Source organism: Phyllostomus hastatus, unplaced genomic scaffold (genome assembly GCF_019186645.2).
Source record: "Phyllostomus hastatus isolate PE091 unplaced genomic scaffold, TTU_PhHast_1.1 phas_scaffold_55, whole genome shotgun sequence".
Taxonomy (NCBI): domain Eukaryota; kingdom Metazoa; phylum Chordata; class Mammalia; order Chiroptera; family Phyllostomidae; genus Phyllostomus; species Phyllostomus hastatus.
In genome coordinates, this window is record NW_025334035.1 from 12,568,012 (window position 1) to 12,640,100 (window position 72,089).

Here is a 72,089-nt window from a genome sequence, read left to right on the forward strand (position 1 = left end):
GTGCTGTTAATCTTTCTAAATGATTTTGAGAAATTTTAAACAAATTCTTGATATAAATTCTTGTACTTTTTTCAGTTAAATGTGAAAATATCTTCTCCCTTTTAAAAAAGTTTCTTTTTAATTGATTTTAGAGAGAGAAGAAGAAGAAAGGGAGGAGAGAAATTGAGTTTGATTTGTTGGTCCACTTATTTATGCATTCATTAGTCATTTCTTATATGTACCCTGACTAGAGATAAAACCTGCAACTTGGCATATTAGGATAATGCTCTGAGGCAAAAACATTTTTTTTCTTAATAGATAAGCTTTGGATACCTGGATGGGTTTTAAGTAAAATAGAAAAAAAAGAGTCACTTAACATATTTGTATTATGTACACCTTTGCCTCTCATTTTTACATGTTATATAGAATGGGTCTAACTTGTGATCATATTAATGTATCTGTTGCCTTAAAACTTTTATTTGAAAATAACCTGAAACTTACAGAATATGTGATTTGATAGCTATCCATGTTCCCATTAGATTCACTTGTTAGCATTTATTGTTTTACCATTTGTCCTCCCTCTATATACACATACATTTTCTCGATCTTTTGAGAAAAAATGCATATATTATACATTTATACCCCTAAATACTTCAATGTACATTTCTCAATAATAATATTTTACATAACCATGATAGTTATAAACTTCAGTAAATTTAACATTGATGCAATACTTTTATCCACTCTACTGCTTGCATTATAATTTTGAAAAACTAAACCAATAGTGACCTTTATAGTATTTTCCTTCTCATATAGAATTCAGTCAAGGGTCATATTTGTATTTAGTTCTCATCTCTTTATTCTCTTTTCATGTGGGACAGGTACTCAGTCTTTGTCTTTTAACACATTACTTTTTTTTTATTAAAAAAAGTCATGAATAGCATTTATTATATTGGCATATTACACTGGTCTTGTTGCTGTTCCTTCACATTTAACTGGTTTTCTGTCTTCCCTCCTTCTTCCTACAGTCTGGCTACACAGTGCATCCTTGAACCATTAGCTCACAGCAACAATATGCTTATTCCACATTTGTAACACCATTCATTCACACAGTTGAAGTTCTAGTCCACAAACCCTTCCCTGCAGGAAGTTCAATACTTGTAGAAGAATCTGTTATAAAGCAGGCCTGCCAGAACAGTTACCTCTAGTAAGATGACAATGGAAAGTAGCAGTTTTTGGCTGTCACTTTTATGGACATTGACTGAAGAACCTTCTGACTTTTGATCAAGTTTTCACATGTGTTTACTATTCTATTCTTGGTATGTTCCAACTGGCCACGTTGTTCCCCAACTCTTCCATGATTTCTGAGCCAATCTGGCCAGCCTCTGTGGCCATCCAATGGGAATGCTAAGTACTCTGGGTGGCCCGGCTCAGGCTGTCAGTGCCTTGTAAAAGCAACACCCTTTGAGACAGTAGCTGAGTTATATGCTCATTCCCTACAGTGTATGTGCCAGAGTTCTCCAGGTGTGGCTGTCAAAGATGTGCTTCTCACATTCCAGTGGTGTTTGGCAAGGTCCTTTTGGTACGTTTGAAGCTTAGACATTACAGGGCTACAGAAAGATAGAGGTGCATAAGTGGTTCCTCTTCCATCTCTGCCAGCATTTCATTTGCTTCCTGTTACTTTTCATAAAAAAAAAAAAAAAGATCAATTTCTTCTCTTTTGTCTCTCCAGTCCCCATGAGCTGCTCTGGCACTCCTCATAGGTCTACATGGAGGCGCAGAAAATTTCCTGCAGTTTCTCAAATTGCTCAGAGGAGGTGGCCACCATGCAGGCTGCGCTTAAGCAGCATTGGCTGAGATGCGAGTCCCTGGGCTCACAGCTACCTTGCTCGTCAGCCATTGCCACAGCCTCATATGACATTAACATTTTTGAAGAATGCAGTCCTTTCGTTTCTAATAGTCCTCATTTTGGGGTTTGTTGAATGTTTCCTAGTGACTGAATTCTAGTTATGCATTCCCTAACATCACATTACGTTGTGTCTTTCTCATGGGATCAAATCTGAGGCACACAATGGCCACCTGACCCTTGTTCATTATGTTAAGTTTGATCATGCAATCAAGGTTTTCCCTATGTATTATTATTATATAATTATTTAAAAATTATTACATAATTATTTTTTCTTGACGATTGACAATTGTAACAAGCAATCTATGAAGATACTTTAATAATATGCACACACCCTGTTTCTCATCAAAATTTCCCCTTAGGTTTATCATCCATGGATGATTCTTGCCAGGATCTTTACTGTGATGGCCAGAAAATGGTAATTTTCCAGCATCATTTTTCCCAGTTTGCATCCAGTACTCTGCTGCTCTAAGCAAGGGCCCTCTATTCTTCCTTATTTATTTTCTTCTAATTATCAGTGTGAACTCATGCACTCTTTTTTTCAATGTTTTAGTAATTCATTACTGCCTTAATTGTTTTGGTGCTCAAATTGTCCTAGCTTTGGCCAGTTAAGTCTACTTCAAGCTGGTTCCTTTGCCTTTGTGACCTACTCTAACCATTTTTTGAGTACTATCTGATTTTCTGGAATGAGATGTTTCAGGCTCTTACTGCAACTGCAATTACCTGGAATTAGTCATTTCTCTGAGGAACCGTGGCTCCTTTTAGTGGAGAATGGTATTGGAAATCAAGATCTCAGCTTATTGCAACTCAAGCATTTGATTCTAGCCCCTTTCTGTAGATAGAGCTAGGGAAAACAAGTATGCATATACATGTACACATACAAATATGTGTTCACCTTTGCCATGTCAAGTGTAAAAGGGATATCTGTGACTGATGTCATATTATGCATTTGTGATCTTTACTCATCTGCTAAATTGTTTGTGTATAAGAGTTCTCAATCACATATGTCCTAGTTAATTACTTTGGCTAGCAAAGTGTTGTGATTAATATGAGTGGTTGAGAGACTATTTTGTAACAGTAGTGGCAAAAAAAATTGTGCATAAAAGAATTAATATAGCAAGCCTACAATTGCTATTTAGAAAGGCTTGCTGAGGAGGTTGAACATGGCATCTAAGAGCTTTGACTTTGGATGTTTCCCATTCCCAGAACTGATAGAGAGTGGTCACTGTGCCTAAACTGTTTGTACAATGTGGTTTTTGCTAAACACCTGCTTTCCTTCTGGAATTCTGCAGTTTGGGTACATTTTAGAGAGAAGATGCCTATGTGACCAGCATTTAATAAAAAGATGGATGAGTGCCTGTGATTTGTTTTGGTGTATAAAATTGTGAAGTGAATTATGTAAGGCAAGACACTCTAGATCTTTCCTTTCCTTCTAGCACAGTGGGAGCAATATTTGAGATGATGCTGCTTCACCAGCTTGGGTCCCTGAGCAACTATGAGAACCTTTCTGCCAATCCACAATAAACAGGTCACACAAATGAGCATCAAGAATTGGAACCCAGTGAGAGGGCCAAGGTAGATGACATTGTAGTGGTTTGCTAACTTCATAATCTTTCTCTAATCTTACTGCAGGGGAAAAAATTCACATACCACCTTCTGTTTCTCACATTTTTATCTCCTCTTAGGACTCCTACTACTTCAGAATATCTGGGCACTGATGTGGCCAAACTCCCCCACCATCAGGTAGACTTTAGAGGATTTCCCTCTCCTACTTTCACTTATGTCGACTACAGATGACAGAATGGGAATGAAACTGAGTTGCTACATATACCTGGCCCTAAATGTAAAGGAGATGGAAATTAAGGACTTAGAAACTAAAGAGGGGCTAAAATCCTCTTTTCCAGAAGGCTTCACAGATCTTGTTTCAATGTTTATGTTCATGTGCACATGAAACTTTGAAATGAAATCCCTGGGAATAAAGGGCAAAGTTCTTATTACCCTTTTGGGTTGCTATAAATCTGTGAGAAACTACAACTCCTGAAGATGGATGAATAAGTAATTCATGTTCAAATTATTTGTTTTCTCACTCTACTGTTTTCCAGGTCTATAGAAGGCATGCCTTCATTCTGTAAGATCTTAGTAAGTACAGTCTCCATCCCTTGACTAGGTAGGCATAAATTCTCAGGGTTGTTTTTTTTTTTCCAGCTCAGCACGTTTTCTCTTCACCCCTTCTTTTCTACCCTTCTCAGAGTACCCAATTCCCTTGGCCATAGTATTGGTTTAAAGATGGGTATGGGGTGCAAGTCGTTTAATCAGAATCCATCCTGCAACTCTCAATAGCACTATGAACAATGAAATAGTCTTTACTTTGGAATCAACAGTTGTCAGCATAACTCAAGTCAAAGCTGCCAGTGACTATCTCTGCCATTATGCCTGCCTGAAAATAAAAACAATTTGGAGGAAGAGTCAAGCTAGCAAGAGAATGATCTTGCGACATCTTTTGAACACCTAAATGCAGTCATATCTGAAACTTACGCTCTTTAATCATGGTAACCTTTTTGTTTAAGCTTGCCTGAAATGGGTTTTCACAAACTAAGAGTACTGGATACAACAAGTTTAAGTCACTACAATATGAGATACATGGATCATAAGATTGGGAATTGAGTCAACTATACATAAAATAATCATGGCTTTGGTATGGCAAAAGTAATGTTTAAGACAGCGGCTGCTCTGTATCACATTCGGAATATAACTATTGAGCAAAGACTCCTTGCCAACCTACAATGGACAGATAGCATAAGTTAGTGTTAAGAATTGGCACTCTGGTGAGAGATATATACTTTTTGTACATATATTGTACAATACCAGACGCATGACACTGAAGAATAAATTCTAACTCTGCAACATGCTTTACAAAGCATTTTCATTATCTCTTGTAATCCCCACAGAGACCCTGTTGTGTCAATGTTGTGAATATTTTCTTAGATTTTGGCCTTCTATCAGTTTATCACTGATTTTTGGAAAAGTTTTTTCTTTTTTTTTGAGTAATATGGGGAGATTGGATATTTTTATTTATGCTGTTTTGCCATTCAATTACAGTTGACATGATTATTTTATTTGCCCAGCAACCCTGGATTTCTTTTAGGGGTGGACTTTACCCTCCCTGGGGTTTTAAATGGAGGCAGGCCTGGTCAATGAGGACCCCAATTCAAGGCAGTAAATGGTTCAATGATCAGCATTACTCAAGCAAAGTTGGGAAGTAGTCTTAAGAGATTTTGCTGGAACTATTTACAAAGAAGTATTCTTGAGATTGCAAATATTAAGAACCATACTAACCTGCAACTGCCAGTAGAGGGATTTAACATCACTGGAGGAGACTGATGAAAATATAGCTAATACAGAGGAAACCACAGCAGAGATGGAGGTAACCAGTCCTTGATCTAGCATTGTCTGAGTGTCAGGCTTCACCCTTTAGGTTTCTCAGATATGTGAACTTCCTGACATGATGACAATCTGTTTACAGGTGAATGGACTGTACATTTTATGTATAGTCAACTCAATGTAAGGACAAATTATCTGGTTTATGGATGAACAGAGGTTAAAAAACAACAGGTTATAGTGTGAAAAATGTAAACAACAATTCAGTGAAAATATGTGATTATCTGATGACATTAACTGGAAGAAAGTACAAGGTAATCCATGTGTCACATTATACATATTACCACAGGATAACACAACTTGTGCCTTGCCAACAATACCTATGGTAAGGACAGCTCATTTGGCTTTGTATTCCAAGACTGTCCCGTTGAGGCTTAGAAAAGAATTGGGTAAGGAAAGGGAGAAGGCAGGGACGAAGAGCTTCCAACCTGAGTCCTGTTGTAACATATTTTTTTAAAAAGTGAAAACTTACCTGAGAAAATAAAACAATTATGACACTTTTAATAGATAATTGAACTAGTTAATTGCCAAGAATCTGAATGTTTGGTATTCTTATGTTACCACTTTGTACTTTTCAGTGATATGATATTGTTCTCCTGAAAGCCAGATATAATTTAAAATTTACTAGATCACTTTTTTACCCTATCTTGCCTAGCTTTAACTGTATGTTTTACATGAAGTTCATTCTTCCCTCCTTTCCTCCCCCACTATTTCCCCTAAGTGAGGGGTGCTGTACTTGGCCCAAGGACTCTTTCATAGAAATATCCTTCCTCTACTCTAACCTTCTCACAGATACACGGGTTGTAGAGGGTATTCCCCAATCTATGTCTCAAGAAGTTGTGAAGTTCATATGAATAATTAGAAATGTGATTGGTTTCCTGAATGATATGAGAGTATTTTCATGGTTGGTCTTTTTTTACCTCTTAAAATATGCTTAAATTAGGAGAACTTAAGAGCAATTTACAAAAGTTTCTGACAATAAATATGTAAATATCTTTATTGACAGTGGGCTAATATGAACAGTCAAATTTGGGTTATAGGTAACCAAAAACATTTGAAAAGCAGACTGCTAAAACTTCCAGGATTCATGTCAATGTACAAACCCATAGATTTAACACCAGGTATAAAAAGAATACTGAAATGTAAAGGGCCAGAGTTCTCAGTAAAACTAACAGCAAATCCTTTACCACCACTTAAACTATAATTAAATTACAAGAATGTTTGTGTTCCCCCAAAATTCAGGTTGAAACCTGATCCCAATGTGATGGTATTAGGAGGTGGGGCCTTTAAAAGGTGATTAGGTCACGATGGCAGAACTCTCATGAACAGGGTCAGTAACCTCATCAAAGAGGACACAAAGCTCCCTTGCCCTTTCAGGATGTGAGTATACAGTGAAAAGATGGCCATCTTTGAGGGGAACCATGAATCCCCTCATCAGACAATGAATCTGCTGGGGCCTTGATCTTAGACTTCCTACTCTCCAGAACTGTGATAATGTTGAATAAGCCACTCAGTCTAAGATATTTTGTTATAGCAGCCCAAATGAACTAAGATAACACTTCATTAAAATACGTGTGTATACATACATTAAGAGAGAGAGGGAGAGAAAAGGAAGGGGAAGGGGAGGGGAAAAGACTCTATATAATTTATTGTGTACCAGGTACTTTACTTGCATTGTCATATTTAGTCCTCACAACCACCATATGAGGGATGATTTATTCTCATTTTGCAGGTAAAAAACTGAAGCTCAGAAAATAAGTAGCCTTCCAAGGTCACAGACTTGCTAAACAGAGGTGGCAGTATTAAAACCCAGCTTTGAAAAGTCCATGCTGATGTTATTTTATTAGTCAAATTTTGGCCCCCAAATGATGCATTTACTGTCATTCAAGCATTTGGCACATTAAGAAATAGCAAGTACCTTAGGCTTTTCAGGATATATATATACTCTCTGCTGCAACTACTCATCTCCGTCATTCTAGTATAAAACAGCCAAACAACATGTAAGTGAATGTGTGGTTGAACTCCAATTAATCATTACTTACAGAAATAGCAGTAGACATACTTGGTCTACAGGTCCAGCCCACAGTTTGTTAATTCCTGCTTTAGACCATTATTGGTTAAGGTGATGAAAAGAGTTGAGCTCCCTTTCCTTTATTTTGTTCATCAGCCATTCTCCTACCCTGACCTCTCAGACCTTGAGCCTTCCCAACCATCTCTACCCCTTTCAATTTGTTTTTAAAAATTCTTTACAAAACCTTTTCCAAGTCCTTTCAGCCCCATTTCTTTCATACTGTTGGATTTCAATCATTGCTGAATTTATACTTGATCCATCCTTAATGATCTTGCTCTCCACTACCACCACTTTAAAACTTTATTCTACTTTTCTTCAATAATAGAACTAAAGTCTACAGAGAAGGAATTATAAGTCACAGGCATATCAAGAAAGGAGCAAAACATGGACTGGTGCTGAATGTTCATAAAAGGTAGAATTAGAAGAAGAAATCTATAACTACTGTTTCTCTCTACTTTTTCTATAATCTTTTCACATAATATGTATTAATAGAATAACAACAACAAAAAATCTTAACTTTTATATAATGTTTTGCTAAATATTTATCTGAACCTTTGCTTTTGTGTTCCCAATCACATTACTGGTCTTTGGTCACCCATTTAAGTATATCAATATATCATGTGGTTTCATGCCTTTTCAATCTTCTTTATGGCTCTGGGATATAGCAAAGACTAACTAACATACAGAGAGAACAAGAACAAAAAATGTGGGCATACATGAAGGTCAAAAATGGCAACTTCTTCACAGAGAGAAGCTGCTTATTGTCAAGTGAGTCACTATTTAACCTATCTGACAGGAAGATATTTCTCTCATTCCTTCAGTTCCTTTTCTATCTTATAGTTGCTTCAGTTATTTTTCTGGACTAGGATCCTAAATATGGTAACACATTAAACCCATCAACTTTCAGATCCTCAACATCCCAGTGACTTTTTCTCAAAGTGACAAATCATCGATTACAGAAAGCAGAATAATGTAAAGAAATGAAATCTCACTAATACTGTCATTATAGAAAACCAATGATTTATTCAATGAATGCCATGGATAAGAAAAGAGGGACTTGATCAAAACTATATTTAAGATTCTGACCCATACTACTTCAGGGTAACTTCCAAGCAAGTAGAAAATGAAGTTATACCCAGCAATTATCTAAATCTATGACCAGCATAACCCATGTAAATGTAATGTACAGCCAGCTATAAATACATTCTATTTCTGTTAATCAAATTAGAGAACAGCCTTTGTGGAGAGAGAGGAAATTCAAAGCATATTTCAACTTTTAACCTTTAACTTTCTATAGCTAATATTAAAGAAATGACACTGGAGAAATGAAAGTATCTGTAAATGTAGATTTCTACTTTGGATTCAAAGAGGAGCAACTCTGTATTTCTGATGATAAGGATATGAACCCTCTGCCTAACATACCCAATAAGAATTTCCTTGCAAAGTGAAAAGCTTTAACAGGGCTATAATGTGAAAAAGAGAGAAAGAAACTGGATTCCAGATTTATTATATTGCTACTCACTACTAAGGATTTCTTGAATTTCACAAAAGGGTATTGGGGAAGGGTTAGGGATCAAAACCTGAAATATCTGGAAAGTATCTTTCATAATTATCAAATCAATGGATATAAGGAACATTTTGTTTATGGCTCAAAAATACATACTATGCAAGTAAAACTAGATGCATACAAAATTGGTCCATAAGCAGCATTTTAAGGGTCACTTATAACTCCTATATTTAACACAGTGATAAAACCAACTTACATTTCTTCACATTTAGTAATTTTCAGGGTTGCTCTTCTGTATGAATTCTTTGATGTCTAATGAGGGATGAGCTACACTTAAAGCTTTTCCCACATTCATTACATCTATAGGGTTTCTCTCCAGTATGAGTTCTCTGATGTTGAATAAGAGCTGATGAATGAATAAAGGCTTTTCCACATTCATTACACTTGTATGGTTTCTTTCCAATATGAATTCTTTGATGCTTAGCAAAGTTTGAACTCCGGCTGAAGGTTTTCCCGCATTCATTACACTCATAAGGTTTCTCTCCAGTATGAATTCTTTGATGCTGAACAAGATGTGTGCTCTGACTAAAGGTTTTTCCACATTCACTACATTCATATGGCTTTTCTCCAGTATGAACTCTCTGATGTTTAGTAAGGGATGAGCAATGGCTAAAAGCTTTCCCACATTCCTGACATTTATAGGGTTTCTCCCCAGTATGAGTTCTTTGATGTTTGATGAGTGCTGATGAATGAATGAAAGCTTTGTCACATTCATTACATTCATAAGGCTTCACTCCAGTATGAATCAACTGATGCTGCACAAGATGGGTACTTCGATTAAATCCTTTCCCACATTCACTGCATTCATAAGGTCTCTCTCCAATGTGAATTCTCTGATGTATTGCAAGGGAGGAACTTTCTGTGAAGGCTTTCTTGCATTCACTGCATTCAAAGAGAATTCTAGTATGAGTTCTCTGATGTTTAGTTAAATTAGCTCTGTGGCTAAAAGATTTCCCACATTCACTGCAGCTATAGGGTTTCTCTCCAGTATGAACTCTCTGGTGTCGAATAAGCACTGAATGGTAAGTGAAGAGTTCACCACAGTCATTACATTTATGAGGTTTTTTCTCTTTATAGATTCTCTGCTTCTTCCTTAAGTTTGGTTTCTGCTTCAGTCTTTTTTCGAGCGTATGAAAGGCATAGGTTCCTTTTGGAACTCTGTCCTGATGGAGAAGGACAGATTTCTGACTAAAGTTTTTCCAATATATATGATGCTCATGAGCTCTTTCTTCAGGGAGTGAATTCATGTTAGTGAACATTTCTCTCAAGTGTCTCCCCTGATTTCCTTGCTGATTCTCTAACAAATTTTCACATTCAAGAGTTGTTTCCAAGTTGGTGTCATAGACACTATTCCCTGTCAGTCTGTCTATTATTGCAATTTGGCACGATTCTTCTTTGGAAAAATCTTGCTCTGAAGTTGAATCTTTGCTCTCAGGTCTACTTTCCAACTCTGAAAAAAACAGGAAATACATATTTCCTTCATTTCTGTGCTCAACAAAAAGGTGGTTGTGTAATAGGTAAGAGCTAATGAAGGTGAAAAGCATGCCTTCAATGAATAATTGGATTTGACTCATGAAATGATTCACAAAGAGGGATAAATGGAGGGAAATTAAGAGAAAATAAACAGACCATATCTAGGAAAGTGAATAGGGGGAGAAAAAAACAGAAATAAAGGAAGGATGCAGATAAAAAAATCTATCACTGGGTGAGCAGGAAATGAGCATACTAAAATACCACTGTAGTAATAAATATCCAGCCAGTTACCACCTTAGTATTGAAGACAACTATAAATTATAAACTTTCAGTCATCCAATCCTATTTATATCCAACTCTGCATTCCATTTCCAGTTTCATTTTCCCTAACAATGTTTTAATAATATGCCCCTGGTCAAAATCTCCTATGAGCTCCCAAAGACACAATGGTAAATATATGAGATTATATATGCACAAGATTATCTATTACTACACTAACTAGGGAAGCAAAAACTGGTAACATTATCAAATATCCTACTCTAGAGTGCTGATTAAATAAACAACGGTATATACATACAATGGAGTACCTTGTAACTTTTAAAAAATAAGAAAGATGTCTAACTGCTATAATCTTCAGGATACATTAAATTAAAAAACCCAGCAAACTTCAAATTAATGTGTATTGACTGCTACTTTTTGTGTGGAGAAAAAAGGGGAAATAGAAATATATAGACATATTTGGTTATATTTACCAAAACCAACACCACAAATAAAATATTAATAAAAATGGTTACCTATGTAGAAAGTAACAGAACAGAGGAGGGCAGGGATGGAGCTAGACTTCTTTAAATATATCCAATATAAATAAATTAGAATTTTTATATCCAATATAAAACTGTAAAGCTAAAACAATTTAACAAGTGTGGTTTAAAGGAATAAAGAGATCAATAAAACAGAACAGTGAATCTTTAGGTCAAGATGGCAGCGTAAGCTGACATGGCTAGCCTCTTCACACAACCACATCAAAATCAGAAGTAAAATATAGAACAACCATCACTCAGGAATGTCAGAAATCGAGCTGAATGGAAGTCTAACAACTATGGAGTTAAAGAAACCACATCCATCCAGACTGCCAGGAGGGGTGCATACATGGAACAGGCTGTTTACACATCCACATGTGGTAGATGAAAATTCAGGAGAGGTATCTCGGGAGTGAGGAATCCCAGCTCCACACCAGGCCCTTCAGCCCAGGGTTCCAGTGCCAGGAAGATAAGGGTCCACAATGTTTGGCTGCAAAAATCAATGGAGATTGAGTCGGTGAAAGAAACTGCTGGAGCCCTAAGCAGTTTCTCGTAAAGAACCGAGACACGGACTCACCTACTCAGATTCCCTCTGGGCTCTGGCAATGGAGTGGTGGGTTGAGTGCACCAGTGGTCTGCAGGGGGAGGCTGAGGTGTCTGGCATAAAGTCGACCAGAGGCCATTATCCCTTTTCTAGGCCCCACCCCCACCGGCAGACTGGTGCCACATCTAAGATTCCAACAACCTAGCTAACACTGATCCACCTCAGAGATCACCAGAGAATCCACCCCACCCAACTAATGGGTCCACCCAAGCTACTTTTCCATATGAATGGTCTTAGCTCCTAAATCCTACCAAATAAGCAATACCTGGCTTCAGTGAGCCCTAGCAGTAGCCAGATTAGAGTCACAGCCTGGTTTCACCTGGGCATCTCCAAGCCCAGCACAAGTAGCAGCCACCTCAGATTGCTTTACAGCTCTGGCAGGGTGCCCTGGACAAAACACAGGTGGGGGCTGACCTTGGCCTGTACCAGCTGGGAAACCCAAGGGCCAGTGTACCCAGTGGACAGCTACAGACTACATCAGAGCACCACCACTCTGACCCTACACAGCTGACGCCCCATGGAGGGTGGAGGTTGGTGGTTAGTGGTCACTGCCAGTTCTTGCAGCTCACTGGCTTGGGTAAATCCCTCCCACTGATCTGCCAACAGCAACCAAGGCTTAACTACAAGAGGGTGTACTCTTGTAAAGGGTGCACCCTGAGTACTCAGCTTGGACGATAGGGGAAGCTGTACCATGGGACCCTACAGGACATGTACTACTTTAGGCCACACTACCAAGACACAGGGTCAAAGCAGCTCTACCTATTACATAGAAACAAACACAAGGAGGCTACCAAAATGAGGAGACAAAGAAACATGGCCCAAATGAAAGAACAGAACAAAACTCTAGAAAAAGAGCTAAATGAAATGGAAATAAGCACTCTATCAGATGCAGAGTTCCAAATGCTGTTTATAAGGATGCTCAAGGAACTTAGTGAGGACCTTAGCAACATAAAAAAGATCCCAGTCAGAAGCAAAGGATATAAATTCAGAAATAAAGTCAAGTATACATAGGAATTAAGGACAATATAACGATGGTATTTTAGTCAGTGAACTAAAGATAATTTGTTTTTCCAATAAATGGAGCTATGACTGATTACACATTTAGGAAAAATTAAGTTAGATCTGTCCCTCATTCCATATAGCAAAATGATTCTATTCACTCATCTCTATACTATTCTATCCATTTATTCAGCAATTATCTATTGAATACCTACCATCTACTAGGCTCTATTCCGGGTACTGGGGAAAACACACACAGTCCCTATGCACATGAGAGAATTTAATCTAACATTCACAAATACATATAAAATTGTACCTGTAGTAAGTAGTAAGAAATAAACAAGTGATGCTATGAAAGAATGTAAGAATGGGAATCTAGAGGGATGAGGGAAGGCTTCCCTGAGGAAGTAAAAGTTTCACTTCAGCTGTGGTTCAAGGGAGTATTCTAGGTAATAGGTTTAAAAGCACTGACTTGAGTGCTTCTGGTAGAGGGAACAATATGTACAGAAGCCCTGAAGCGAGAGGAACATTCAAGAAAAGCACAGTTGTTGAGAGCATGGATTCTGGAATCAGAAGGCACAGATTTAATCTCAGCTCTGCCCCTTATTAGTTGTATATTTGGGACAAGTTATTTAACCTCTCTACTTCAGTTATCTGTAAGATGAGCAATAACACCAACCTAAATAAGCCATAAATGAGAATATTTATAAAGCATTTAAAACTGACACAGCGTAAGTGCTACACATAAAATATTCACATGAGGTTTGTATAAGTAGATAGAGAACTCAAAGTGTGGTCCATGGACCTCTAGGACTGTAAGTTAAACACTATTTTCTTTTTTTATTATTATTATTTTTACCAGAGGACATGATTATTGATTTCAGAGAGAGGAAAAGGGAGGGAGAAAGAGAGGAAAGGAACATAGGTGTGAGAGAGAAACATCAACTGGTTGCCCTGTTTGTACCCCCCAACCAGGGATACCAGCAACATAAGCATGTGCCCTGACCGGGAATCAAAAACCATGACCCTTTGGTTTGCAGGATGATGCCCAATCAACTAAGCCACACTGGCCAGGGTCAAAACTATTTTCAAAATAATATTTAAATGTTACCTTTTTCATTGTCATTACATTTGCACTGATGTTACAAAAGTAATCGTAGTAAAATTGCTCATGACTTAGCATGATTCAGGACAATGCCACCAAACTTATTAGCAGTTATTGTATTCTTCCCACTACGTACTCTTAGTTTAAAAAGAAAAGCCAGTTTCACTTAAAAATGTCTGAGTAAACATTATTAATTTTATTAAACTTCAAACCTTGAGTATATTCCTTTTTAATGTTCTGGACATTCATAAAACAATTCTACCCATATCACAGTATGATGGTGGTTTTGAAGATAACCACTCATGAGATAGTCTGAGTTGTAAGCTGAATTAACCACTTTCTTCATGCATTGCAATTTTTCTTGAAAGAATGACTAATGGACAAATTATGTTATTCACGTTGGACATTTGCCATATATTTTCTTGAAAATGAAAAGTGAGCCTGTCACTTCAAGAAAAACGACTGACAGTATTTCATAAAAGTTGAGCTTTTGGGAAAAAATTAGAATTTTGCAAAACCTAACTACCATCAATAGTATGATAGCTATTCCAGGGCCCAATTGCTGGTCTTCCTAATACTTAATGACTTTTCTGACAAAGTCAGTGGTGATATTAAAAATTGTTATTTTTAATGTTGTGTAATATAATGTATCCATTTTGGAAGATCTGCATAACTCAGTGAACTACTATTTTCCAAACTACTTAATAGATTTTAATTTAAGGCTATGAAAAACTCATGGATTTGCTTTTGGCTACCACAGTTATTTAATCTTTAAGAAACTACCACTTGCCCAGTTTTGCCCAGAACACCTACAAGTGCAGGAAGAGTCTACAAAATACTCCCCCTTTTCCAACTATTTTTTGGTGTGAGGCTGGATTTATTTCATACACATCAACCAGAACAATATATCATAACAAACTGCATTCAGAAACAAATGTGACAATACACTTGTCTTCTATTAAGCCATAAAGAGACTTGTAATAATGTAAAACAATGCAGTTCTCTTCAATAGCATCTTTTTATTATAGAAGATGCTGTTTTATAACAACTGTTGTCAGTATTAACATGTAATGGATTTATAACGAGTATTTAAAAATGAATTATCTAATGGCTTAAAATAATTCTCAGTTTTAATTTCTAAGACAGTTAAGTATTGTTAGATCTAACTCCCATGAACAAAAGCCCATTAGGGTCCTCAATAATTTTTGGAGTTAAATTAGGTCCTATGATGTCAAAACTTTGAAGAACCACTAAGACAGAGTACAAAAACAGGGGGAGGATAGGTATAAGATAAGGTTGGAATAATTAAGTAAAAGATTTTTCAAGATATTGAACATATCAGAGATGTTGGCTGTTATCTTAAGAGCAATGGGAAGCCATTGAAATGGCTTTTAAGAAATGGTGTTTAAGAAAAAAGGTACTATCATTAGGTCTGTATTTTGAAAACATCACTGTAATGATATAAAGAATAAAGTACATGGAGGCAAAGGTGGAATCAGGGAGATTATCACTGTCGTCCAGGTAAACAAAAGGGAGATGGAGGCATGTTAACAACAAAGAAATAGAATTAGACAAATACAATGAAGAACTGGGTAAAGGAGAGGGAAGTGTAAAGACTGTTCATACATTTATGGCTTGTAAAATTTGATAAGACAGTGAATGTCATTAAGACAATTATCGGCAAAAAGATCCTACTGGGCAAGGAAAATGTGGGTATATATCAGGCATTCAGTTTTAAATATGCTTCAGTTTTAAAGTGTCTTTGGTATAAGCAAATGGAGCCATCAAATAGTTGCATAAATGTTCAGAATAGGAGCCCCAAGAGAAGTCTAGGATAGAAATACAAATTTGGGATTCATCTCGATAAGAGATAATAATTTGGCTATGGAAGTAGATGAGACTGCTGAAAAAGAAAGCCAAGGCTGCAAAAGGTGACTAGCTGGATAAATCTGGCCCTCAGACATGTTTAGCCCACATTGTTATACAAATTTTTGAGATTAGTTGCCAACAGTTAAAAATAGAAAGATTTCATATAAACATTCAAATTTTGGGTTTCTCTTGGAAAAGACCTAAAAAACTAGATGCATACTGAATGAGAACCAATTAGAGCACAGACTGGAAACTACAGCCCACTGCCTATTTTTCTAAATAAAGTTTTATTGGAACAAACCCATACCCATTCATTTACAAACTGTCTATGATTGTTTTCATCCTACCATGGCATATTGAATGGTTGCAGCAGATAACATATGTCCCACAAAGCCTAAATTATTTACCATATAGCTGTTTACATAAAAAGTTAGCCAGCTCTTGAGGTAAAGCTAATGGAGTGATGGCTACCCCTTTCAGTTGAGCCATATGCTCCTCCAGTTTGCTTGCTTCACTCAATTATATTACCTTGGCCCATGCAGGCACTCAGGTTTACAATCCTAGGTTATAGAGGGAAGGGAGATTCAAACCAAACATTGAGCAACCCAAACTTAATTGTTCAGAATAGAAAAGCTAAGAAGATACAGTCAGAAAAGTAAGAGGCAATTCCAAATGGATTAAAGATTTAAAGAAAAAATTAAAAGACAAATATACTAGAAGAGAAGAAAAGCGAGTATTTCTATAATCTTGGAGTGTTTCTAAAAACGAATCAAGACAGAAAATAAAAGATTGTACAACACAAAACTAAAAGGCAAAAACTAGAAAAATATCTGTAACATAACAAAGAATAAATACCTCATAATATGGAGAGTTCTTATATATTACTAAGACAATGGCAATACCTTCCACAAAAAAAAAAGGATAATGGAGGTTAGTAGGCAAATAACAAAAATGAACAGGCCTACAGGGCAAACAGACATACCCACCTCACAGGGAAGATTTTAAAACTCTCTCTATATTCAATAAAAGAAAATTAAGGTAAGATTTTCTTTGATATACATACTATAAAGTATAATAATTAAAACAGTACATTTTTGGAACAGACAGACAAGTATACCAGACAGCCTAGAAACAGACACAAGTTTATATGGGACCTAAATTTAGCACAGAATTAGCATTACAAATCAGTGATAAGAGATAAAATTTTAAAATAAATAATGCTGGACTATTGGCTGTAAGCATGAAAAAAAGATAAAATTTGTTCCCTATGACACTACATATAGAAAAAAAATTACCTGTTAAACAAAACTTGAACATTTTAGAATAAAGTACAGATTACCTTCAACACTGGAATAAGGAAGATAATTCACAAAGAGCACAAAGTATTAAAAATTGATAAATTTGCTAACATTAAAAAATTTAAATTCTGTATGCATAAGATACAATAAAATAAAAAACCCACGGAATAAAGAACCATTTTTTTCTCACTGATTTATAGTGGTACTTCTGTCATTTATCAGCACCTAAAATATAAAGAACCCAACAAATCAAAAAAATATAAATGGCCCAATTTAAGAAAACAGGCAAAGGATATCAAAAGATAACTTACAAAGAAACCAAAATAGTTAATACCCATATGAAATACTCAAATTCCCTCATAACCAGAGACACATAATTAAAAAGTATGAAATATATAACATCCATTGGACTGGTAGGTGGGGTGGAGATGTGGACAGAGATGTGGATACGTGGGATGGGCTGGTCCCACACCCATGTGTAGCAAATAAAAATCGGGAGGGATATCTTGGGAGCAAGGGGTTCCAGCTCCACACAAGGACCCCAGCACAGGGTTCCAGTTCTTGGAAGATAAATCAGTGGCTTCTGGCTATAAAAACCAATGGAGATAGAGTCAGTGGAAGAAACTTTTGGATTCCAGGGCAATTTCTATTAAAAGGACCACAAAGAGACTTACTTAGACTCACTCCCGCTCAGCTCCATCATTAGGACAGCAGCTTGAAAGGCAGCACTGGACCTGGCTCGCATAGCTCAGTGGATTGAGCGTGGGCTGCGAACCAAAGTGTCGCAGGTTCGATTCCCAGTCAGGGTACATGCCTGGGTTGCAGGCCATGACCCCCAGCAACCGCACATTGATGTTTCTCTCTCTCTTTCTCCCTCCCTTCCCTCTCTAAAAATAAGTAAATAAAATCTTAAAAAAAAAAAAAAAGAAAGAAAGGCAGCAGTGGAATGCAGGAAGGAACTGGCATCAAGGTGAGAGCTGGGGAACAGCTTTCTCCAAGACAGAATTGCTGGCAGAGGCCATTGCTCCTCTTCTGATCCCTCCTCCCACAGAGCCACAGAGCACATATCTGAGACTCCATCAACCTGGCTCACACTGCTTGCCTCACCTTGGTTATTCCCTAAGACTCCATCCCACCCAACTTATAGGCCTACCGAAGTGGTTAACAGTGGCTTTTCCTTATGAATGACTTGCCTTGATTCATGCTTCTGATCTTCCCAAATCCTCTCAAACAAGCAGCAGCTGGCCTCAGCAAGCACCCACACCTTGCTAAGAAGCCCCAGGTCCCGCACTAGCAGCAGCTGGCCTCGGTTGGTATTTGTCCTCGCTAGGACACCTTCAAGCACAGCATAAGAAGCACCAGTTGCAGACTGCTTTATAGCTTGTGTCAAGTAGCCCCAGATGGAATACAAGCGGCCACCAGAGCCCCACTGAAGTAGGTCTGGCTCTGTGGAGTGGGTGCCTGCATAGTTGATCCTCCATGGTGGTTGGAGGTTGGTGGTCAGTGGTCACGGCCAGTCCTTGCAGCTGACTGGCCTGGCTAAATCCCTCCCATTGACCTGCCAACAGCAATCAAAGCTCAACTACAAGCTGAGCCCACACAGAGGGCACAGCTTGAGTACCCAGCTTGGATGATAGGGGAGGCTGTGCCACTGGACACCATAGGACACCTATTACATTAGGCCACAGTACCAAGACAAGGAGTCACCACAGCTCTACCTAATACTAGAAACAAACACAGGACAGGCTGCCAAAATGAGGAGGCAAAGAAACATGGCCAAAATACAAGAATGGAACAAAACTGCAGAATAAGAACTAAACATAATGAAGATAAGCAATCCATCAGATGCAGAGTTCAAAACACTAGTTACAAGGATGCACTTACAACTTAGTGAGGACCTCAACAGCATAAAAAAGATCCAGTCAGAAACAAAGGCTACACTAATTGAAATAAAGAACAATTTATAGGAAATCAACAGTACAGTGGATGAAGCCAAGGATCAAATCAATGATTTGGAACACAAGGAAGCAAAAAACAACCGACCAGGAATGGCAAGAAGAAAAAAAGAATAAAAAAAAAATGAGTATAGTATAAGGAGCCGCTGGGATAACCTGAAGCACACCAACATTCACCTCATAGGGGTGCCATAAGTAGAAGAGAGACAATAAGAAATTGGAAACCTATTTGAAAAAATAAGGAAAAACTTCCTTAACTTGGTGAAGGATATAGACATACAAGTCCAGGAGGTACGCAGAGTCCCAAACAAGATGGATGCAAAGAGGATCACACCAAGACACATAATCAAAATGCCAAAGGTTAAAGAGAAAATCTTAAAAGCAGCAAGAGAAAAGCAGGGAGTTTCCATAAGACTATCAGCTGATTTCTCAAAAGAAACTTTGCAGGCTAACAGGAATTGGCAAGAAATGTTCAAAGTGATGAAAACCAAGATCTTACAACCTAGAATACTCTATCCAGCAAAGCTATCATTTAGAAAAGAGCTTCCCAGACAAAAAAAAAAAAGCTGAAGGAGTTCATCATCACCAAACCATCATTACCTAAAATGATAAAGGGACTTATTTAAGAACAAGAAGATAAACTTAGAAAAATAAAATGGCAATAAATACATCTCTATCAACAATGGGACCTAAAAAACAAACTAAGCAAGCAGAACAGAAACAGAATCACAGATTCAGAGAATGATTTGTTGGCTGCACATAGGAGGGGGTATTGGAAGAAGTGAAAAGGTGAAGGGATTAAGAGGCACAATTTAGGATTTCTGGCCAAGGTGGAGGCGTAGGTAGACACATTGTGCCTCCTTGCACAACCAAAATAAGGACAACAAAAATTTAGAAACAAAAATAAATAAATAAACAAACAACAACAACAAAAACAACCAGTACTGACAGAAAATTGAACTGTATGGAATCTGACAACCAAGGAGTTAAAGTAGACACATTCATCCAGACCTGTAGGAGGGGCAGAGTCAGGTAGCTGGGTGGGGAGGGGTCGAGGCAAAAAAAAAAGCGGTGGCTGGTGGACCCAGGCACACAAGGTGGCAGCCGGTGGACCCAGCAAGGCAGCGGATTGTGGAGGGCGGATTGTGGCGGATTGTGCAGTACGCAAGGTGGCTAGAAAATTGGGTGGTCCCACATTTGTGCACAGATAAACCAGGTAAAACTGGGGAGTGAGACAGGCCCCACAACTCAGGGTTCGAGCATGGGGAAATATAGTCTCAAAACACCAGTTGAAAACACCTGTGGGGGTTGAGGCGCAGGGATAGACTCCCAGACTCACAGGATAGCTCGTTGGAGAGACCCATGGAGTCCTAGAATGTACACAAACCCACCCAACAGGGAATCAGCACTAGAAGGGCCAGTTTGCTTGGGAGAAGCGGCAGAAGTGACTGAAATCTGGCAGAGAGCTGAGCAAGCACCATTGTTCCCTCTCGGACCCCTCCCCCACATACAGCATCACAGCACAGTGACTGGGTTGACCCACCAGGGTGAACACCTAAGGCTCTGCCCCTCACTACATAAAAGGCATATCGATACAAAAAAAAATGGCCCAAATGAAAGAACAGATCAAAGCTCCAGAAAAAAATACAACTAAGCAACGAAGAGATAGCCAACCTATCAGATGTACAGTTCAAAGCACTGGTGATTAGGATGCTCACAGAACTGGTTAAATTTGGTTGCAAATTAGACTAAAAAATGAAGGCCACACTAAGTGAAATGAAGGAAAACATACAGGGAACCAACAGTGATGGGATGGAAACTGAGATTCAAATCAATGGAGTGGACCAGAAGGAAGAAACAACCAACCAACCAACCAGAAAAGAATGAAGAAACAAGAATTCAAAAAAATGAGGAGAGGCTTAGGAACCTCCAGGACAACTTTAAATGTTCCAACATCCGAATTATAGGGGTGCCAGAAGAAGAAGAGGAAGAGCAACAAGTGGAAAAGTTATTTGAACAAATAATAAAGGAGAACTTCCCCAATCTGGCAAAGGAAATAGACTTTCAGGAAGTCCAGGAAGCTAAGAGTCCCAAAGAAGTTGGACCCAAGGAGGAACACACCAAGGTACATCATAATTATGTTAGCCAAGATAAAAACGAAGGAGAGAATCCTAGAAGCAGCAAGAGAAAAGGAGACAGTTGCCTACAAAGGAGTTCCCATCAGACTGTCAGCTGTTTTCTCAAAAGAGACCTTGCAGGCAAGAAGGGGCTGGAAAGAAGTATTCCAAGTCATGAAAGGCAAGTACCTACATCCAAGATTGCTCTATCCAGCAAAACTTCCATTTAGAATGGAAGGGCAGATAAAGTGCTTCTCAGAGAAGGTCACGTTAAAGGAGTTTATCATTACCGAGCTCTTATTATATGAAATGTTAAAGTGATTTATTAAGAAAAAGAAGATAAAAAAATATGAACAATAAAATGACAACTCACAATTGTTAACAACCACACCTAAAACAAAAACAAAAATAAACTAAGCAAACTACTAGAACAGGAACAGAACCACAGAAATGGAGATTCCATGGAGGGTTAGCAACAGGGAAGTGGGAGGAGAGAGGGGAAAAAAATACAGAGAATAAGTAGCATAGATGATAGGTAGAAAATAGAAAGGGGGAGGGTAAGAATAGTATGAGAAATGTAGAAGCTAAAGAACTTATGACACATGGACATTAACTAAACTGGGGGGAATGTGGGTGGGAAAGGGTGTGCAGGGTGGAGGGGAGTGAAGGGGGAAAATGGGACAACTGTAATAGCATAACCAATAAAATATATTTTAAAAAGAAGCACAATTTAGTTACAGAACAGTCATAGGGTTGTAAAGTACAGTATAGAAAACAGAAAAGCTGAAGAACTTATATGCATAACCCACGGACATGAACAAAGGTGTGGGGATTGCCTGAGGGACTGGGGGTGCTGGGTGGAGGGGGGCAAAGGGGGAAAATCTGGGACAACTGTAATGGCATAATCAATAAAATATAATTAAAAATATGATATATCATTTCATATCTATGAGACTGACAAAAATTACTAAATCTAATAGTGCCAACTATTGGCCAGAATGGTGGTGGAACACTGGCAGTTTCTAATAAAGCTAAACGCATGATACATTAAGACCTAGCTATTCTTATTCTGTTATCCATCTTAAACCAACTCTTAAGATGAACATAAGGAGTCAATAGAAGGACAATCACTGCAATTCTCTTATTGATGGCAAAAAACTAAAATTAAACTGTTCAGTTTATTCACACAATGGACTTGTTCCATAGTAGTTAAAATGAATAAACACAATTCATATGTATTAACACAGATTAATATCAAATACAATGTGAAATTTAAAAACTGAATTATTAAAGTATAATGTACTATATATACATTTTCGTACATATGTATATGTGTATATATACATACATACACACACACAAACATTAGGATGTTTTATACCAACTGTACAAATTGACTATGTCTAGGAGAAAAATAATAAAAGAAGTTCAACTAAACCTGTAATGTTTCTTATTTCATAAAGAGTAAAAGATACCACACACCTATAAGAATGGCTAAAATTAAGAAGGCAGACAATATTAAGTGCAGATAAGGATGCAGAGCAGCTAGAACTCACATAATCTGCTAGTGGAAATGTAATTGGTATAATTATTTTGGAAACCTTATGACAGTATGTACCAAAAGTGAACAAGGACCTACCCTCTGACCCAACAATTCTACCTAATGTATATATCCAACAGAAATGCATATATGTGTTTTTTAAAAGACAGAACAAACATAGCAGCACTACTCATATAAGTAAAAACTGGAACTACCCAAATAACCATCTTAGGGGAACAGGTAAACTAGTATAATGACATAATGAAAGACTGTAAAACAATGAGAATGAATGAGCTGCAACTAAATGTAACAACATGAATGTATCTCATAGTAATCTTCAGTGAAGGAAGCCAGGCACAAGAATACATACAATATGATTCTGTTTACATAAAGTTCAAGAACAGTTAAAACTAATCTGAGGTATTAGAAATTAGGATAAGGTTACTCTAAGAAAAAAGGTGACTTAAAGAGGGCATAAGGGTGCTTCTAGGGGTGCTGGTAAGGTTGTTTCTTGATTTGGGTGCTAGTTACACAAATGTATTCAATTTGTGAAAATTCATAGACCTCTACAGTTATAACTTTATTTATTTTATATTGAAAAAAAGAAGAAAAAGAGGCAAATGAAGCAAAATATTAGCATGTATTTAATGTAAAACATATGTATATATTTTTTCTTGACTTTTGTATATATTTAAATTGCTATGAAATTTAAAATATTTTAAAAGTAAAAGCATGTAGGCACTTCTAATAGTCTTACTTAAGCACTGAAAAGTGACAGTTTTTCACTGTCCTGAGGGGCTTTTATTTCTAAAGATTCCCATATACCTAACTCACCTGAATAGCTGCTTTTGGGTACTTTTTTCTCAAGCATCAATGGGTCCTTTCCACTCTCCAAATTGTAGTTCTCAGGCTTGGAAACTGGAAGCCCTGCTCATCAAAAGTTAAAAGAAAGAGAGAAAGAAGTGGGACTTAGTTTTTGTGGTGGGCACAATCATCTATCCTAGAGCATAAAACCCCTGATATGCAAAGAGGACAGAGGATTACAGGAAGACATGCAGTGAAAGAAGATGGACCTCTCCACGAAGCTTAAAATATCTGCAGCAGAAGTCTGTTTTTGCCTGTCAAAAAGAAGAGAATTTATCTTTCTTTACTGAGGAAGTTCCAGGGAGACACTGCAGATCAATCCCTAGCTTAGGGAAGAAGCTGGAGAAAACAGGACCTCAGTGGCAGCACCACAAAGTTGTGACTGTGGTGACTAGAACTGTCTTCTGCTTTTTCCTCCTTCCTTCTTTAGTTACTAGAACTTCCCATGCCCATACAAACACACCCATACACATCTGCACATGTGTGCACACACATGCAGGTGGTCACAGGGTCCAAACTGGCCAGAGTACCCTATTTCCCTGGCTCTAGTGGTTGTGTTTCACTGATCAACATGTGACCCTATCTGCAGAAACTCCCAGGACAGAAACACTACCTTTTTTTCCTTAGTTTTCTAACTGGAAGGAGAATGTAAGCATAGAGCTGCCAGTGGCCATCTCTGCCACATGGGGCGGTCCTAGGAATAAAACCAATTCAGGGCAAAGTCAAACCATGTGATTAAAATAAATAAATTCCTGATAATATATATGATTCCCTGAATGAAGATTTTGTTCCCCCTGAGAAACAGAATCTAGCATCTACCTAGACCCATCTCTCTTAATTAGCAGAAGCCTTCACTGCCAGGGGCTGGACTGCCAAACTGCTACCTGGGCACAGTGGCAGAAACCCAGGGCAGCTGGGAGAAGGGAATGGAAAAATAAAAGAAGTATTTACCCCTGTGGGAAGGGTAGGAATACACACTAAGCCCAGCATTATGACTGAAGGAAGAAAGAAATATTTATAAAGTCCACACCTTCTAATCTAGATTCACAATGCTCAGCTAAGAGAGAGCTTAATCAGATAAAAAAACACTCCATTTTTTCCCACCTCCCATCAACATACTAACAGATTAACTCTTTTGTGGAAAGATAAGTAAATAACCAAATTAACTTCATAAAACCACATTTTGAAGGCATAAATGGGCAGTAACTGTTGGGCTACAGTGCTTGACAGAAGCAAACATATATAGTATTCACATTCACCTTGATATTTCCAAATCATGGTGTAGACAGTACAGTTCAAGTAAAAAGCAACAGTCTTACTGCTGCAGGGAGAGACTGCAATGTAGTTCTATCAAATGACTGTGATTTAAGAAACACAGCCAACACAGGAAGTACCTACAGAGAAAGACCACTAAAATCTATATGCAAATACCATTTAATTTTTTTGAGTCCTGAGCTGTACATACAAAAATCACAACTTTACGTTAGCCAGTAGAACACAACAGTTAGGGGGATAAAATGCTAAAGAGAGAATTTAGAAACTAGATTTCTAGAAACCGAGGTTGTACTTTATTCCATATCAATATAAACTGCTAATGTGGGCTTTTAGTTGAAAACCCGTAAAGTTGAACAAAATTTCTAAGAAGAGAAATACCTTAAAAGTAATTTCCCCTCCCTAGGGCTAAGCACTGTACCTTAGAAATAAGGGGAACGCTGAAACAGAACCATCTCAACAACAATCAGGTAGGATCAAGGCCAGCAACTGTTACTCAATTCCAGAAGCTAGTCGGGAAAAAGCTTATCTTTCTTTAAAAATAGATAAATTTATTTAACTTACAATAAAGAGTTTTTTTTAAAAATCAGTGAAAAGAAAGATTTTTCCCTCCTTGAGCTAATGTGAATTAGGTTTCTGTCACTTGAATCCAAAGAATCCTAATACAAAACAAGCATAGTCAGTTCACCAAGAACCTAGTACAGCAATAGATTTTCTCTGGGGCCAAGGGATGAACATTTATGACTCCTGAACAGAAAAGTAAAGACTCTGTTATTTTACTTCCAATAAAGTAGTATGTCCCCATTAGCAGACTGCAGAGTCACAGAAAAAAACCCATCCTTACACAGTGAGACCAGGTTCCTATAGTTCTCCAGCATGACATTCCTTTGTGCAGGATCCAGCTTCCCCCACTCCTCTGGGGTAAAGTCCATGGCCACATCCTTGAATGTCATGGATGCCTACAACACAAAACATACTTTCATTCACCATCTTTCACTCAGCATCCCTTTCACGCCCCCTTCCTTCCCCGTTGCTGGTGGCCCTGGAGCAGAGGGATTGAATACATTCAAAAGTAAAACAACAAGTTTTCTAACAGTATTCAGATTCTAAATATTCTCTATAAAGTCACTGGCTATCAGTTATGTGCCAGGCATGCTGTGGTTCTCAATATGAGAACCAAAAGAAATACAACTATAGTTTTTCCACTAGACACTATAATATTTCTGGGGAATAAAGAGTTAAAACATGAACCAATGACTCAACAATATAGTTTGGTAAAGTAAACAAAATACAGAGAGGAGGAAAAAAGACATGTCTGTATACCTTTCCTTGTGAATCCTCACTAAAAACTTGTAGAATCAATGTAACTAATCAGAAGATGAATTGCAGTACAAGTGCTGTCAATGGAGAAGTCATGGAATGAAAAGACTGACACTGAGCACCACATCCAATTATGCATGGAATGAATTCAAGGCCAAAAACATTAACTGAAAAATGATGACAACAAATTGATTAAGGGGACAGGTAACACTCACACATGTTTATGTGTAAATATCATAGAATTAAGTTTACATAAGACAGAAAAAATACAAAACTGTAAGGAGGCAGATACATATAAATATTACATGCCTTTTAAAATAAAACCACAGAGAATGGGAATAATATTCTAAGGTTGTTGAAATGAATATATATGAAATGTTATAACTGGATAGAAAACACCTATTTAAAAATTCATGAAGCATTTGCAAAAGTAACAAAGTAAATTTAAACTGATAAGAACAGATACTACACTTGATCTTAGCCAAAAGGCCGAGAAGCGATACAAAGTAAATTTAAATAAATCCCAAAATATAATCAGAACAAAGCAATAACTGATTATTTAAAACACATCAGAATATCAAAATAATAAAATAAAATGCAAAACCAATGACAAACTGCTAAAACCGTACTCATAGGTAGTATTACAGCTTTAAACACTTCCATTTCATTAAAAAATAATGTAAATAAATGAACAAAGCATACAAGTCAAGTTAGAAAAAAACAAACAACTAAGGAAAAAAGAAAGAATTACAGGATAAAATCAGAAATTGAAGGAGGGACAAGAAAAATAGCACTATATCAATGCTAATTTCCTAATTTTGGAAAATAAGAATAAAGCAAGGTAAAATGTTAACTTTTAGAGAATATGAATGGAGAGTATATAAGAAATCTTTTTAAGATTTATAACATCCTTTAAGCCTTAAATTATTTCAAAAACAGTTTCCAAAAAAGGAAATAATCTGAAACTTAAAAAACATACAATAATCATCCATGGAAAATAAAATGTAAATTACTAAGTAGCCACTAAGTGGGCAAGAAATTTTGAGGAAAAATGACTGTGATCTTACAATCTGCACATCTACAACTAAACTGACACTCAACAGAAATTTGACCACTAGAAGAAAAAAATCAGAAAAATGCAAACGATTGCACAAAAGGCAGAGAAAATACAAAGAAAGAAAGCATAGTAAACAGAATTATAAAAATCACATGACAAGAAAAATTTGAAACATACAAGGAATCATATTAATGTGAATGAGTTAGTTTCCCTTTAAAAACTGGAAAAAAAGCCAAATTCTGTTTACACAAAGACACTCTTAAAAATACCCCAAAATTGGTGACAGGGTGTGGGAGAAATTAAAGGAAATATCACATGTCTGAATACAGTAGTGCAAGTTCAACAAAAGCATATGGAACAATATGCATCAAACTGTTATCCTCAGGGAAAGGCAGGGGAGTAATATTACTTTCATACTTATCTATGTCTATGCTGTTCACTTGGTTATAATAACCAAAAATTAAAACTTTAATATTTTAAGAAGTCAACAAAAATAGTCCAGGAAAATCTAATAAGGTAGTTGTAATATTAGCATAACACCAAATCTAATGCAATGCAAAAAAGACAAAGAAAATTTTTAAAAATTTCCATAAAAGGTTTTAACCTACCCTGAGGTTCTAACGGTGTTGAATCCAGTATCAAAGTGTCCTCTGGTACTTGTATTCTGCTGCCATGCCTGGCCAGTGTAGTTCAGATAATATTAATTCCATCTCTGACTCATGGGTGGTGTGTGTGTTTCTATCTGTGTGTGCAGGTATATTCCATAGGTCTGCCCAGTTAGAGAAATACACTTAGATCTGGACAATAACCAGCCCAAGAATGGCCTAATACCCATTAAAGAGTTAATCCCTGGACTTTTGCTGGAATGATTAGGAGGGAAGCTGGCTTTTGTCTCTGATCTTCAATGTGGGAAGGTGGAAGCCTAGATTTGGTAAGGGCCAGTGCTAGGAGAAAAACCTACTTAAGAGGAAAACCCATAGAGAGAAAAGAAAAGGTCAGTGAAATCGGGAAAATAGGTTCTGTTACTACTGAGAACTACTTCCAGTGAGACCTGGATTTTTCAGTCATGTTAGTCAATAAACACCTTTCTTTGCTTACATCAGTTTAAACTGAGCTTTTATCAGCTGCAACTTAAGCTTCTTGACTAATACAGTCTTCAATACTAATGTAAAGCAGCTAAGAAACATGAAGACAAGCAAGTATATAAGGATCCTGAGAAGTCAATTTTACAAATGGTACCAATGTTCAATGTGTATTTTTTACACTTGGGATCACAGTAGCAAAGAAAAAGGCTAATTCAGGAATCTTTGGGTTGTAGCATGCCATACACATCATGAAGAATCCTTTCCTCTTACCCAACTTCTTTTAATAAAAATTTCAAACGTATAAATAGTTAAATGAAATGAATAATATATTAATCACCCATATAGTACAACCAGAACTTAAATTAAAAATTCTTAATATTTGTTCTTGTAGGACAGATTGGAAAGTAAGTTGCTTCAATTCTAAACTTCAGCATTCATCATCTTGAAGAGCTGGATTTTAACTATTTAAATTAAGCCTTCCATAGGCTTTCCTTTTTAAGCACTCCTTTGAACTTTTGAGTATTTATTATTTTCATAATTCACTTCAGCACAAAAGGTGCTTTCTCAAATTCTTACTTAACAGTCGTGTGTATGTTGTTTCCCCTAGAGAAAAATAAGTTTTAAGATGTCCATTTTCTTTTAAAATAGTTTCCTAAGTCACCAAGCTCAGAAATCAGCGTAATAGTCTAAAGAAGGCTAATGGCTCCTTACATGCCTGTTATACTAGATGAAGAAGACACCATAAGTCAGTAGAAAACATTTTCTAGTGAGTCCATTAGCCGCCTGATGGGCTCTGGTGGGCACAGAAACTCCACATCAGAGAGAAAGGAGTGTGTTTGTGCTCTAAGAAATAGGGTGGAATTTCAACAATCAGTAGCCTCCCACTCACCTGGGATCTGGCTGTGAGGCGCAGAGCTGCCACTTCTCCTTTCTCTGCGCTCTTCTCTTGTGAAAAAGAATCCTGGGAAGACAGAGCTAAGGGCAAGAAAGCAGTCCTTGTGAGATCCAAATGTACCTTGTGATTCAGATTTACAAGGTAAAAATCACTCCACCATACTGATGATGCTCCCTACAAACACTGCAACTTGGAGGGAGCCCAAATGCATCCTTGAGAATGTCCAGAAATGTTGTTACTCAGGGGCTTAAATTCACTGTTGCTATAATCGTAACACCCACTTGTAGGCAGTACTCTAATCTACAAATTAGAATAAGTCAATTTATTTCCAAACTTAATCTACATTAAATTAAGAAAATAGGCTCACTTCTCAAAAAACACCCAGCAAGCTTATTTAAACATGGATTACTGGATCCCACTTCTAAATATTATTAAGTCTGAGGTGCAATCCATACATCTAATAAGCACCCAGGGGTAATTCTGACATGAGGTCACAGACCAAACCTCAAGAAAGACTGGGCTAGTCAGTTACTGACTTTTATGCCTGTTTTCTACTACACAAAACAAAAATACTTGCACTTCTGAAATTATAAGATTATTGTGCCAAATGAAATAACAGTTGAGGGAATTTTTTTTTTTTTTTGGCCAACCAAGAAGCTAAATGCTCAGACTCACTGATAGTTTGACAAAAAGAACGTGTGAGGAACAGTAATTGAGGCTTTGCTCATGCCTTAGAAGCTAACATTTCGCTCACATTTGGGGGTGGTTTTGAAGGATCACTGTGCACTCAGCTGCAGTGGAAAGGGGGATGCTCCCATACCAAGCCCTCCCTTCTCACTCAAGGAGCCCATCCACGTCCCAGACAAAGGAGACTGGCAGGGCCGTCTGCCAAGAGCCACCTCCCTGAGGCAACAATTTCTCTTCAGGAAGAATTTCACCCTGCCACAACACGAGTCAACACTCCAGCAACTCTCACCTCTCTTCTCCGGAATTTCGGCCAAATCTCTCTCCATGATCACCAATCCGCCTGGTTCTGAAGATTCTGATCTCCTCAGAATCCCCTCAGTTCAGACCTGCCTGGACAGGGGCCTCCCAGTCCTCTTTCCCGCCTTCCCTCTGGGGGCTCTGCGGAGAGGCTTGGATCAAGTCGGATCCGGTTTCTCCTCGGTACTACGAGGGTGGCACCTGGAAGCCCGGGGACAGCATCCCTGAGACTGGATCCTCAGATGGCTGTTTCTGCCGCTTGGAGCTGCACCTGAGGGAACCGAGCTGCTGGGAGAGATGGTGCTGGGGCTGCCGCGGAGGTGCAAGGCGCGTAGAAAAATCCCGCCGTGTTCGGGGCTCTTTGCAAGGCCCGCGACAGCCCCGCGCCCCGCCCATCGTGCTCAGCCGGCACCGCGCTCGCACCCGAGTCCCCAGGAGGCGGCACCCGCAGGAGGGATTCCGGCCGGAGCGTAAGGGGGGAGGGGCTCATGATCCGCCCTCGAGGCCCCTTTTACCATTGTGCACTCCAGCCCCGACTCTGCACGGATCGATGCCCAGGGGCCACTACCGAAGCCAATCGGAGAAAAGCCACCTCAGAACCACCAACTCACCTCCCATCCACGCTCAACAAAGACTACGAACTTCTCCGGCCAGCTTGTTGTCGCGCCTGCGTAAGGAGGGAGCAACTCTGGAGAGCCTCCCGAAGCCCCAGAACTACGATTCCCAGAAGTCTCTGGGAATTGCCACACTCCGTTTCGCGGCAGGTGGGAGTACACTTGGCGCTATGGGGGGGGTGGGGGGGTGCGAACGAGCAGCTGTCTCTTTCCTTCTCGCGAGAGTATGTGCCTCATCCCCTGTGAGAGATCCAAGAAACCCGAGAGCGCGCTAAGATCGGAGAAGGATCGGAGTGTAAGTGCGAGTAGCCGCGCTTCTCTGCACGTGGAGACTACAGCCCAGTGCTCAGGGCTGCTGAAGAGTTCAACCTAAATTAATGTAAATGTGAGATATATTAGAGGAGCTTTGGCTTTTCCATATTTTTTACCTCCCCAAATTCCTTTGCCTTCAAGTGAAGTGGAAGGTGTGTTTTTAGGAACATCGGGGTTGTATACGCAAATCGATGTAAATGCATCCATCCATGGACTACTGTAATACTGAAAATTCACTTATGAAATAGGTAAGTTGAAAAGATTCAACCAGTTTCAATAAATTTGAGCAAGAGATTCTTTTTAAGCAGGCATAACCATTAATTTAAATGAAAGAAAAGAGGTGGTTTTCTCAAAGGAGCATAGTCAGTCTCATCCTGTTAGTGGACAAATGTACCCCCCTCAAACTCATAGTGTTTCAACTGCCCCTCTTCACAAACCCATTTTAAAAGCAAGAATGAGAATACCCTTAACTCTTCTCTGTCTCAATGTCTATTTATCACTAAGTCCTATTTATTATTTCTTAAATAACTCCAATTTGTCCATCTTCCTCTGTTCCCATATTAGCATTATCTTAGTTCTGGCCACCATCATTTCACTAACTGATTTCTTTAACTCAAGTTTTCTTTCCCACCAATCTATTCTCCACACTTTCTGACCAGTGGTCATTATGCAACAAGAATATAATGTTACTTTACTGCCTAAAACCCTCTAATGGCTTTCAAAAAATTTAGGTAAAGATGATTTTTAGTTCTCATGAGATGCCACCCCTTATCTAGTGCCCATTATGTGAGCCTCCTGGTATTCACACCCTTGTTTAATTTCACCCTGCGCCCCCATCCCCTTGAGTGTGGGTAGGATCTTTGACTCATTATTTTAAGAAAAAAAAATTAAATTGATTTTGGAGGCGGGGGGAGAGTGCTGGAGAGAAACAGACAGACATGCATTTTTTTTCTACCCAGCGTGATGCTCTGAGCTACTCAGCCAATGTGCATCTGGCACTCACTTTTGACAATAGGACACAGCAAAGGTGGCATATTCTAATGCTTGTTTTGCTAGGAGACTTCTTGCTGGTTTTGATGAAGGAAGTGGTGAGGTTTGGGAGGCCCACATGGCAAGGAGCTATGGGTGGCCTTCAGCAAACAGCCAGCAAAAGCCTAAACCCTGTCAACAACCCACAGGGGCTTGGAAGTGGATCATTCCTACTAGAGCCTTTGTATGAGAACCCAATCCTGGCTGACATCTTGATAGCCAGCTTCAGTGGACCCAGTTAAGCTGTGCTCAGACCTTTGCTCAGATACTGTGAGATAATAAATGTGTGCTTTTTTGAGCCACTAAGTGTATAGTAATAGTTATGTAGAAAAAGATAACTAATGCAGTATCCTAACTTAAGTTGCCACCTCCCTTCTCCAAACCCAACCCAGAGATCTTCTAGAAGGGAGAGGTTGTTGGATTGCAAAACTGTTGAAAAATTCATTGGAAACTCTGGGACACATGGCTACAGTTGGTCCTAGGGTGTATGTGTGTGTGTGGGTGTGGGTGTGTGTGTGTATAGATTATAAGAGAATGACAACCACAGTGGAAGACTCCTAGATGCCACAAAGGGACTGTGGGGAAGTGCTATAGGGAGTGCGGGTTTTTAGCATTTTATTGTGCTACTTTCTGTTCATTCCTGCATTGCCTTAGGTACATCTTTCCCACTCTAGCACCATCCCAGCGTAGCCTTAGAGCTGGGCTGGGAGAGGAATAGATACTAATAGATAAAAGTGGACCCTTTTCAAAGGGTTTTATTCACCTTTTTCACACTCTGATACACACATATTCACACATACTTGCAGTGAGTCAAATGGTCAATGCAAAAAGGAGATAGTGATGGAGAGTTCCCTGAGGGATAAAATCACCTGGTAGAAAGAGGATGGTAAACGGGGTGGCATGCCAAATTCTAACACCACAGATTCTCTGCTTTGAAAACAACTAAAATCTCCCTAAGTTTCTCCTCCTCTCCCCACATACATACATATATTTCACCTACAGTTGGTGCCCTTCCTGGTAAGTCAAAGGAAGTACAGGAAACACCTTGAGGTTTTTGGTTCCCTTACCTCCACACATTACCAGCTTATAACCTGGGCATAGGGAATATGGACTCACAAGGAAAAAATATCAGAAGAATTCTATTATATTAAATAAAAATAAACTGAACAATTTACAACAGGTGAATAAAATGTATTCTTTTTTCATTTCAGATTTTTTATTTGAATTCTATTACAGTCATCCCAAATTTTCCCCCTTTGCTTTTCTCTGCCCATCCCACCCCCTACTCCCACAGTCAGTTCACACACTGTTAAGCTATCTTAAAAGAGACAAAGGAGGACATAAGAGACATTAAGGAAGAACTTATAAAAACGCTATGAAAAATATAATGGTTGAATAAGTCATTTAATACTTCATTGAGTAGCAGAATGGGTAAAACTGAATAGTGAATTTGAAAGCCAGACTATCAGTCAAAAAACACTGTTTAATCAGATATCAGGAGGGAATTTCAAAAAGGTGAAAAGTGTAAAAGGAATGTTAAGCAATATGGAAACATACTAGGTATTGAGAGTCCTAAAATGAAATAAAGAATAAAAAGAGGAGAAAATATTTTAAGAAATAATAACCAAGAATTATGGAGAAATAAAAAAAGTTAAAAAACTTAGATTGAAAGTGCTCCTAGAAAGTCAAACAGAAACAATATGAAAAGACACCACAAATGATAAAATCCAACAATGTAAATATTGGTTCAGAGTCTTGAGAGTTCCCTGGGTGAATTTGGAACCTGGCTCCCACCTATGGGTGGCAGTGAGAGACTGCAGAAAGAGGCAGAACAATCCAGATCGGTAGGTGACAACTTTAATAAGCAAGGGAACTTACACACATGGCTTGTCTTGGTAAATCTGCACATGTCCACCAGAATCTTAAAAGTTAGTTGTCTTTATTAGAAAGGATGTACATAATCACAAGTTTAACAGATGGATGAGGGAGGGCAGGGAGAAAATATAGGTGTGTCTTTTAATAAGTTAGGTACAAGTATCATGAGAATAAACATAGGGTGTATAACATTCAAACCAGAAGAAAAGGACTAATTATTCAGTGGAAACCCAGACAACAGGAAAACAAGAAACAACAAGAAATAATGGTAAAGAAAAAACAGGCTAAGACCTGTTATATCATTTATCACAATAAATGTCAAACCCACACATCAAAGTCAAACAATCTCTAAATGAATTACAAACAAGCAAACCAAACCAATCCAAGCAAAATCACCAGATGCAGCACTATGTTCTTGACAAAGATATATTGTTAACCAAACAACACAGAAAGGTTAAAAACAAAGTGACACTAAAAGACATACCAGATAAATATGCACTAAAAGAATGACCAGATAACAATGTTTTATTAATAAAATTAGATTTAGGATAAAAACAATGGACTAAAGAGGTATGTTATGTACTTGTCAAACTCATGAGAAGTATAGTCTCTTTCATTTGGCCATATTTCTGCTTTTTTATTGTTCTGCCTTCCTGATGCTTCATGATTGCATCCTTCATCATTTCTTTTTTGTTCAAAGAACATCTCTTAGCCATTCTTTATGGGCAGGTCTGCTAAGCGACAAATTCTTCTAGTTTCCATTCGTCTGAAAACGTCTGTGTTTCCTTTTCATACACAAAGGATAGTTTCACTGGTTATTAAATTCATGGTTGATAGATTCTTTCCTTCAAGTTGAAATCACTTGAAAACAGGCTATTTCCTTCTGGGCTTGAAATGCCACTCACAGTTTTTACAATGCTACTGGCTCCATTTCTTAGGCTACACTTTACATCTCCTTGACTAATCTTATAATGGGCACTTTCTTTGTTACTGCTCAAGTCCTTCACCTTTTTCATCCATTTGCCCACCCCCAACCCAAATCTGGTAACCATGAATTAGTTCTCTGTATCAATGAATTTGTTTCTGTTTTCCTTGTGCATTTATTTTCCATTTTACTTTCTACATGTAAGTGACCCATATGGTACTTGCTTTTCTCTGTCTGACTTATGTCACTTAGCATAATACTCTTTATGTCCATCTGTCCATGTGTCACAAATAGCAAGATTTCATTTGTTTTTCTGGTGGAATAATATTCCATTGCAAATATGGACCATGTTTTCTTTATTTATTTGTGCATTAATGGAAGTTCATGTTTTGAATGGAGCATTTCACCCATTTACATGGGAAGGAATTATTGACAGGTAACAAGCTGGGTGGGGGAGGGTCAAGAAGAAAACAGGGGCTCTGCCCGCACTTCTCTCTGGGAGAAAGCTGCTCCTCCTGCCTGTGCTCTGAAGCCCAACAATGCAGGTCCTCCCTGTAAATTGCTGGCATTCAAGCTCTTGCCCCAGCGCTGGAGCTCAGAGCAAGTAAGTGTCAGTTGAGTAATCTGTGCATCAGCCCCTTAAGGGGAGCACCTGGGACTCCAGCAAACAGCCCTCCCTTTCACTCAGCCGCAGTCCCTGCCTGTTTTCACAGCCAGAAAGCATAGGGAGTGCTCTCCCTGGCACTGGGATCCTGGGCTGAGGGTGTCCAGAGGGGCTGGGGCCTTTCTCTTCTTGCTCTTCCATTGGAAACCTCTGCAGCCCGGATACTAACCTTTCCCACCATTTCTTAACTGCCACACTGAGTGTGGGGCCTGCCCGTTCCCCCTTCTCCAAACATCCTACCAGGATCAATGCAGCTTCTTTTGAATATCCTTATAGGACTTCTGTTGAGCCAGTCTTCAGGCTGTCCTCCAGGGGCATTGTTCTGCAGTTTAGCTGTGATTTTGGTGCATTGCTGGGGGTGGTGAGCATAGCATTGACCTACTCTGCCATCTTGAGGAGAATTTGTTCCTTGCAATGTTTTTGTGAAAACATTACAGCATTTGTCCTGTAGCTTTGTTTTGGAATTTGCTGGCTGCATCCCATGGTGTTATTTTGTAACAGGGGGGAACTTCTTCCCAGAAATGGCAAAGGGTGAAGATGCATGGAAGATGGGACATGTGTGTTGCTCTGGGCACCAGGATGCCACTCGCATAACACTAAAAAGGGGCACACTACTCTGGTGACAAAAGCCAGGCAGGTGATTAAATGGGAGGAACATACCCTCCCACCCACTTCTGTTATGGTGGAGATTCTGGGGAGATCCTTTAAAAGCAGAGTGTGCAGAAATGCCCGTCTCTCCCTCTCCCCTCCCCCCCCTTCCCCTCCCCTCCCCTCTACCCTCTGGACCGGCACAGACTGGAGTTCCTGGGCCCAGAGATTGTGTCCTGGATACCTGGGGACATTACTGCAGCACCTCCCTGATTGCCCAGGGCAGGCCTGGAGCACAGAGAGCTAGGGATAGGAGGGTGGGGTTGGCTGCAAAGGCTCTGGCTGATAAGTCTTAAGACCCTCCCCGAGGTGGGAAATCACTTGGCTACAGCCCTCCTACAACCCAGATGTGTGAGCCAGCGAGTCTGTGCCCCTTCCCAGCTGGGAAGCTGTGGTTGCTGCTGTCTGTATGGGTCAGGCCCCACGCCCCTCCCTGAGCTCTTCAGGCCTGACTAGGAACACTGCCAGTGCTTGGAGCAAGGCCAGTAAGAAGGGGATCTCGGGGTGGGGTGAGGAGATTCTCATGGATAGGTCTGGGGAAGTGGTTGACGACAAGCCCTGCACCCATTCCCCTGTAGGCAAAGCTGTGGGTGAAGCTGGGGTGGCCACCAGCCAGCAGCCTGCTCACTCCTCCAGTCTCTTTGGGGATGGGGTAAGCATCAAGTAACCTATTGTGTATATATAAACAAAAATTACATTTTCCTTTTCACCAGAATCTGTCTGTAGAGTTATTGCCTATGGATGGCAGGCAATGGGACCCCACTGGTTGTTTGGTTACAGCAGTGGTGCCCAATGTGGGTCCCTAACTCCTTGTGGCAGGTCAACCCCCACCATGAGGGAGTGGGATGGTGGGGCTTCACAGTTGCTGAGAGTTCCTCTACACACCCACTGGGGCGTCTGTGGCTTAAACACACCTGGTGGTGAAAATGAAACTAGTCTGGGAAGGGAATGGGCTCTGGAAAGGAGGAAGGATCAGCTGAGTTTTATGACTGAGAACTGGGGTCTGAGTGAGGATCGGCCAAATTTGGGAGAAGCACTGAAGGTAGTGGCGGGGGTTAGAGCCTCAGCAGCTCCCAGACCTGCTGAAAATGTCAGAATATAAACTTGTGGTAGTTGGAGCTGGTGGCCTAGGCAAGAGTGCCTTGATGATACAGCTGATTCAGAATTGCTTTGTGGATGAATATGATCCTACAATGAGGATTCCTAAAGGAAACAAGTAATAAGTGAGGGAGTAACCTGTTCCTTGGATATTCTCTACATAGCAAGTCGAGAGGAGTACAGTGCAATGAGGGACGAGTACACAAGGACTGGAGAGCACTTTCTTTGTGTGTTTACCTTAAATAATGCTAAATCATTTGAAGATATTCACTGTTATAGAGAAGTGAAAAGAGTAAAGACTCTGAAGATGTCCTCATGGCCCTGGTAGGAAATAAATGTGATCTGCCTCCTACAACAGTAGACACAAAACAGGCTCAGGACTTAGGAAGAAGTTATAGGATTCCTTTTATTGAAACATCTGCAAAGACAAGACAGGGTATTGACAATGCCTTCTATACAGTAGGAAATTCAGAAACATGAAAAGGAAATGAGCAAAGACAGTAAAAAGAAAAAGAAATCAAAGACATAGTATATGATTATGTAAATACAATTTGTACTTTTTTAAAAAAAGTATAGTTAAGTAAAAGTGGCAATTTTTGTATATTACACTAAATTATTAGTATTTGTTTTAGCATTACCTAATTTTCCTTCTCCAACACCCAACCTGTTAGCTTTTATTTTGAATGTTTATTTTTAAATGGCAATGGAAGATTTGTTTTCCTTTAAGTGCCAGTATTCTCTGAATTTTGGTTTTTGAGCTAACAATACCTGTGGGGTGGGGGGAGAAAAGAACTGAATACCTGAGATTTCTTTCTTGGGGTTTTTAGTGCATGCATTTGATTACTTCCTTACTTGAATATGAGAAACAGAAACATAATGTCTCATGTTTATTGGTTGTTCCTATACTATTTTAAAATAGTAAACAAATTTAAATGTTTTGCAGCAAAAAAAAAGTAAGTTTATGTAAGGGAGTGTTATTATTTCCAGTTGGTGTTCTGTGTTGGTCCCTGAACCATTCATAACTTTGCATTTAGACATATGTTTGTTATAAGCATCCACTTCTGAATCATTTTAAATAGGCCATAAACTGGCAACACCAGTGATCATGCTCTTTGGTCATCCTCTTTTCTGGGGGAAACTTCAAAATATGTGTTATAACTTGGCTGTAAATACCCTTCTGGCTATATTTGCTATTGAGATCAAATGCTGTTTTGTAAATATATTCCTCTATGGGAATGGTGTTCCAGTGGACTGTCTAGTTTACTTACAAACTTTGAAAGTGAGCCACTTGAGTTGAGGTTTTTCTACCTTTGGAAGTGCTGAAGAATATAGATACAGGTCAGGTCAGAGTCACTCTCCATGGTAAATCGAGTGAAGGAGGAGCCCAAACTTGAAAGAAAGAGACTTCTTTTCTGTGACTTGGACTGAACACAAGGAGAAATCATACAGGATTTTTTAAAACTGTGATTTGTGATTACTATGAGAATAAGTTACTACAATGATACTGATTTTCTTATTTTTGTAGGATGGCAGAAAATATGTGTCATATTTTTCTAATAACCTTTTGCACCATGTGTAACTCTCCAGTGAGCTTGACTGGATGCCATGGCTTTGTGTTTTCTCTACTGAGTGGATTACGGTTCTAAGTGATGTCAGAGTAATAATAGAACTATCCCATCCCTCAAATTACTAAAGTCACAGTGAAGTAACATTCATAAAAACCTTGAGTTACTGAATAATACTTTTCTTTGTCTAATATTGGAAAAGTGGTTACACAAAGGAATAGACTGAATTTTCTGATAATCTTTTATAGGAAAAAGAAACATTAATGATTCATCATTGGCCTTGATGTCATTATTACTGTTCTTGCAAGCCTACTATAATAGTTGGCATCTAGTATGGATTTGATGCATAATGAATAATTTTGCTGTATTGGTATATTGTTACCGGTTATTGGTAGAATCCATTTATGAATGATTCACACAACAAAGAAAACCCTGGCAAAAATGTGCCAGGAAATGCATTTGAAATGGGACCAGGCACTTCCCATTGCTTTGCTCCAGATTAGGATAACACCCAGAAGTAGGCTTAAGTTAAGTCCTTTCAAAATACTTTATGAGACCCTTCCAAATCTCGGTTCTGGGAATGCCCCCCCCCTCCGCCCAGATTTGGAGCATGAGTGGAAAATTAAGCAATATGCACAACATTTACGGCAAACACTAGCCATTTTGCACAGTTTGCTCATTGCAGGTCCACCTACCATCTGATGAGCCCTTACACCCAGTCCAACTGGGGGACCAAGTCTTACTAAAGAGTTGGAAGACTCAAGGACCTGAATGGCAGTTAGACAAGCAATGGACTGGCCCCTATGATGTCCTACTGACAACACTTTTTTCCCTGAAGCTCATGGGAATTAAGCCTCGGATCCAACACACACGAATGAAATGGGCACCTCCTGAGGAGAATTTGAACCCTGCTGCTGTGGTCGATGCTGAAAAGGAAAGCTGGCCCTGTACTAGAAGGAGATACAAAATTTCTATTTTGGAAGAAGAGAGCAGGCCCAAATGCAGAGTGAAAAATGTTCCTTTCCTTTCTTAATGTGTTTGTAGATTTAGGGACTTATAGCTGCCAAATCCTGAGTTTGAATGTGGTTTGTTCCATCATTAAAAAGCACAAGGATTGAAAGTGAGTTTTGAAAAATTGTTGTGGCTTCCAGTCAAGATGGCAACATGGGCAGACATGGCTCACCTCTTCACACAACATCAAAATTACATCTAAAATATAGAACAACCATCACTCAGGAATGTCAGAAATCAAGTTAATGGAAGTCTGACAACTACAGAATTGAAGAAACCAAATCCATCCAGACTGGTAGGAGGGGAATGGACATGGAATGGGTTGGCCCCACACCCACATGGACAAAAATTCAGGAGGGATATCTAGGGAGTGAAGAGCCTGAGAACCACACCAGGACCCCCAGCCCAGGATTCCAGAGCCAGGAAGATAAGTCACCACAAGCTGTGAAAATCCGTGTGGATTGACTTGGTGGGAAAAGCTGCTGAAGCCCTAAGCAGTTCTTAGAGAACCCACACAGACTCACCTACTTAGGCCTGCTCCATCTGAACCCCAGCACCAGGGAAGAGACTGAAGTGTCTGGCATTGGGGCCAGCAGGGGTCATTGTCCCTTTGCTGAGCCCTCTCCTTCCCCATAGAGCCGGTAGGCTGGTGCCGTATCTGAGACTCCATCAACCTGGCTAACACTATGTGACCTACACTGTTGGAGATCCACAGAAGCTCTGCCTCACCCAATTTACCGGCCCACCCAAGCTGTTTTTCCAAAAGAATGGCTGATCTTAGCTCCTAAATCTTACCAAACAGGCCACAGATGGCTTCAGTGAGCCCTAGCAGCAGCCAGATTAGTGTCACAGCTTGGCTTCATCTGGGCATCTCCAAGCCCAGCACAAGTAGCAGCCATCTCAGATTGCTTTACAGCTCTGGCAGGGGTGCCCTGGGCAAAACACAGGTGGGGGCTGACCATGGCCTGCACCACCTGGGAAACCCAAGGGCCAGTGTACACAGTGGACAGCTACAGACCACATCAGAGCACCACCACCCTGCCCCTACACAGCTGATCCTCCACAGAGGATGGAGGTTGGTGGTCAGTGGTCACAGCCAGTCCTTGCAGCTCACTGGCCTGAGTAAATCCCTCTTGTTGATCTACCAACAGCAACCAAAGCTCAGATACAATAGGAGAGTGTACTCAGCCAACACAAAGGGTGCACCTCGAGTACCCAGCTTGGGTGATAGGGGAAGCTGTGCTATGGGACCCTACAGGACATGTACTATATTAAACCACACTACCAAGACAGGGAGTCAAAGCAGCTCTACCCAATACATAGAAACAAACACAGACAGGCTGACAAAATGAGGAGACAAAGAAACATGCCCCAAATGAAAGAACAGACAAAACTCCAGAAAAAGGGCCAAATGAAATGGAGATAAGCAATCTATCAGATGCGCAGTCCAAAACAGTGGTTATAAGAATGCTTAAGGAACTTAATGAGGACCTCAGCAGCATAAAAAAGACTGTGTCAGAAACAAAGGATACACTAACTGAAATAAAGAACAAATTTGCGTTCTGGCCAAGATGGAGGCATAGGTAGGAACCCTTCACTTCCTCATACAACCAAAAGGAGGATAACAACCAATCTAAAATCAATAAACAACCGAAATCGCCAGAAAATCAAACTGCATGGAACTCTGACAACCAAGAAATTAAGCAAAAAATCAATCAGAACAACCAGACCAGTAAGGTGGACCACATGGGCCGACTCAGAAAAACTGGCAAGGCAGCTGGGGGGCAGGGCTGATCTTGAAGCTTGGAAGAGCTGTGTGGGAGGGACTGACTTAAGGGGAAAACTGAGACTCGGAGCTGACTGTGGGCTAGGGCTGGGGTTGCTGCGGTGAGAGATACTTCCAGTCTGACATGAGAGTCTGTTGGAAAGGGCACTGGAGACGTACAGGCAAGCTGCATTGTTCCCTCTCTGGTCCTCCCACACAGGCAGTGCAGCAAAGAGGGTTCCCCTGCCTGGGTGGACACCTAAGGCCCTGCCCCCTTACAACCTATCAGCTGCGCCAGATAAAGAAATATGACCCAAATGAAAGAACACAGCAAAACCTCAGAAAGAGAAGTAAACAGTAAGGAGATTGCCAACCTATCTGATGGAGAATTTAAAGCCCTGGTAATCAAAATGCTCACAGAACTGATTGAGCTTGGTCAAAAAGTGAAAGAACAAATGAAAGATACCCAGGATGAAATAAAGCAAAATATTCAGGGAACCAGCAGTGACAAGAAGGAAACCAGGATTTCAAAGCAACAATTTGGAACAAAAGGAAGAAATAAACATTCAACTGGATATTTCCGGCCAAGATGGAGGTGTAGGTAGACACACTGTGTCTCCTCGCACAACCAAGATAGGGACAACAATAATTTAGAAACCGAATAACAACCAGACTGACAGAAAATTGAACTGTATGGAAGTCGGACAACCAAGGAGTTAAAATAGACATGTTCATCCAGACCCATAGGAGGGGCAGAGTCAGGCAGCTGGGTGGAGAGAGGTCAAGAAACAAAGAATGCTGGGATCCCAGGCACACAAGATCGCAGCGGGCAGACCCTGGCTGAGGGCTAGCAACCGGCAGACCCAGCGAGGTGGCGATTGTGAACCAAGGCACTGTGGGCAAGGCGGCTGGCTGACCAGGCAGTCCCAGGGTCCCAGCACTGGGAAATAGAGCCTTGGGGCACTGATTGTAAACACCCATGGGGGTTGAGGTGCAGGGAGAGACTCCCAGCCTCACAGGAGAGGTCATTGGAAAGACCCACAGGGTGCACAAGCCCACCCAATGGGAATTGGCACCAGAAAAGCCCAGTTTGCTTGGGGGAAGCGGCGGAAGGGACTGAAGAGCAGAGCAAGTGCCATTGTTCCCTCTCGGACCCTGCCGCCACATATAGCGTCACAGCCCAGCCACTCGGTTGCCCTGCCTTGGTGAACACCTAAGGCTGTGCCCCTCATATGAAACAGACATGACAAGACCAAAAAAAAAAAAATGGCTCAAACAGGAGAACAAATGAAAGCCCAGGAACCAATACTTTTAAGCAACCGAGAGATGGCCAACCTATCAGATGCACAGTTCAAAGCACTGGTGATCAGGATGCTCACAGAATTGGTTAAATTTGGTTGCAAATTAGATGAAAAAAATGAAGGCTACAATAAGAAATGAAGAAAAATGCACAGGGAACCAATAGTGATGGAAAGAAAGCTGGGTCTCACATCAATGGAGTGGACCAGAAGGAAGAAAGAAATAATCAAACAGAAAAGAATGAAGAAATAAGAATTAAAAAAAGTGAGTAGAGGCTTAGGAACCTCAGGACATCTTTAAATGTCCCAACATCCAAATTATAGGGGCACCAGAAGAAGAGGAAGAGGAACAAGTGAAAAACTTATTTGAACAAATAATAAAGGAGAACTTCCCCAATTTGGCAAAGGAAATAGATTTCCAGGAAGTCCAGGAAGCTCAGAAAGTCCCAAAGAAGTGGGACCCAAGGAGGAACACATCAAGGCACATCATAATTACATTACCCAAGATTAAAAATAAGGAGAGAATCCTAGAAGCAACGAGAGAAAAGGAGACAGTCACCTACAAAGGAGTTTCCATCAGACTGTTAGCTGACTTCTCAAAAGAGATCTTGCAGGCAAGAAGGGGCTGGAAAGAAGTATTCCAAGTCATGAAAGGCAAAGACCTACATCCAAGATTGCTCTATCCAGCAAAGCTTTCATCTCAGAGAAGGTCAAGTTAAAAGAGTTCAACATCATCAAGCCCCTATCATATGAAATGTTAAAGGGACTTATCTAAGAAAAAGAATATAAAAAACATGTACAGTAAAATGACAGAAAACTCACAATTATTAACAACCATACCTAAAACAAAAACAAAAATAAACTAAGCAAACAAGTAGAACAGGAACAGAAACACAGAAATGGAGATCCCATGGAGGGTTAGCAACAAGGGAGTGGGAGGAGGAGGAGAAGGGGAAAAGGTACAGAGAATTAGCATAGATGGTAGGTAGAAAATAGACAGGGGGAGGGCAAGAATAGTATGAGAAATGTAGAAGCTAAAGAACTTATAAGTATGACACATGGACAGGAACTAAAGGGGGGGAATATGGGTGGGAGAGGGTGTGCAGGGTGGAGGGGAATGAAGGGGGTAATGGGACAACTGTAATAGCATAATCAATACAATATATTGGAAAAAATCACATATAGAATAAAGACCATGTATATGTGGCAGCTATTTGCTCCCCCCCCCCCCAAAAAAAAACTCCATGAACATCCAACTGGATCATATCAAAGAAACAAGAATAAAAAAATGAAGAGAGGCTGAGGATTCTCTGGGACAACCTGAAATGTACCAATAGCTGAATTATAGGGGTGCCAGAAGGAGAACAGCAGCAAGAAATTGAAAACTTATTTGAACAAATAATGAAGGAAAAATTCCCCAATCTGGTGAAGGAAATAGACTTCCAAGAAGTCCAGGAAGCCCAGAGAGCCCCAAAGAAGTTGGACCCAAAGAGGAACACACCAAGGCACATCATAATTATGTTAGCCAAGATTAAAGTCAAAGAGAAAATCCTAAAAGCAGCAAGACATAAGGAGACAGTTACTTACAAAGTAGTTCCCATAAGTCTATCAACTGATTCCTCAAAAGAGACCTTACAGGCAAGAGGGACTGGAAAGAAGTATTTGAAGTCATGAAAGGCAAGGACCTACATCCAAGATTATTCTATCCAGCAAAGCTTTCATTTAGAATGGAAGGGCAGAAAAAGTGTTTCCTAGATAAGGTCAAGTTAAAGGAGTTTATTATTACCAAGCCAATATTATATGAAATGCTAAAGGGACTTATCTAAGAAAAAGATAAAAAATATGAACAATAAAATGACAACAAACTCACAATTATCAACAAATGAACCTAAAAGAAAAGAAAAACAATGAAAACAAAAACTAAGCAAACAACCAGAACAGGAACAGAACCAGAGAAATGGACATCACACAGAGGGAGTTCAGTGGGGAAGGGGAAGGGAGGAATAGAGGGGAAAAGGTACAGGGAAGAAGAAGCATAATTAGTAGGCATAAAATAGATGGGGAGAAATGAAAAATGGTATAGGAAACAGAGGACTCAAAGAACTTATATGTACAACCCATGGACATGAACTAAGAGGGGCGGGGAATGCTGGAAGGTTGGGGGGCAGGGTGGAGGGGGGATAAAGGGGAAAAATGGGAAAAACTGTAATAATATAATCAACAAAAAATACTTTAAAAAATAAAGAACAATTTACAGGGAAACAACAGTATGGACGAAGCCAAGAATCAAACCGATGATTTAGAACATAAGAAAGCAAAAAACAACCACACAGAACAATAAGAAGAAAAAAGAATTTAAAAAATGATGATAGCATAAACAGCCTCTGGGACAATTTCAAGAGGTCCAACATTCGCCTCACAGGGGTGCCCGAAGGAGAAGAGAAAGAGCAAGAAATTGGAAATTTACCTGAAAAAAAATAGAGAAAACTTCCCTAATTTGGCAAAAGAAATAGACATACAAGTTCAGGAAGCACAGAGTTCCAATTATGATGGATGCAAAGAGGCCCACTCCAAGGCACATCATAATTAAAGTGCCAAAGGTTAAAGATAAAGAGAGATTCTTGAAATCAGCAAGAGAAAAGAAATTAGTTACCACAAGGTTGCCAGATGGGAGTGGAGAAGGGGAGGATAGTTGAAGGGGTGGGGGGATTAAGAAGTACAAATAGGTAGTTACAGAATAGTCATGGGGATATAAAGTACAGAATAGGAAATGGAGTAGCCAAAGAACTTATGTGGAATGACTCATGGACATGAACAATGGTAGGGGGATTGAGGGAGTAGGGGGTGCTAGGTGGAGGGGGCCAAAGGGGAAAAATCAGGACAGCTGTATTACAGTAATCAATAAAATATGATTAAAATAAAAAATAAAAGACAAAAATGTCCATTTTTTAAAAAGGAAGTGAGTTATGATTATCCCCAAGTGAGTAAGAAGGTTTATGAAGGTTGTAGAGGACACAGAAGAGTGTAGAATACTTTTTTGTGAAAGGAAAGAAACCTCAATGATTGGGTTGAGTTGTTCTTTGCTTTGGGTTTTGTTTTGTTTCTTACCTTATTATCATTTGGGGACTTAGGAACCTTAACTTTTTGTTTACACTGGGAATCCTGTATCTCTGCCATTTGGGACTTCATGCCATTTGAGACCTAGGAAAGGTTGTCTGGTGCCAGTTGGAGCCAGCTGGGGTGAGAGAATGTCTATGTCATTGGGGCTTCGTGCTATTTGGGACCTGAGAAAGATCATCTCTGTGATCAGTTAGTGGGACAGGTTTAAGGCTAGTTTCTTGGCAGACAAGATTCTAAGGCTAGTTTTTGTCCCCTCTTATTTTTTATTTTTTACTTTTGGAATTCTGTTTTCCTCTGGATATTATTTTGTTTCTGTTTTTAAAAGAAATTGACATTTCTCAGGGAGAATTAAAACTTCACACCAAGTCATAAAGTAATGAAAGATTTAAAGCATGGAAATACAATTTTGGTGGATATTGGAAGGACAAGGATTTTCCTTTTTGTTTTGTATTTTTTTGTCCCTACCTGGGCCCTTTAGAATTTGACATTCTTAATGAGTAAGGATATAAAATTTATTTTGCATGAAATCAACAAGACCAGTTTCAAATCATGGTTTTAATAACTAAGACTGACTGGGGAAGATGACAGTGAGGTAGGTGGGAGCAGATCTCAGTTCTCCCTGTACCCTGCTGGAACACCTGGCTGATCTTCTGAGGAACAGAGTGAACAGCCAAGGGAATCCTAGTTTATATGAAATTTGGAGGCCAAAAATTGTAGAGGACATTGAAAAACACACAGTAAAGAGATTGTATTGGGATGCTGAGGTCCCTAGGATCTGTGCAGGGACCAAGGCGCCTGCCTCAGGATACTCAGAAAGTTAGATCACCAGCTCCCTTCCCTACCAAAGCAGGGAGGGCAACCCAGCACCAGGAGGGACCTGGATGCTTGAAGTCACTGTGGGGAATAAAGAAGTGGGAGACACACACAGGTAGTATACACCCACCGGGACTGTGGAAGCTGGCTAGGTCATTACTAGAGAAACTGGCAAGCTGGGTGACATCTGGAGAAGGGAGGAGTTGGGCCGTGTTGGACCCTGCCCTGGATAGTCTCTGGTCTGGTTAGAAAGTTGACTGTGTGGAAAGGTGGATGCTTGTTAAGAATGGCGTCCTTAAACAAGAGGCTTTTACAAAAAAAAAAGAGAGAGAGAAAGAAAGGAAGGGAGGGAGGAAGAAAAGGAAAGGAAAGGAAAGAAGAAAGAGAAAGAAGAAAGAAAAAGAAAAAGAAAGAAAGAGAAAGAGAAAGAAAAAGAAATGAAGAAAGAAAAGAAAGAGAAAGAAGAAAGAAAGGAAGGAAAGAAGGAAGGAAGGTAGGAAGGAAGGAAGGAAGGGAGGAAGGAAGGGAGGAAGGAAGGAAGGGAGGAAAGAAAGAAAGGCTCTCAGCTACACTTTAAGGAACTTTTGCACAGCGGCTGGCTCTCACTGCTCCACCTGGCAGCTAATTTAAGCCACTCACCTGGAGTCTGATTCAAGTCCCTTGCCCAGTGGCTGACTGGTACCACTTACCTAGCGGTGGGCTCAACAAGAGTCTTATCTCTCTTTCACCTTTTATAAAAAATGGCTAGTTGGGAGAACAATCACAGTTAATTTTACAGTAATATAAGTATCCAAAGTATCCTTATACTTTGGATAAGTATAACATTATACTTATCTAAAGGATCTCCTATCTCTTCTCTACTTCTTGGTACTTTAAATCCCATAGAACACTCTCCGGCTGTCTTAATCCATTTTGCCTACCCACTGCCACTTATCACATACAAGATTAGGTGGGAGCTGTGAACATCAGTATACCTGCTGGGGTAGAGAACCCACAAACAAAGGAACCACTGAAAGGTAAAATCCCAAGTACTATAAGAGAGTCCACACAGGCAGGAGAAAGGGCAAACCTAGAGCATCCAGACAAGGAGATCAAAGACACCACATCACCGAGTCCCATAGAATTCCTACCATAGAAGTTCACCCTACAAAGATAGCCAGCAAAGCAGAACATCAGGAAGCACAGAATCAAACAAAAAGAGTCACCTAATGATGGGGAGACAAAAAAAAAAAAAAAGAAACCCTGCAATTAAAAAGAATGGAAGACTCCCCACTAAAAGAGCTAAGTGAAATGGAGGTAAGCAAACTATCAGATATAGAATTCAAAATAATGGTTCTAAGGATGCTCAAGGAGCTCACAGACAACTACAAGGAACTGAGAACTACAACATATGAAAAAGGAAATAGAAACTATAAACAAAACCCAGGAAGGAATGAAAAATAAAATTTTGGAAATAAAAAACACACTAGAAGGAATTACAATCAGGCTGGATGAAGCAGAGGACTGAATTAGTGAACTGGAAGACAAGGTGGAAACACCCAGTACAGCAGCTGCACACACACAAAAAAAGACTAAGAAAATATGAAGATAGCTAAAAGGAACTCCAAGATAACATGAAACAGAACAACATTCAAATAATAGGAATAGCAGAAGGAAAAGAAAAGGAACAAGGGATAGAACCCTGTTTGAAAAAATAATGACAGAAAACTTATTAAACCTGGAGAGGGAAAAAACCATACAAGTTTAGGAGGCACAGGGAGTCCCAATCAAGATGAACCCAAAGAGGCCATTTCCATATCGTAATTAAAATGCCAAATGCTAAAGACAAAGAGAGAATATTAAAAGCAGCAAGGGAGAAACAAGAAGTAACATACAAGGGGCTCTGATAAGGCTACCATCTGACATCTCAAAAGAAACACTCCAATCCAGGAGAGAATGGTGAGAGACATTCCAAGTAATGTAAAACAAGGGCCTGCAACCAAGATTATTCTAACCAGTGAGGCTCTCAATTGAAATGGAAGGCAAAATAAGGAGTTTTCCAGACAAAAGAAGGCTGAAAGAATACATCTCCACCAAACCAGCACTACAAGATTCACTAACAGGACTACTATAAGAAGAGAAAGGAAAAGAGTGAAAGAGAGAGGAACACAGGTACAAAAGGGAAAAATGAACAAATACCTACCAATAATAACCTTAAATGTTAATGGATTAAATGCTCCAATCAAAAGACATAGAGTAGCTGAATGGATAAGAAAACATGACTCACACATATACTGCCTACAAGAGCCCCATCTCAGAACAAAAGAACTACACAGACTGAAAGTGAAGGATTGGGGGAAAAATTCCATGCCAAAGGACAGAAAAGAAAATCCAGGGTAGCAATATTCATATCAGACAAAATAGACCTCAAAACAAGGGCCATAAAAAGAGACTCAGAAGGACACTTCATAATACTCAAGGGAAGAATCCATTGAGAAGGCATGAACATTATAAACATTTATGCACCCAACATAGGAGCACCTGAATACATAAAGAAAATCTTGGAGGACTTTAGGAAAGATACTGACAGCAACACACTTATACTAGGGGATTTTAACACCCCACTGTAAAAAATGGATAGATCTTCCAAACAAAATATCAACAAAGATATTGCAGCATTGAACAGTGTCCTAGATAAAATGGACTTCACTTATATATATATAGAAACTTTCATCCCAAAGAGGCAAACTACACATTCTTTTCCAATGCCCATGGGACATTTTCAAACATAGACCACATGATAGGATACAAAACAAGTCTCAACAAATTCAAGAAAATTGAAATCATATCAAGTATTTTCTCTGACCACAAGGCACTGAACTAGAAACCAACCTCAAGGAAAAAACTCAAAAACATTCAAATTCATGGAGATTGAAGAGTATGCTATTAAACAATGAATGGGTTAAGAATGGCATCAAGGAAGAAATCAAAGAGTTTCTGGAAACAAATAAAAATGAACTCATGGTAGTCCAAAACTTGTGGGACACAGCAAAGGCAGTCTTGAGATGGAGTTTTGTAGTGATACAGGCCTACCTAAAAAAGATAGAAACATTTCATATAAACAACCTAACCCTACCTCTACAAGAATTGGAGGAAAAACAACAAAGACAGCCCAGAGCAAGTAGAAGGAAGGAAATAACCAAGCAGAATTAGATGACATAGAGACTAAAAGAATTGTAAGGATCAATAAATCCAGGAGCTGGTTCTTTGAAAAGATAAACAAAATTGACAAGCCTTTAAGCAGACTCATCAAGAAAAGAGAGAGGATCCAAATAAACACAATCAGAAATGAAAGAGGAGAGATTACAACTGATACCACAGAAATAGAAAGGACTGTAAGAAATTACTATGAAGAACTATATGCCAAGAAATTTGAAAACCTAGGTGAAATGGACAAATTTCTAGAAAAATACAATCTTCCAAAACTCAATGAAGAAGAAGCACAAAGCCTGAACAGACCAATAACAGCTGACGATATTAAAGCAGCAATCAACTCCTGACATACAAAAGACCTGGACTAGATGGTTTCACAGGAGAATTATACAAAACATTTAAGGAAGAGCTATCCCCTATCTTTCCTATTGCAAAAAATCCAAGAAGACAGAAGACTCCCAAACTCTTTTTATGAGGCCAGCATCATCCTAATCCCCAAACCACATAAAAACACAACAAAGAAAGAAAATTTCAGGCTAATATCGCTGATGAACATACATGCTAAAATTCTCAACAAAATATTGGCAAACCACATCCAGCAATACATTAAAAAGATTATATGCCATGCCCAAGTGGGATTCATCCCAGGGGTGCAAGGATGGTACAATATTTGCAAATCAATAAACATAATACATCATATAAACAAAAGCAAAGACAAAAATCACATGATATATCAATAGATGCAGAAAACTCATTTGATTAGGTACAGCACACTCTTATGATTAAAACACCCAGCAAAGTGGGAATAGAGGGAACATTCCTCAAACTAATAAAGACCATGTACGAAAGACCTACAGCCAACATCATACTCAATAGGCAAAAACTAAAAGCTTTCCCACTAAGATCAGGAACAAGACAAGGTTGTCCACTTTCACCACTTCTATTCAACATAGTATTGGAAGTCCTAACCACAGCAATGAGACAAGAAAAAGAAATAAAAGGAATCTAAATGAGAAAAAAAGAAAGCAAACCTGGCATTGTTTGCAGATGACATGATAGTGTACATAGAAAATCCTATAGACTCCACCAAAAAACTGCTTGACTTAATAAAGGAATTTGGCAAAACAGTGGGATACAAAGTCAATATTCAGAAACTGAAGGCATTTTTGTACCAACAATGAAATATCAGAAACAGAAATCAGGAAAAAAAAATCCATTTGATATAGCAACAAGAAAAATAAAGTACCTAGGAATAAACCTAACCAAGGAGGTAAAATACCTGTACTCAGAAAACTAGGCAACACTGAAGAAGACATTAAGAAAGACACAAACAAATGGAAGCATATACCACATTCATGGATTGGAAGAATTAACATCATCAAAATGGCCATACTACCCAAAGCGATTTATAGATTCAATGCAATACCTAGTAAAGTACCAATGGAATATTTCACAGATAAAGAACAAACACTTCAAGAATTTGTGTGGAACTATAAACAACCCCAAATAGCCACAACAATTTTGAGAAAGAAGAACAAAGTAGGAGGGATCACAATATCTGATATTAAACTGTACTACAAGGCCACTGTAATCAAAACAGCCTGGTACTGACATAAAAACAGACACATAGACCCATAGAACAGAATAGAGAGCCCAGAAATAAACCCAAGTCAATTGATATATGGTCAATTGATATTTGACAAAGGGGACAGAAGCATAAAATAGAATAAAAATAGCCTCTTCAACAAATGGTGTTGGGAGAACTGGAGAGGTACATGTAAAATAATGAAACTTCATCACCAACTTACACTATATTCATCACCAACTTACACTATACACAAAAATAAATTCAAAGTGGATAAAAGACTTAAATATAAGTCACGACACCATAAAAGTACTACAGGAGAACATAGGCAGGAAAATCTCCGATGTTCCACACAGCAATATATTCACTGAATATGTTCCCTAGAGCAAGGGACATAAAGGAAAGAATAAACAAATGGGCCCCCATCAAATTAAAAAGCTTCTTCATGGCCAAAGAAAACAATATTAAAATGAAAAGACAACCAACTGAATGGGAAAACATATTTGCCAATGATACTTCAGACAAGGGTTTGATCTCCAAAATATATAAAGAACTCACATGACTCCACTCCAGGAAGAGAAACAACCCAATTAAAAAATGGCCAAAGACCTGAATAGACACTTCCCTCAAGGACATACAGAGGGCCCAGAGACATATGAAAAGATGCTCAGCATCACTAGCCATCAGAAGGATGCAAGTTAAAACCATGATGAGTTACCACTTCATAATGGTGAGAATGACCATCATAAACAAATGAACAAATATCAAGTGTTGGAGAGGATGTGGAGAAAAGGGAATCCTAATGCACTGTTGGTGGGAATGCAGACTGGTGCAGTTACTGTGGAAAACAGTATGGAATTTCTTCAGAAAACAAAAAATGTATTATATCCTAAGAACACTGAAACACCAATCCATAAGAACCTATGCACTCCAATGTTCATAGCAGCACAATTTACAATAGCCAAGTGCTGGAAACAACCTAAGTGCCCATCAGTAAATGAATGGATCAAAAAACTATGGTACATTTACACGATGGAATACTATGCAGCAGAAAAAAGAAGGAGCTCCTACCCTTTGCGACAGCATGGATGGAACTGGAGAGCATTATGCTAAGTGAAATAAGCCAGGCAGTGAAATACAAATACCATATGATCTCACCTCTAAGTGGAAACTAATCAACAAAACAAACAAGCAGACAAAATATAACCAGAGACATTGAAATTAAGAACAATTTGACCGTAACCAGAGGAAAGGTGGGAGGGGATAATGAAGGGAAAAGTGTGAAGCGTTTTAAGGAACAACTATAAAAGACACATGGACGAAACCAAGGGGGGATGGAATCAGGGGAGGGTGATGAGTATGACTGGGTTGAGGATGAGTAGTTGGGGGGAAAAGGCAAACTGTACTTGAACAACAATAAAATAAAATAAAATAAAAAGAAAGAAATACTTTGGGATGTCATGCCTGAAGGAGGCATGCCTGGGCTCTGGTTGTTACAAGAAAGCCTTGAGAAACTAAGATTGACTTTGGAAGCTAAGAAAAGTCCACTTGAGGAGTGGCCTGTTACCTTGTTTGGTTTTATGGTTCATGGCAGTCTTTCCAGGAAAGAATGAAGATTGCTCTCCTGAGAGATGGCAAGGAGGAACCTTAAGACACAATGGAAACCTCAGAGACCTAAGGAATAGAGGAACTCCAGGAAAGCTAGATGGCAATTGTTGGACTTGGCTTTCATTTCCTGAAGGGCTGTCTAGGGGTAAATCTGAACATTCCTGTGGAAGTTCCAGCAAAGCATTTTTAAAAAGTCTATGTGTTCAGTGCTGCTCTTGTTTTTATGGAAACAATGAGACAAAATTGAAAACTAGCAGTCTTTTTGAGGCCATGGGGGCAATCTTAGGGAAGAGAGTCAGGTTTTAAGGAAAATCACAATACTCAGTCATGATCATTGGACATAGTGCAGCTATCTTCAAAATTTGATTCCACTTGAGAGTCGAACTGGTTTAACCAGATGATATTAAATTTTCATTGCTTAGTATCATTTCAAAAAAGGCCTTGTAATTGAACATCTTCTCAAAAGGCCGTCTTTTGGACTCAGAAAAGATGAAGGCCCCACCTGGGAAGCCCACCTGGGACTCAACAGTTTGGCTAGACTAAATGGCTGAGTTAGTGAGGTATGGGTGGCCTACTGGCATTGCTTAAAATTGCCTTAAAAGTTTGGACAGAAAGGGTCCAGAAGTGTTAAATGGGGGAATCTCAGGATATGCCCTTAAGCATAATTTGAGTATAGTAGGCAGTAAGCCTTCAGACAGGTGTGACATGCCTTGCACACCTGCCTCCAAGGAAGCCATTTTTCCCCCTTCATCAGGGACACTGCATAATTAGTTCCTACCTTTTGTTATAGTTTTGATTATGCCTTCTAACCCTCTTGCCAAATTTGTCATCTCCAGAACATAAGGATAACAACTCATCCAGTAATGCCATCCTTTGGACATCACACACAATGCTTTCCAGGGACAACCAACTAACCTGGACTTTGCAAGAGTCTTCTCCCTTGCATGGAGGCTCCCTTCCACCCCAGATCCCCTTTATTAGGGACCTCTGGACCAGGGGATAAGTAGGACTGTGCCCCTTGGTCAGCAGGAAATATTTACAGAAAAACAAGACCTTCATCCATCTTCCCTTGTAAGCTTACAAGTGTCCAGAGTGTTAAATGGGGGAGTTATAAGCGGGGCAAACTTCCCCCAGCATTGGGGAGGGGTGGAGGTGTGCTGAACATGGCTCATGTGTATGTCACCTTAGCAACTGAAACAATGAGCACATAACACACAAAAAGGGCATACAACGCTGCACCAAAAACCAGGCAAGTGACGGGATGGGAGGGACATACCTTCCATCCACTTCTGCTGCTCAGAGGATTCCAGGGAGAGCCTTTAAAAGAAAAGCATGAGGGAACTCTGTGACCTGTTGCTGGGATTCTCTCTGCATTCAGACTGACGCAAGCTGAAGTTCCTGGGCCCTAGACCTAAGGTTCTGGGTGGCCTAGTAATGTTCCCCAAGGCTGTCCCTGGGAGCTCCAGGGAAGGCCTAAAGCAGGAGCTTGGATAGGAGAGTGGGGAGGAGGCTTGGGACTAGGGGAAAAAGGCAGGAGGGAGCCTACCCGGGCCAGGCCTCAGGCTGTGACTGATAAGCCTATGACACTTGCCCAGGTGGGAAACTGCAGTGGTTGCCTGCTTGCAGCCCTTGCCTCCAGCATGGGCCCAACAAGCTTTGTGCCCATTCCCCATGTGGGAAACAGTGGCTCCCTGCCCATGGGCCATGCCTCCGGTGTGGGTCCAGCAAGCCTGTGTCCCTTCCCAGCCAGGAAGCCATGCTAGCCATTTTGTCCACGTGGCCCATGCTGGTACCTGCCAGTCAGCTCCAGACCCAGTGTAGCAGGGGAAGGTCAGTCCCCGCGCCCCTTCCTGACCTCTTTAGGCCTGACCAGGAACACTGCTGGTGCTGGGAGCAAGGCTGGTAAGAAGGGGACAACAGGGTGGGGAGACAGGGTGGACAAGTCCCAGGAGGTGGTCAGTTGACAAGCCCTGAACTCATCCCCCACATGTGAAGCTGTGGGAAATTGCCGTGGCCACCAGCCAGGAGCCTGCTTGCTCCTCCAGTCTCACTGGGGGTGGGGTGGGCATCAAGTAATCTGTGGTATATGTGTAAATTAAAATTCCATTTGCCTTTGCACCAGACTCTGTCTCTAGAGTTATTGCTTATGGGCAGCAGGCAGTGGGACCTCACTACTTGTTTGGTCACAGTTTCACATGGCCCTCTGTCCCTCATATTTCCTACAAACTGGTAGCTATGGGAAGCTTTTAAAAGTGCACATGTCCAGAACTCACCCTAAAACTGTATTCAATAAGATTGGTGTGGGTGCTGGGAATCTCTGATTTTCCTAAGGTCCCTGGGTAAGTCTGAGTCTGTTTATCTCATGTTTGGGAATTGCCAACCCATATGACTCTTCCAGTGACCACAAGTCAGCCTCAGTCACAGCAAGTGTCAGAGACAGACTCGAAGGTTCTGGTCTCCTGTGTGGGCAGTGGAGGGTGGTCACTGCAGGAAGAGGCATTAGCAGTTTTTTGTGTGGGTTAACTGAGACTCACAGTAGGAACTTTCTGGGTGCCCCAGTGCATGGGCCTCCCTCCTCTAACCCAGGTTAGGGAAACTTCTTTTGTGATCAGGATCTTCCCTAGCCTTGAGGGTATGTGTTGGGGGAAGAGCAAAGGTCTTGCTGTTGTGGCCTCTGAGGACAAGTGTGCTGTCCACAGGGTGGGTGATTTCAGCCTGCCCAAGGCCCACAAGCTGCTGACAGTGCCAGCTCCTGTTCTGGGAGGCTGAGGCAGTTGAACCTGGGACACAGGCCCAAAGTCTGTGCTCATTCTTGTCTAGTGCTATTGCTCCTCACTCCCCAGAACCAACTGTCCCCTAATTGCTGAGACACCCACTAGTAGCAGCCAGCACCTCATTGCCATGGCCCATAGCAACCAGAGTGATCTGTTGTTTCCATCACGTCACATCACTACCCTGTTCTAAGCCCACCCAGGGCTCCTATCCCACTTTAGGAAAGATCCATTCTCCTCAACATGGGTGACAGAGCCACTACAGTCTGGCCGTACCTACTTCTCCCATCACGTATTCATTCTCTTCTCCTTCTACCCCTGCACCCTGGTCTTTTTGCTGCACCCAAACATGCTGGCCTCATTCCTACCTCAGGATCTTTACATTTGCCATGTCATCCTCCGAGGATGCTCTTCCTCCAGCTCCACACATCACCCATCATTCACCTCTCCACGGAAAATGCACCTCTTCAGAGAAGTCTTCCCTGACCACCTCATGTCACCTAGTTCCCCATCCCTCCATCCCCTCATCCCATTCTAGTTTTCTTTAGAGCAATTACGACGATGTGCTATAAGCAATTACCGTAATATTGCTGACTTGTCCCTTTCATAGGTAGCTGCTTTGAGGGGATGGACTTCAATCACCCCAGTCACCAAAGTGTTTCAAGCAACAAATAACAAGTGGCTCAGTAAATGTTTGTTGAGTAAATTGATAGATGGAGGGATGAAGTCATCAATGAGAACAGCATTTTCTCAGTTCTGCCTCTATGTACACCCCCCCTCCCACATACACACTTGCCCCACAGGAAAGTACTTGTTGGTTCAGCCTGAATTGTGCCCCAACTTGCACAGGTGTCTTTGCAGGGCCACATAGAAGCTGCACTCAAGGTTTCCTTTCAGAGGTAGAAGGTCTTATAGGACCAGGTACACCACCACATGGGAATGTACTTTGCAGTTTGGGGAGTCACACTGGACAACTGGATTTCAAGGCAAACACTGGCTCTCACAGAACATTATTGTGTTGATCAGTAAGGTACTCACCCTGCTGAGGACAGACAGGCTGGTATTGAAGAAGCAGCTGAGCCCTTTGGAGAGGGGTTGCTGCTCAACACTTTCCTGGAGTCAGGATTTTCTAAGTCTCCCTATTTTCCCTTTAGACCCTGACTGGGGTCACCGCAGACTGCTTCTTTCAGTTTCAAGAAGCCTCCCAGTTCTTGTTGGTGGCTGCTGGCAATGACTCAGGGAAGGAGCCCATCTGCTAGACTGGCTGGCCCAAGCTAAGGCCACTCAACATTTTCTCTTTGCTCCCAGAAGCTAACTGGCTCACAGAGTGCAGACTCTTCTCTCTTCTGCCCAACAGGGGGCTCTAGAGCATTGAGCAGAGGAGCAGCAGGTTTTCTGCCCAGGCAGCTTCAGCCCTGGTGTTCGCAGCATCCCCCCATTGGAATCCCCAGTGTCTGCAGCTCCTTTCCTCTGGATGTTTAGGATGGAAGGAGGCTCCTGGCTGAGGTAGACTCAGACAGAATGGCTCAGGTTGTAATCACTAATGGTGGGCAGTGGGGGCCACTGAAGGAAGAGGCATTGGGTGGCTTAGGTTGGTAAACATTTGTCCTTTCTGAAGAGTGTCTCAGCCAGCAAGTTACTGTGGGCTTAGCCTTTGCCACCATGCTCCAAGCACTGATTTTGGGGCCAGAGCTGAGGATCTCTTCATCCAATTCATCCCTTGGATGAAGTCTCTTGAGTTCTCATCTGGGGACTGGCTTTTCTGCTCCCATCTTGGCTAAGGTAAGCTTCTGTGGGGTAGCCTCTTGGCACCATGCTCAAATCACCAAATTTGGGGGCTGGATCAACCGAGGTCTTCATTCAACTCTTTTCTCAGATGAGGTCTGTTAAACACTGGTCTGGAGACTGGCTTCTCTCCTTCCACCTTCACTGGGATGACCAAAGGAGTATCCCTGTAGGACCAGTAGCCACCGACCAGGCAGTATGTGTCCCCATACCAGCCCAAGTGGGAGTCTCCACTCCTTCATCAGGGGGTATGTTAGTGACCAAGTTAGAAGGAAAAGTGGGAGCCACAGTTGCTAGCAAGAAAATAAGAACTGATCAGTCACTTGTGCTGTATGTTGTCCTGCCAGGCAGGATATTTCCTCTCTCCTGTCTCTCCCAAGTCCTTCCTGAAGCCTTTTAATCTGTGTGGCATTCAAAACATAGCCCTCATCCATCACTTCTATGAGTTACCCAGAGAGGGGATTTTGCCTGAAAAAGCAATTCTGTGGGGCACTTGGGCAGCAGCACGAGACCAGATTTTCCCCATTCCGAGAGAAGACAGAACCTAACAATAATTGCAATCAGAATCCCCTCCATCTTTCCTGGCACAGAGAAGAGATTGCTTGCAGCCCATCACTTCTGATACTGTAAGAAAATGTCTTTCAAGTTTTGGGAAAAAATAATTCATGATAAATTGGCTTCAGAACCCCTTCCACCTTGGGAACTCCTCTCAAGCCTGATTCATGCTGCTTTTTTCCACCACACTGAACTCTAGTCCCCTGGTACTTTGCTCTAGGTCAGAAAAAAGCCAAATGTGGAGTCAGAATGACCAGGAGGCTCAGAGCCAGATTCTGGGTACCATGTGCAAGCTTCCATCAACCCAGCCTTCTGGGATCCCATTTCCTCAGCTCTCCAGTCTCAGAACCACATTATCACTCTTTGTGGCTGCTTTTTCTTCCCATGGATCGTATTCCCCTTTTCCCCAGCAGCTCAGTCTGGGACATGTGTGGGGGACTTCTGTGGATGTCTACATGACAGCACAGTGAAAGTGATTGGGTCGGAAAGAGTTTTGTGAGCAGCGCTTAACAATGCAAAACTTGCTTGTGTTCTTAACTAAGGCACCAAGGGTGAGTGTGAGGATGCTGGGCAGGCCAAACAAATGGATGTGCCTTCTTTAGAAGTCTAGATATGTTTGAACTTGCATTTTTTCTTCGTTATAATTTTTTCTGAAATTATGCCCAGGCCTTCAGTAAAGAAAAACCTAAATTTGTACAGCCTGGTGTGCAAATCTTAGAGATGCTGAAGGGAGTAGGTGGCAGAAGAGAATGAGGGTCACTGCTGCCTGCTCTTCACCCAAGCACGGGCAGGGGGCAGTGAAGACCCCATGGTGCACGCTGCCATTTGGAGCTCTAGGCTGTGGCAGTGGTGCCGCCCACCACACCAGGAGCAGCAGAAAGATCCAGAGGCTAGTGAAGCACGCTGGAGAGAAGGGAAGCAAGAGGGAGAGAAAGCCTGTGCCTGCCCAGAGGCCAGGGTCACGGGTTTCCCCTCAGAGCTGCTCTTCAGTGTTCTGCACCATGTCAGCCCCGTGAAGGCTGGTGAACAGCCTCTGTTCAGAGCCTGCTGTGTGACCCCCTACTTCACTGACCCTTCCCAGATCCTTGCCATTTCCTCAGGAGCCAGTGCCCTGCTGAGCAGGGGTCCTCTGGCCAGCTACTGGTTCATTTGTTTTCTGTGCTGTTAAATATTTGTCTACTGCTAAATATTTGAATATCATCATTGGTAATAATGCCTATTTCACAAGAAATAGGAGTGGAATCTAAGGAACAGGAGCTGGAATCCTAAATTAGAGAGTAAATATAAAGTTGTCAATCAGTACAAGACACAATAAGTGGTCACTATATCTGACTTTTCTCTCCTTATTCTCTGATCTGTAAGTTTGTTAACAAAGAGACTTTGCGTTGAAACATTTTTCTACCTTCAAGTCTCTCTTATATCCCCTAATTTCACTCTTTCTTGCCTTCATTTCCTTCTAAAGCATGTGCCTGCTACTTCATTTCTAAGTAAACATTAATTCCCATTTAACTTCGAATCTCTGGAAAATTCTCAGTTACTCCTTTTCCCTGGCATTGTGACAAGTCCACATTTTTCCTCCCCCCACTGTTTATTTATAGTTTTCCCAATTTTTGCCATAATTCCTACAGAACACTCAAAAACTGCAAAGAGAAATTTTGTGCTTAGGGAGAGAATTTGCATAAGCACTTTGTCCAGTCATCGTCAATATGTCCTCCTCCTTATCCTGTCCTGAGCTATTGGACTAAAGCAGCCGAACCTGCCAACAGCAACTAGAGTCACCCTGTTCACTGCTGCAGGGGAAGCAGATTTCCACCTTTCAGCCCATCACATGCTCACATTGGGGGCTATGTATGTGGTCTCACAGTCCTTGGTTCCAAGAACATGGCAACCCTGGGTGTGGGGAGGTGCGGCGAGGACCTGCATCATGGTCAAGGCTTCCATCCCAACTCACAAGGAACCAGCAGAGCCATTGTGACAACTTCTGTATTTTATTTATTCCTTCTTCAATCCAGAGTAGATTTGAGGTGATTTGGTTTTATCCTCAAATATTTCCCCTTCCATATAGAAGACATATTAATCCTCAAGGGTCCCAAATTTCTGTCTCATCTCAGCAATCAATTAGTTCTTGAATTTAGGTATGGTAACCCAGGAATATACTTCCATGTTTATTTTTTCACATCCCAAATAATAGAAATGGCAGGGATAATTCTTTTTTTTGGCAGCATTTCAGGTAAAATTGTGAAATACATTGACATGAACCTAAAAGTTTAAAAAGTCTTATAAGGAAAAATAGGCGTTGTCTAGTGCATATTTCTGGGCTGATCCTATGGGGTATTGTGTGCATGTCTTGTCTTTGAGCTATATTACAATTCTATAAATGGTAGATAATTGATATCAATGCAAATGATTATTGTGATAGACATACAAATGAAATTTGTCCACTGGAAGAAAAATTGTACCCCTCTTTCCTTTGGAAGGAGCTAGTTTTCCATCTATTTGCATATCTATTTGCTTCTATCAAAGAAAATTCATTTCACCATTGCTGATCATCTGTGTGTCTATTCTTTGGATTCTTCCTTGAAGTGGTGGTGATATCTTCCTAGTTCCCTTGTAATTGATGAATAAAATAAATATTTTATTATTTGTATGAAGTCATGATTTTATATTTTAAAAAATTACCCCCTAGCATCATTTAAAATCATAAACCATGATAGGATTCTAGTAAGTGCAAATGCAGAGAAATCAAGTCAGAGTGAATGTTAGAATTACCTTCTGCATGGCCAGCACTAGGCTAGAGGCTGAGAATGAATGAATGAAGCTAGGACCTGGCATCTGGCCCCAGGAGCTATAATCTGCTGAGACATTGTCCCCCACAACAGTATCTATGACTCTTTCCCATCATTGTTCCTCGGGCTTTGGTTAACTCTCCTCTCTGTGCCACTGCCCCATTGTGACCTCACTGAAGCCCATCCTCGGGCTCACACCTCTCTCACTGCATCTCCACCACTGGCTGCCATGTTCCCTGCCAGGGAAGCAATGACCTGCTGTCCCCACCAGCACCCCTAACTCAGCATGCTCAAAACTTGATTCATCATCTTCTCTGAAAGACCTTTGTGTGGTTTCTCAATAAATGGCTCCACCAAATGCCAGAAACCCAGGAGTCAGAACCCAGCTGAGCCAACCTGCTGACTTGAAAATAATCAACCATGCACCTCATATGGGTGCTCAGCACTGCCGCCAACTCCCTGTCCGTCCAATAGGGTTGCCTTCCTTCTAATGGAGAGGAGACTGGTCTCAACACTGTCCCCCTTTTCCTGAAAAATGTTCCCTTACAGCTCATGCCCTAGGACCACACTTTGAGAAAATAAAAGGAAACTATGAGGGAATTCCCTATTCTTCTCACCATCAGATCAAATCTATATCTGTATCTGCATCTATTTTTTTTTATCATTTATCCAACACAATTGAGCACTTATGTCCTAGGTGCTTTCCTGAGTGTTGGTCATTGGGTGGGGAACAATGCAGAAAAGTCCTCGTCATCATGGAATTTACATTTTAGTTGAGGAAATGTGCCATAAACAAGGAAAAATCAAATGTTAGCTAAACATAAAAAGGGTTCATAGGAAGAGAACAGGGGAGCATGTGTCTCAGCTCCCACCTGCTTGGGGTTCCTTCCCTCCAGCCTCTTCAGGATTCACTCCACTCCCAGAGTTTGCACCTAGGACTTCTTTCTCACAGACCATTCCCCTCATGATACAAACAAGCTTCCATCTTTCAATAGAAGGCTTCTTTTGACCCTGGATCCTTCTACAGAAATCTCTGTTTCTTTCCCCTCCTTTATTTGTAGTACAACTTCTGAAATATTAGTCTACACCTGTGGTTCCCCAATTGGGGTACCATGGCCCTGAGGGCACTTGAAAACTCTACAGGATCGGTGTGCACACATCATTCTAAGGGGGTCCATTTCCAGATCCTCTACATGCTCTGTGTGCTCTTTAGTCAAAGTGAAATGCCCCAGATGAGGCTGCTGTCATAACACCTCTCTTCTCACTTCCTAAAGGGTAGCATACCTCTTGGCCCCCAAGCCTTCTGTCTGCTCATGCCAAGGGTGATTACAAAGTAGAAATATGGGTTTCAGTTCAAGTAACCTCCTTCAGTGGTTAATTCTGGTCCCTCCACCCTTAGCACTTCCTCTCCTTGTCAAGGTTGAAGGGGAGCTCTCAGAAAAAGGGTATTTGGGCTAATGTTGAAATGCTCCAAAATCAGAAAAATGAAGTCAGTTTGGGTTAGTGACACTGACTCTCTTAAATTAAACTAGCCTGAGGGGCTACCAGATGTTTTCAGAAACAAACAAACAAACAAACAAACAAATCTACAACAACCCACAAAAATAAACATTTAAATTCGCTGCTTTTAAATTCAGTGTGCTTTAATAAAGTAGTAGTAAACTAGGTTGTTACTTTTTAATTGTATCAGAAAAATGTCATTCCAATGAAGTCAATCTTTTCTTATTCCACTTTTGAAAATGTTTAATATTTTCAACCTCTAAGTTAAAAAATGTAGACTTATGAAAAATTTCAGGTGTCAACTCAAAAATATTTAATGTGGCACACAAATTCTATTAGGAGCGTGTGAACAAAAGCATCTATTGCTTGCAAACTCTACCCTGAGCTCACAAGATCAGGGTCTCCAGGGTCTCGCTTCGCATTTGCTTCTTGGCACACTCTAGTCACATGGAGGCTCTGCCGCTAGGTGTGTTATGTACTAAATTTCAACACATTAGAGACTACCACCACGTTAGCTCATACAGCCATGAGTCTTGGATCTTTGTACAGACTATTGAATAAAATTTTCTCTGGATTACTATGTATGTATCTAACCTTCTAAATTATCAATTAATGACCAAAATTTAAACTTGAATATACTCCTCTAAAAGATTTAGGCCTGTGCACATAAAACTGAGTTATTCTTGAATTCATAGGTACCTCTCACACTGCTGGCTGGCTGGAGCCTCATTATCTTTGTATGGTGCCTGTGTGGAGGCAGGTGCAGCTCAGTGCAGGGCACATGGCTTGGGGAACAAAGCACAGGCTAGTTTTTAGCCCCACTCTCCACCTGCCCAAAGTCTCCTTCTGGATTAACCTGTAAAACCTTCAGCAAACATGTTAAATGTACACTTGCTTAGCTCAAGTGTGTTTGATTCAGTTCATGTTCCTCCCTGGGATTCTCCTGCTCTACACAGCATGTGAGAGCTAGTTGTGAAATACAGTAGTCCTTCCTCCCTCATCATGCTTTTGTTTTATGTGATTTCAGTTACCCACAGTCAACTGCCACTGAAAAGTATTAATGGAAAATTTCTGGAAATGAACAACTTATATGCTTTAAATTTCATACTCTATTTAAACTGTGTAGTGTGATGAAATCTCTCTTAGTCCTATGCATGACAGGAACCCTCCCTTTGTCCAGAGTATCCATGCTGCATACACTACCCACTATTAGATGCTCATTAGCCACCTCTGTGTTCAGACTGACTGATATTGGATCTCAGTGCTTGTATTCAATAACCCTTGTTTTACTTAATCATGGCCCCCCGAGTAGTAATGCTGGCAGTTCCGGCATGACACCAAGAAGTGGTAAAACACTGACTTTAAGGGAAAAGGTGCACGTCCTTCACTTAATATGGCATTTTATCATCTCACATCATCACAAGAAGGGTGAGCACAGCACACTAAGATATTTTTAGAGATTGAGAGAGACTACATGCACATAACTTTTACTACAGATTATCGCTATAATTGTTCTGTTTTACTATTAGTTATTGTTGTCAGTCTCTTACTGTGCCTAATTTATACATTAAACTTCATCATAGAATGTATGTGTAGGGAAAAACATAGTGCATTATAGGGTTGGGTACTATCCATGGTCTCTGACATCCACTGGGGGTCTTGGAATGTACCCCCAGAGGATAAGGGAGGGGGATGTTGTAACAAGTGAGGGACTAACACAACATGGTATAAATTTTGCCTGCTTCCTATAACACTTTTGTTTGTGCTTAGGAATGTGAGCATTCTTAGCAATTCAACTTTGAAGCAACAGTTTTCTAACAACTATTTTTCAAGCTTTTGTGTCAGTTAAATTAAGGGAGTACAATTACTTATTTCTGTAAACAAAAATTTACTCAGAAACAATACAGATAAACACAAAATAAAACACAGATATAATCTGGATGCTCACTCTCAAATCATAAACCCAACAATAACTTCTGATTGCATATTTTTATTACCTCACGGTTCTTAGTCATTGACTGCATTAAGTAAATATTATACACCTGCAGTTATAAAATAAGTTGATAGCAATGAAATGTACTTTTATCAGTTTTACATATAACAGATTTCATTTCTTTCCCATTATTGAAAATAGAATTTATTTTTTAGAACACTTTTAGGTTCTGCTATGCACTGAACTTATATGCTGGAGCCCTAACCCCCAATGTGATATTCTTAGAGATGGGGCCTTTCGAAGGTAATTTAGCCATGAGGATAGGACTCTCACAATGGGATTACTAGGGAAATCCCTCATAAAGAGGGTTTTGAGAGAATATTTTTCCTCTTTGATCTCCCCCATTAGTGCTCAATAACATTCTATTGTCTGGTACTAGTTTATTTATTTGTTCACCTACTGAAGGACATTTGGATGGTTTCTAAGTTTTGGCAATTATGAATAAAGTGCTATACATCTTCATGGGCAGGTTTTTGTGTGGACATAAGTTTTACTTCCTTTGGGTAAAAACCAAGCAGTATGACTGCTGGGTCTTACGGTGAAGGGGAATAAATGTCGGGGGGATGGTTCCTCAGACAGAGGTCACTGCCTGTCCGAGGAGGCCCTCAGGGTAGGGGACCCAGGCAGTGACCTCACTTCCTGATAACAGAGCGCAGCAGAACTTGGAACCCTGGTAACCAGGCAGCCACATTCTCAAACTGCCCCTCCCCAGCTCACTTAGGCAGAGGAGCTTCATCCAGCAAGATGTTTGCTTGTTGTCTGCCCATATCCCAAGGCCAAGGCATCAAAATAAGAGGAAGGGATGGTAAGTTCCACCACAGCTGCCACTAGGTCCAATCACAGCACAGACACCTGTGGCCTTTTTCATGATGAAACAGAGAGGTAACACACAGAGAGCCCAGGGTAGTTTTGTTCGGGCCAGGCCACCACTCAGATCCCATTGGAACAACCCTATGTCACCTACCTGTGTGTGCATGTGTGTATGTAAGGGGATTCCCCATGCAGGAACAGGCTGAGGATGGTGAGAAGCCTGGTGAGCCGGTCATGTTCAACCCCAGGTGAAGGCTGCCTGGGTGCATGTGGAGCACAGATGTCCTCTGCCTGAGGTTCATCCAAAGGCCAGGAGGTGAATGTCATTGCCCCTGGGTGGAGGTCTATGCAGACACAGGGCTGGCCTGTCCTGGACCAGAAGGTACAGTGGGCAGAAATAGCGGCAAGTAGGACCCACCAGAGCCTGAAGCCTCAGGGCCAGCTACCAGTCATTTTCATTGCAGAGCTCAAGGAAGATCCAGGAAAATAAACAGGTGGTTGAGGAAGACCCAGGCCCCATCTCCTCCACTGAGGGGCAGGTGCACCCCACCAGTGAGGGCCACAGCAGGCCCAACATGATAGTAGCCATGCAGGGGTCTGGGGATCCAGGGCCCATGGATGGGCAAAAAAGGACTCCTCCTCCAAAGCCACCCAGGCTCCATAGGCCACTCAAGATTTCAGAATCCATCTTGGAGCTTGGTGGCCACATTACTGCAACTGGGTGCAATGACATGGAGACCAAGGAGGCTGAGCCCAAGGGTGAGAATGTGGAAAAGGTGGGTGGTGGGTGGAGATAAAAGTAAGGTTACAGGGAGGGGTTGATGCCAGACACACAGGGAGAACCCACAGGGTCTGCCCTGGAGCGAAGACCAGAATCAGACCACCCATCTGCTGGACTGTCTACAGGGAGGACATCTGGGATGGCCCCTGGGCTGCGGCTTCTCTGGAAGGCTCTGGCTGTGTTCTGTCTGTGGGGGGCAGGGGGAAATGCAGGCACATGGGTGATCTTTTCTCCTTTCCCACCTTCAGCACCAGCCAAGCAAGAGCAGCTTATTGATGAAAAACCCTGCCCCAAGTCTACCAATGAAGGGCAGGTAGGCCACATGCCAGAGGGCTGTAGAAGGCCATTGCGACAGTGGCCATGCAGGGGTCTGTGGAACCTGTGACCTTGGTTGACCGAAAAAGGACACCCCCGAAGAAGCCGCCCAGGCTCCACAGGCCACTCAAGTTTTCAGAACTCATCTTGGAGCTTGGTGGCCACATTCCTGCAACTGGGTGCAATGACATGGAGACCAAAGAGGCTGAGCCCAAGGGTGAGAAGGTAGACAAAATGGGTGTGGGGTGGTGGGTGTAGGTAAAAGTAAGCTTACAGGGAGGGGTTGATGCCAGACACACAGGGAGCACCCACAGAGGCTGCCCAGGTGTGAGACCACACTCAGAGCACCTATCAGCTCTACTGTCCATGGGGAGGACATCCTGGGGTGGGTCCTGGGCTGTGGCTTCTATGGAGGCTCTGGCTTGTGTTGTCTGTTGGGGAGGATATGGAAATGCAGGCACCTGGGTGATCTTTTGTCCTCTCACAACTCTAGTAGGAGTCCAGGAGGCAGAGCAGGCTCCTGATTCAGCCACTGTCCAACATCTGGAGGAGCTGGATGCAGGGTCAGACCAGGATGACATTCCAGGCCAGGAGGGCTGCCCATTGCAAGGGGTCATTCCACATCCAGCAGCTGCTCTAGCTGCAGCTGTGCAGTCACGGCAAGGCTATGTAGCATCTGCTGATCTGAGGGAGGCCCCATCCTGCCTGTTTGAAGAATCCTTCCTGGAATCTGGCCTGGTTCCCACCACAGGGGAGGAGCTAGTTCTGTAAAATGCACTTGGGCCACTTCTAGAGCAGGGTATTGTTCCTCTGGCTCTCCCTCTCCCATGTGAAGTTTTTTTTCCCACCTCTGTTTGCCCTTATCCCTTTATATTCTTCAATTATATATTCCCATCTCCATGGCAAGATTAACTTTAAAAATTAAATATTATTGTTTATATTGTAAAGTGTGCTACTTTTGAGCATGATGTATATTCATGACACTGCAAGCCTCACCACTGACCAGCTACAGGATGTTCCATTTCCCCTAAAGGAAACCCTGCACCAAAAGTACTCACTCCTCACTACTCTGCCCCTGGCATTCCCTCATGTGCCTTCTGTCTCTCTCTTTTTTTTTAACCTGTTCTGCACATCTCCTATAAGTAGAATGTTAGAATAGGTGCATTTTTCTGTTTGTTCACATATTTTTGTTATTTAAGAGGAAAATCCCTGAGGGATTAGTGATCAGATATAAAAGAGGATCCCTTTTGGTAAGTGTGTGCATAATCTTGGGGTAGAGACCTCAGTGATAAGTTTGACCTGAGGGCCAGAAGCAAGTCAGGCAATGGCTGGCTCATCCTGTGCCCAGACAAAGTGAGAAAATGCAGATCTGGAAGAACAAACCACAAAGTGGATGGCATTCCTCACCAACACAAGGCCAGAGGGAAGTGCCACATGCCTGTGGTGCAGCAACCTCTTGAGAGTCCCTGTTTTCTAAAAGGATGAGGGTGCACATGTACTTCCAGTCTCTATAGATGCCCAACCTCTCCAACAGGAACACGGGCACTGTCAACACTGGGGACAGAGCACTGTCACCCTCAGGCTGGCAGGCTTCTGGTCTGGTGGTGACCAGCCATGGGGACACAGCAAGGAAGCAGAGGCCCCAGCTGATCCCCTGGAGGGAAGGGGAAAGGCCCCTCCTCTGGGAGAACAGTGTGCAGGACCCATCCTAGTTCCACAGGTGCACATGTGCCCCTGGCAGTGCACATGCTAGGAGGTCCCCCCCTGCAGCACTTCCTGCACAATTTTTCACAGACGTATTTTCCTGGCTACCCATCAGAGCACTGGGGAAATTGTCTGGACCTGGGAAAGACACCAATGTCCATGGAGAGAGTATGCGATCCATCAACCCTGGTCCACATGGATGAGGGAAGCTGAGTAGCCACTAAAGTGGGTACAGGTGTCTCTATGTGCTGACAGATAAAGACGTCAGGAGTCTTCTCTGGGGAGACACATGCACCAAGGGTGTGCATCCAGGGTCCTACCTGTGTAGGAAAATCACACACGTGTAATTTTCTCAGGCAGATACACACATGTGAAAATTATTCTTCCTGTGAGAGAGATTGACAAACAGAAGGAGAAAGGCAGAGCCTGAGAGAGCCACCAATCCACTTGTGCATGGGGCCTGACTCTCAGCTCCTGTTGGAAGCCCTGAGCCAGGTGAAGAACCAGGATTGGCCTAGTAAGTCCTGGAGACATGTGCCCAGTTTCTGCCACTGTACCAGGAAACCATAACTCAATCCCTTCGGAGTATGACCCAACACCTCCCAGACAACTCTGTCAAAGAAAATATAGGAATCAAGCCCTGGCTGGCGTAGCTCAGTGGATTGAGCGTGGGCTGCGAACCAAAGTGTCGCAGGTTTGATTCCCAGTCAGGGTACATGCCTGGGTTGCAGGCTATGACCCCCAGCAACCGCACATTGATGTTTCTCTCTCTCTCTCTCTCTCTCTATCTCCCTCCCTTCTCTCTCTAAAAATAAATAAATAAAATCTTAAAAAAAGAAGAAAAGAAAATATAGGAATCAAAACTGAGCATCTAGTATAGCCACTGGCTAGGGGAGTTTGATAATTTGAGAACTATGAAAGTACAGACATATTATATTTATTTTCCTGCTTCAATTATTTTCTTGTAGAGACATTAACATTTGTATTTATTTCTTGCTTCAATTATGAAATTCTAGGGGCATATCTTTGATAAAACAAAGGGAAGAAGATATTGGAGGCATACAATCAAATAATTAATCAGAAAATTAATCTTAAATTTTTGTTGTAATTTTGGCCACTCAAGCAAGTCATTAAAGTTTAGGCGCAACCTGCTAATTGGTTTCCTGGCCATTAATCTTGGTCTTTATTTCATAATCCACAAGGACTCCCAAAGACATCTATTTAAAATCTAAATCTGATTATAATAATCCTCTGGTTAAAAAGAAGTCTAAAAATGACAATAAACTCACAGTTATTAACAACCAAACCTAAAACAAAAACAAAAACAAAAAAACAAGCTAAGCAAACAACTAGAACAGGAACAGAACCACAGAAATGGAGATCCCATGGAGGGTTATCAGCAGGGGAGTGGGAGTGGGAGAGCGGGGAAAAGTACAGAGAATAAGTAGCATAAATGGTAAGTAGAAAATAGACAGGGAGTGGGGGTTAAAAATAGTACAGGAAATGTAGAAGCCAAAGAACTTACATGTACGACCCATGGACATGAACTAAAGGCAGGGAATGCGGGTGGGAGGGGGTGTGCAGGCTGGAGGGGATTAAAGGGATAGAGGGGAATAGGACAACTATAATAGCATAATCAACAAAATATATTTAATTTTTTAAAAAATCTGGCTCCTTACTATATATACCATAAGTTTGAATTTTTGGTTTTAGCTTCAAAAGGCTTTATGTAGGCTCTGGCTGATATGACTCAGTGGATTGAGCACCAGCTTGCAAATCAAAGGGTTGCTGTTTCGATTCCCAGTCAGGGCACATGCCTGGGTTGAGGGCTGGGTTCCCAGTTGAGGGTGTGTGTGAGGCAACCATCACACATTGATATTTATCTCCCTTTCTTTCTTCCTCCCTTCCCCTCTCTCTAAAAATAAATAAATAAAATCTTTTTTTAAAAGGCTTTACAGAAAATATTAGGTGTCAATGTAAGTAAATATCAGCAATATAAATATCAGTAAGTAAATATGTATATAAAAATCTATAGAAACTGAGCTGCTTTAGTTAAAGAGATGCAGCCAGAATACAACTTACTAGTTTTTGAGTCTTTGGAGTGGTCACCATAAGGCACAATTTAAAAATAATTTGTCAAGACATTATATTTCAAGCTATTTAATAGAGCCAGTGACTTTTCTAAAACTCCCAAGTACCTCATTCTAGCAACACTATCGAATTTTCTGTTTTAGTGATGGCAAACTACTTGTAGATCCTGGAAGGCAGCATGTCTTTCAGAGTTTTCTATCTCTGCTTTTGCAGTATTGATTTTTCCCTTGGACAATCTTTCTTCTCTTTGCATTAGTTTCTGTCTGCCTTTCAAAATCAACTTCAGGTGTATTTACCTACGAATCTTTCCCTAACCCTAGCCTATAAACCTAACCCATAGATAGCACACCTATGTGTTTTATCCTTGCTAAACCTGAGCCACATCTCTGTCACACAGTTTTTGAGTAATTTTTTACATATATGTACATAAAAAATATGGCTGTATGCTACATATTCTCAGCACATGTCATATTGTAGATATCTATTACATAATTTTTGAGACTCCAACTTTGAATTACAGCAGAGAAAGCCTTATAAGAGAATAAAGTGATCTAAAGAAGTTTGGGGAATAAAATCTCATCGAAAAATATTTTCTCTCTCTGCTCCAACTAGCTGGCCATTGTAAAGTATATTCTAGAATATGGAGACATAAGAAAACACAGTACCTGCCTCCTTGTACAACCACATCAAAATTATGACTAAACTACAAAGCAAACCACCATTCAGAACTACCAGAAATCAAGCTGAATGGAAGTCCTGCAAGTAGGAGGAGTAGAGGAATATCTTTGGAACAAGGAGTCCCAGCCCTAGCCAAAGGTTGTAGTGCCAGGGAGAAAAGCCCCCATAACATCTGGCTGTAAAAACCATCAGGGATTGAGGTTAAGGAAGAGGGAAACAGAGTCCCAGGCAGTTCCTCTTAAAAGGCCCATGCACAAACTTACACTCACTAACTCTGAGCTCCAGCTCGAGGGCAAAAAATAAAGGCACCAGAAGCATCTGGGGAGAAACTAAATTTTTTAGCAACAGGGTGAGAGCTAGGGGCAGCTTTCTCCCAGACAGAAGTGCTGGCAGAGGACATTGTTCCTTTGCTGAGCCCTGCCCTTCGCAGAGCCAACAGGCAGGTGCCATATCTGAGACTCCACCAATCTGGCTCACAAAGTTTGCCCCACCCTGGTGATTCCCTGAGGCCCTGCCCCACCCAACTTTTGGAACCACCCAAGTTGTTTCTATACATATACATGTGTATGTGTATGTCCATACACATGGCTAGTCTTGTCTCATACTTCAGATTTTCCTAAACTCTCTCAAACAAGCAACTTCTGGCTTCAGTAAGTCCCTTACCTTTGGTTAAGTGGCCCCAGACATGGCACTAGGAATAGCTGGCCTTGGTTCACATCTTGGCCTCACTTGGGCACCCCCAAACCCAGCACAAGTATTAATAGCAGCCATCTGCAGATTTCTCTGTAGCTTATACCATATGGATGTGGGTAGAACACAGACAGTTGCTGACCTTGGCCTATACTTCCTGGGAGGTCCCACAGACAGAATATCCATTGGACAGCTTCAGGCCACATCAGAGCACTGCCGACCAAGTACATCCACAAGGGACACACTCAATGGGTGGACTCAGTGGACACCAGACCCCTGCTTAAGTCTGGATCTTTGGGGTGGAAGCCTG

At 40.9% G+C, this 72,089-nt stretch overlaps 1 protein-coding gene and 3 pseudogenes across 4 annotated transcripts; 1 reads left to right on the forward strand and 3 right to left on the reverse strand.

Annotated features, from left to right (window-relative positions):
* Positions 1-1,130: 1,130 nt before the first annotated feature.
* Positions 1,131-1,879, reverse strand: LOC123809130 (annotated as a pseudogene).
* A 4,413-nt stretch (positions 1,880-6,292) lies between these two features.
* ZNF286A (zinc finger protein 286A) lies at positions 6,293-30,928 on the reverse strand. 4 transcript variants are annotated; one of them, XM_045824641.1, is made up of 6 exons: positions 30,810-30,928; positions 30,191-30,469; positions 29,209-29,294; positions 25,702-25,816; positions 23,556-23,648; positions 6,293-10,411 (listed from the first exon to the last, which is right to left on the reverse strand). In XM_045824641.1, exons 2-6 carry the CDS (start codon positions 30,225-30,227, stop codon positions 9,180-9,182), a joined length of 1,563 nt encoding a protein of 520 aa, XP_045680597.1. In that variant the 5' UTR covers positions 30,228-30,469; positions 30,810-30,928; the 3' UTR covers positions 6,293-9,179. The 4 variants fall into 4 exon arrangements, with proteins under 4 accessions (XP_045680597.1, XP_045680598.1, XP_045680599.1 ...); XM_045824642.1 differs by having other exon boundaries at positions 30,191-30,483; positions 30,810-30,895; XM_045824643.1 differs by having other exon boundaries at positions 30,191-30,399; positions 30,810-30,875.
* LOC123809546 lies at positions 26,561-26,678 on the reverse strand (annotated as a pseudogene).
* A 6,425-nt stretch (positions 30,929-37,353) lies between the features above and the next one.
* LOC123809396 lies at positions 37,354-37,892 on the forward strand (annotated as a pseudogene).
* Positions 37,893-72,089: the final 34,197 nt, after the last annotated feature.

Coding starts and splice junctions, on each gene's coding strand:
- ZNF286A (XM_045824641.1), bottom strand. CDS start 30,227: ATGGAGAGAGATTTGGCCGAAATTCCGGAGAAGAGAG. Junction 23,649..25,701: donor TAGGAACCTGGTCTCACTGT/GTAAGGATGGGT, acceptor TTTGATGAGCAG/GGCTTCCAGTTTCCAAGCCT. Junction 10,412..23,555: donor ACCCAAAAGCAGCTATTCAG/GTGAGTTAGGTA, acceptor TGTTTTTTTCAG/AGTTGGAAAGTAGACCTGAG.